Raw genomic sequence first — 71745 nt, forward strand, 5'->3', positions numbered from 1 at the left:
CGAGAGGGCCCAGAGTATATCTATCTCGTCATCGGGATGGACAAATTCCACTCGTTGATCCATATGCCTCAACTCATACTTTCCGGATACTTAATCCCACCTTTATAATCACCCATTTACGCAGTGGCGTTTGATGTAATCAAAGTACCTTTCCGGTATAAGTGATTTACATGATCTCATGGTCGAAAGGACTAGGTAACTATGTATCGAAAGCTTATAGCAAATAACTTAATGACGTGATCTTATGCTACGCTTAATTGGCTGTGTCCATTACATCATTCATATAATGACATAACCTTGTTATTAATAACATCCAATGTTCATGATCATGAAACTATGATCATCTATTAATCAACAAACTAGTTATACAAGAAGCTTACTAGGGACTCATTGTTGTTTACATAACACACATGTATCAATGTTTCGGTTAATACAATTATAGCATGGTATATAAACATTTATCATAAGTATAAAGATATATAAAAACCACTTTTATTATTGTCTCTTGGGCATATCTCCAACATTTTTGGTTCAAAAACTAGGTAGTACTCCCTCCGTTCCATAATTCTTGTCGCTGATATACATCCAAAAAGTTTGCGTTCTACATGCCCTCATGCGATGGCTGAACGCTAGACGTGAGGAATTTTTGGCAGACCAGTGCATGAGTATTTTGACAGAAAAAAGGACCACCTTCCGATACAAATTGATCCCTAAGGGTTCAAATTGAATGAAATGTTCAAATTTTAAGAAGTGTTTAAATTTGAAAGTTATTGATATTTAAAAATGTTACAACAGGAGTAGCATGGGTCCGTTCGGCTGGGACTTCTCGACGACCAACAGTCTCGTCGGGGTGCGCAAGGAATATGCCTTGCGGGAGTAAGTTGTCGATGAAGATCGGTGTCGGTGTGAGACCAACGCACGCAGGCCAGCATAGCCGATGTGGCCGGCGTCTCGTCGTGGACCAACGCCAATTTGATGGCTGTCGGCATAGCCAAGAACGCCGTCTCACGGGCTCACAAGGGTGTGATGTCGAAAATGTTGTGTTCGTCTCCTCCTATGAGCAACTCTAACAGAGCCCGTAAACCACGCCGGAACCGTATTTTTCCGGCCGATTTACGGGTTCAGGTTGAAAGTGGCGCAGAATAGAGACTGAACTCGCTGTCCGGCCCGAAAAACTTTTTCAGGGGCCGAAAAATTTCACTCTCGACCTCTATTAATACAGACCGAAGAGCGGTTTACAGGCCCAAAACTGAACGGATTTCTCACTGCGCCGCCGCCGTCGTACAACCGTCTCCAGCCGCCGATTTCTAGCTACTTTACTGCAATTATGCATCACCGATCAAACATCCTGTCAGCCCGCTCTAATTCCAACCATGTCGATATCAATTTCCAACGAATTTTGCTAGGTAGGTGCTGTTCTTGAGGAGCTCGACGGAGCGGTTCGCTGGAACGGTGCGTGGCCACGAATTCCCGACGAATTTCGACGAATCAGCTCGCTGAACGAATCTGGCTTTGCTGCTTGCGTGAGGCCGAGCTAGCTCGCTGGACGAATTTGATTTTGCTGCTTGCGCGTGGCTGCTAGATGCTTTGCTGCCTAGGCGCTAGATGATTTGCTGCTTAACGTGCATGTACTAGCTGCTTGCGCGTGCCTGCTTATTACGTGATTTGCTTCTTGGCCGGCGGTGGCACGGGGAGATCTAGCCAGCGCGCAGAGAGTTCTTGTGGGGAGAGTTCTTGTGAAGAAGATGATTACTTTTCGAATCTTCTGTTTTTCAGTTTCAGTTTACAGGATCTGTTCTGCGCCAACTGTTTTGCGACACGTAAACAAGTTTTCGGAAGACTGAACTCGAGTTTTTTGGTTTGCACTTTTACGGGCTCTGCTAGAGATGCTCTAAGCGGTGTGGCCGGCGTTTCGTCTTGACGCCCTGATGCCAAGCGCATGTCCGTGGGCATAGACGCCGACAAGGTCATGGTCACCATCTCACGGGCATGCAGGGACGTGGTGTTGATGGCGCCGCCACACCTCGGCTTGCGAGGTCTGCCTCATGCCAGCTCCGTAAGGCTAGCGGACCGAATGGGCGCTCGCCTTGGACGGCTCTCGGGTTGATGGTGTCTGGTCGAACGTGATTGAGCGACCCTTCATCCGTGAGGACATGTGCATGGCCAAGTTTTGGTAAGTAAAGAGGAAGATACAATATTTAGATAGACCCTGGAGCAATGATGGTATTTATCTTGATCATCAAAAACTTTAGGTGCGGGCGTGCGATTAGGACAAATTAGGTATGTAGAGTTGTCGATTGTACCACATGGAAACTTCAAGTTGGTGAATTTCTATATCCTAATATTCCGCGGGCAGCTTTTTGAGTTGCCATACGGCCAATTGGTTTCATGGTTTCATTTCGATTTATGGGACGTGTAGGTAAAGAAACTATCGGTTTAAATTAATTAGTGCAACTTAGGAGTATATTTACATAGGACAAGTGTATGGCATCATCAATTAATTTGATCCGAGAGATTTTTTTCTTGGGAACTACAATAGAGTAATATTTAATTTTAAATAGCTTTCTTTCTGAACAAAAATTTCAAAAAAATGTTAAACATATAGGTTTCTGGTCCACCCCCCTCCCTAAAACTCTAACATATCAAGAACTCAGGTTGCTCTATACCACTTTATTATTAAGCATAAAAAGGGAAACAAAGGCTACCAACGACACAAATGCCTCACCTTATGCTCCGGTGAACCCACCATAAAGATGAATTCACTTGTCCACTAAGCGTTGCCAAACCTTCACAAGATTGTGGCACAACTCCACAACTTCATAGAGGCTCCCAACAACACCTAGAGATTTGTACACCACCAAGCAAGCCCTCAAGATGCTCTCTTCACAAGGGCCTCGACTATCCACTATGAAGACCTAGGGTTACAAGTTCCACGATAGAATCAAGAGGAATTCAAATCCCTTTGGTCAAAGGGTATATTGGGCCCTCCTCCTTCGATTACCTAAAGATGGGGTGAATTGGCTACATAGGGAGAACCACCAACTTGAAGCTCTAGAGTAATGGAGGAGATAGAAAACCCACGACCTGAAGACCTACCCCTTGGGGGAAGAAAAGGGTGGCTATTTATAGCCATCATCGGATTTCTGGCCGTTGCATAGTCACATGGTTGCATGTGGAGGTGTCTTGGATCCGAACAAGGGGTATAGGTCACCATCACTATTGGAGCGAAGAAGAAGGGTCTTGGTGGCTAGGTCCTTCACGGAAAATTAAAAGGATCATATTTAATTGAGACATAGTTATCATGAGTAAATTGATGAACCGAGATTAAGTTTCTGACTATATGAGAAGAGGGCTAGAACATTTTGTAAGTAGAGAAGAAGAGAGGATATTTGCTCAAAACCTACAGCAATGATGGGTTTAGCTTGGTCATCAACAACGTTAGGTGCATGCGTGGGATTAGGACAAATCACACGCGAGTGTGCCACCGGGGAACTTTAAGTATTGGTGAATTTCTATATCTCTGCTAATGTTCCAGGTGCAGCGTTTTGATTTCCATATGGCCAATTGGTTGCATGGTCTCATTTGGGCTCATAGGCCTAATAGGTAAAAAAAAGTAAAACCCCTTACGCCTAAATTACTTCACACTACTTGGGAGTATATTTATATTGGACAAGTATATGGTTTCCTCTACTAATTTGAGCCAGAGAGAAATTTTTTTCTTGGCAACTATAGTAGAGTAGTATTCATTATTTGAACATTTATATTTATGGTCATTTAAAAAAAAGCGAAATGTGGTTTCGGGTATATCACCCTCCCAAGACATACCAGGAGCTCAGAATGTCCCATGCCACTTTGTAATTAAGCTTGCGAAGGGGTAAAGAGCGATCTCAACCATTGATATGTTTGAGTTTGAAGGGGAAGGAGGAGGTGTACTGAAGTGGGCCTCCAACATATATTTGGTTTACACGTGACCATGAACCCAAAAAAAATCACAAAAGTAGACAAAGTCACGTAAATAAAGAACATATTGACTTCAGATACAAGAAAACCCATAGCCTAGCTTTAAATATATACTCCAAAATAAGTAAGCTGCAATCCTAGAAAAATAATTAGAAGATGTTGAGCTTGCATCGGTACCTCTACGAATATCATGGAACCTATCTAGTCTAGTCTTGAACAACAAACTCTCTCAATGGCTTTTCCAATTGCTTTATCACTGCCTCCCACCCTGCATGTGTCGGGTGCATGTCATCCCAGTAGAAAAACTTATTGGACTTGTCGCACACAGTGTAGAGAAGCTCCGAGGAATCGCCTTGTTGTCCGCAGTAACCGTTTGAATCAAAACTTTCGCAGCACGGCGAAAGCTTGCGCTTGAATTGTTTAGATAGCTCCTGGCCTTTACCTGCGTGTACATAAATAAAAGAAAGTTTAAAGGCAGCGCAAACGCACATTCAAATCCATCTATATATCTGAAATCTTATAAATAATACTTTGGGCACTTGTGCATGCATGCATGTATGTACATACCTGGGGCTGTATCCACAATATTAGTGAAGGCGGTGTAGAGGTCGGCAACGTGGACATTTTTCTTGCCCTCCATCATTTGTTTGAGGTTACTGTTATGGACGGATGCACCCAAATTTCCGAAGATGTCGCAAGCGGTGTAGTTGTTAGTCCGTGTTTGCAATGGTGTGCATCCAACGGGGTGCAAGTTATTGACGACAACCTTTGTCACCCCTAGCTTCTGCAACTGCTCCACGTTGGCTGCGATCTCCTTTGTCACCCTCCCAATATAAGCATTGATCTGCATATATATATGAAAAGTTAGCACATTAGTTAAGATGCACAAACAAAATAGTCATTTGAAATCTATGTATGCATGCTTTGAACTGTTGCTAGCTACTCACATCGTTGGGGGTGCTTAGGCCAATGTTGCTGGAGCTCCCGCGGTAGTCGTTGCCGGAGACGGCCACCAGGGCCACTGAGCGACTGAGCTGCTGCTCAGAGATGATCCCGTCGTTGACCATCTTCCTGAAAGTGTCGACCTGCTTGGCAAGGGTGGGGACCTTGTGCGTCGACGAGCTATCCAATACGCCAGCGCCAGCATAGGCGAAGGTCATACCTGATGGGTCACAGGTTTTCTCCGCGAGCATGCGCCGGAGGTGCTTCCTCGAGCCCCAAGATCTTTGCTGCAGGTACGTACGTAGAAATAAAGCAATACGCAGTGTTAATTATGACGCACGTACTAGTCTACTAGCTAGGTACTGTATATCACATGAGTGAGTATGAGGGAATTATAATGCTTACCGATGAAATCGGATTGGATTTGGTAGTTGGAGAAGCGTCCCGACGGAGTATTTGGTCGCGGGTTTCCGTCGGCGTCAACGTAGGAGGAGCCGTAGGGGTAGGCCCATTGCCGCGACATCTGGGTGACGGGGTCTGTTAGAGGGAGGTTCCCGTTGTCGGCGAAGTCATCCCCGAAGACGAAGAAGCTGTAGCTCGACTGCTTCTTCTGAGGATGGCCGCCGGCAGGGGCAGGCCGGGCCTCCGCGCCATTGGGGTTTAGAACAAGGACGAGGAGAAGGAGGAGGCCGAGGACGGCCGGACGAAGCTTCATGCCTCCGGTGCTTCGAAGGCGGATCGCCGAACTGGTTTCTGTGGTAGCTAGGTAGCCGCGCGCTGGCCCGAGGCGAGGGTCCTCGAATTTGCTGGTCGGGAACGGAAAAGGTCGAAATCAGGAACTCGAGCTTGCTTGTCCTCTTCGATGCGCTCCTCTCTTCTATTTATGGAACCCAGCAACGCAAAGCTCAAACACCAGGAAGGTGAAGTCGTAAACGGACTCGCGTTATCGGTCGGAATCGGAAACCGTAGCTAGACGTGCATACAGTATCGGGCACGGAGTCACAGATACGCGCCAGGGATGTACAGCACAGTCGGAGACGGATTTCACTAGCCAAGCAAACAACCCTCGTTGCATACGGTGGACCCTTTGGGGCTTTCTCCTTTGAACTCGTTCAAACCGATGAGGCGATGAGAAGGCAAAAACGTTTATTTGTTAATCCAGAAGAGAAATATTTCCAGCTAATTAGCAAACACCAGAAGAAAATCGATACAACTAGTGCCACGCCCGCTCGAACACCGCTACACAGCATAATGGTGGATCTGCAAACTTATGGAAGTCTGGCCAAACGTAGATTTTTTTCGGACAAATTACATTCAATTAAGCCCAAATTTTATTTGATTTAATATCAATACTTGTCCAGATTAAGTACAGAAGTAGGGAAATCTCAAGTTCGTGAACATTTTGGTCCTGTTTGACACGAACTGAAGTATCAGAGTGAATAGCATAAAACCACCACTTTGATGGTGAAATTTACCATATACCACCAGTTTACGTTTGTGGAACAAAAAACCACCACATTTGGCCCAGTTTTTTGCGGAATGCGCTAAGCGCAAATTAAACGCGAATTGACAAGGAATCTGACAAGTAGGGCCCGGCTGAGGTGGCAGAATTTGGTGAGATGGACCGGGTCCCACATGTCAGGATAATAAAAAATATTAGAAAGTGGTGGACACCACCGGACGCACAGGTCTTTATTCCCCGCCGACCACCACCACGTCTCCGGTACCGGCGAAGTCGGCCGCCGCCGGCGCTCGCTCGGCCGCCGCGCCCGGGGACTGCCTCCGCCTGGCCGCGCTCGGGGACCTCCACCGCCTGGCCGCCGCGCCCGGGGACCGGCACCGCCTGGCCGTCGCTGCTGCGCCCGCTCCATGGCCGTGCCCGCCGCAGCGCCTGGCCGCCCCGGCTCCCAGCCCCTTCCCGCCGCCGGCCGTGGCCCTCCTCCGCCGCCACGCCCGAGCCCGAGGGCGCTAGATCCCGAGGCGCGACGGAGGATCTCGGCCGCGACAGGGGATGTCATCCGTACTCGTCGGCAGCGGCGCGCGACGGAGCAGCGGCTTCGTCGGCGACCCGTGCCTCTCGTGGGTAGCGACAGCGTCAAGGTGGTACGCAGCGGGGTACGTACACGGCGGCGGCAACGCATGGCCGTGGAGTGAGGGGACGGCGGCGCGTGCGCTACAGGGGCGGCGGCGCTGGTCGGGCATGGCGGCACGGGTGCTGCAGGGCGACGGCGGCGCGTGTGCTGCAGGGGGACGGCGGCGCTGGCCCGGCATGGCGGTGCTACAGGGGCGGCGGCGCTGGTCGGGCATGGCGGCGCGGGTGCTGCGGGGCGACGGTGGCGCGTGTGCGGCAGGGGTACGGCGGCGCGGGCGCTACAGGGGACCGCGCGGCGGCGGCGCTGCTCCGGCGCGGCGGCGGCACTCCTCCGGCGGGGCAGCGGCAGCGGGTGTTCCCAATTTTATGCCATTGTGGTATTTTTTATTTTTAATGTGGACTGACACGTGGGCCCTCTGTCCAAATCAGCAAGCCACTGCATGTTGTTGCCACCTCAGCCCTGACTAGTGGGCCCAACCTAGCAAATTTCCCTGTCAATTCACGTTCAATTCACGATTAGTGACTTTTGCTAAAAACCAAGCAAAATGTGGTGGTTTTTTGTCCCGCGAACCTAAAGTGGTGGTGTTCGGTAAATTTCACCATCAAAGTGGTGGTTTTATGCTATTAACTCGAAGTATCAGCGTGGCTGCTCGCAGTGTGATGTCACAAGTTTTTTTTTCTTCTAGGAATATGGCGAGTAGGCTGTTCCAATAAACTATATTACATCAGTAAGGAGTATAGAAATAGCATAAAGATGATTTAAAGTTTTTCTTAACTGGAAAACACTGCTTATATTACTTTCGAAAACACAGAAACATCGTTTGCGATTACATCAATGATAAATTCAGGTGGATCTTCCTTCTACAATTGGGGATCATCCACCGCCTCCCTAGCTAGAACGTGAGCTGCAAAACTAGACTCCCTAGGGCAGTGTTCAAAGATTACATAATTGAACTCTCTACAAAGAAAAAAGCAATCTTCATAAATAGCAGCTGCGAATTTTTGTCAAAAAGGACCACCAGCCCCAGTGAAATGGCAAAAAGACCACCTCTTAGTGAAAATGGCAAAACTGCCGTGGTGGCACGCTCGCCAGCCGACACGTCGAGGGTGCCGCCGCCGGCTGTGGCGGCACGCCCTGCCGCCGTGAGCTATGGCGGCACGTTCGCGCGCCGCGGTCGCCGTTCGCCGTCTGTTAGCGCCATCGACCCCTGGTGGGCCATGCCGCCACAGAGGGAGGCGCCACGCCGACGTGGAGCCTGCCTCCACCGGCAGTGGTGGAAGGCCACCCTGTGGCCGACCAGCACGGCAGGCCTCGCACTAATGGCCACGCTTATCAACACTCATTCCCACGCTTCGCTTTTCCGATGATTGCTCCACTTTTTTGCTGTGTTTGACACGAGAAAAACGTCCGTGAAAGACAGACGCGCTACGTTGAGGGGAAGGATAGTAGCGTGTTTCTCTCATGCGTCGGGGTAAAGAAAATAGATACGGGCGTGCCAGTGTACCGTAGTAGACGAGAAAAAGATAGAGAAGCGTTCATTTCATTAATCTCTTTTGCAGAAACAAAGTACAAGTTCCCGAATACAGAGCGCTCCGTGGCCTGCTTGCGCGGCCAGACTGACTATAGCGATTGCGATCTCCTGGTTCCCGGGGCCTCGGAAGGCACCCGGTTAATTACTCCCGCCGGTTATGCCGCAAGACACCTCAGATTAAGCCGTGTGGTCGTCTTCGTCGACTTCGCTTTGTGGTCTCCATGCATGATGTGGTGGTGGTGTGTGTGGGCGGGGGCAGTGCCCGTGTCCTCGTCGGTACACGCGCCGCATGTAGCGTGGCCTTTGCTCCAGCCATGTCCGCCCTCGCCGTCGTGCCTCGTCGGTCTTGACGGCGTTGGTGTAGTTGTAGTTGGAGTAGCATGGGTCCGTTCGGCTGGGACTTCTCGACGACCAACAGTCTCGTCGGGGTGCGCAAGGAATATGCCTCGCGGGAGTAAGTTGTCGATGAAGATCGGCGTCGGTGTGAGACCGACGCACGCACGCATGCCAGCATAGCCGATGTGGCCGGCGTCTCGTCGTGGACCAACGCCAATTTGATGGCTGTCGGCATAGCCAAGAACGCCGTCTCACGGGCTCACAAGGGTGTGATGTCAAAAATGTTGTGTTCGGCTCCTCCTAAGAGCAACTCTAACAGAGCCCGTAAACCACGCCGGAACCGTATTTTTCCGGCCGATTTACGGGTTCAGGTTGAAAGTGGCGCAGAATAGAGACTGCACTCGCTATCCAGCCCGAAAAACTTTTACAGGGGTCCGAAAAATTTCACTCTCGACCTCTATTAATACAGACCGAAGAGCGGTTTACAAGCCCAAAACTGAACGGATTTCTCACCGCGCCGCCAGCACCGCTGTCCGTACGACCGTCTCCAGCCGCCGATTTCTAGCTACTTTACTGCAATTATGCGTCACCGATCAAACATCCTGTCAGCCCGCTCTAATTCCAACCATGTCGATATCAATTTCCAACAAATTTTGCTAGGTAGGTGCTGTTCTTGAGGAGCTCGACGGAGCGGTTCGCTGGAACGGTGCGTGGCCACGAATTCCCGACGAATTTCGACGAATCAGTTGGCTGGACACAAGGCCGAGCTAGCTCGCTGAACGAATCTGGCTTTGCTGCTTGCGTGAGGCCGAGCTAGCTCGCTGGACGAATTTGATTTTGCTGCTTGCGCGTGGCTGCTAGATGCTTTGCTGCTTAGGCGCTAGATGATTTGCTGCTTAACGTGCATGTACTAGCTGCTTGCGCGTGCCTGCTTATTACCTGATTTGCTTCTTGGCCGGCGGTGGCACGGGGAGATCTAGCCAGCGCGCAGAGAGTTCTTGTGAAGAAGATGATTATTTTTTGAATATTCTGTTTTTCAGTTTCAATTTACAGGGTCTGTTCTGCGTCCGTTTTGCGACCCGTAAACACGTTTTCGGAAGACTGAGCTCGAGTTTTTCGGTTTGCACTTTTACGGGCTCTGCTAGAGATGCTCTAAGCGGTGTGGCCGGCGTTTCGTCTTGACGCCCTGATGCCAAGCGCATGACCGTGGGCATAGACGCCGACAAGGTCATGGTCACCATCTCACGGGCATGCAGGGACGTGGTGTTGATGGGGTCACCACACCTCGGCTTGCGAGGTCCGCCTCAGGCCAGCTCCGTATGGCAAGCGGACCGAATGTCGCTCGCCTTGGACGGCTCTCGGGTTGATGGTGTCTGGTCGAACGTGATTGCGCGACCCTTCATCCGTGACGACATGTGCATGGCCAAGTTTTGGTAAGTAAAGAGGAAGATACAATATTTAGATAGACCCTGGAGCAATGATGGTATTTATCTTGATCATCAAAAACTTTAGGTGCGGGCGTGCGATTAGGACAAATTAGGTATGTAGAGTTGTCGATTGTACCACATGGAAACTTCAAGTTGGTGAATTTCTATATCCTAATATTCCGCGGGCAGCTTTTTGAGTTGCCATACGGCCAATTGGTTTCATGGTTTCATTTCGACTTATGGGACGTGTAGGTAAAGAAACTATCGGTTTAAATTAATTAGTGCAACTTAGGAGTATATTTACATAGGACAAGTGTATGGCATCATCAATTAATTTGATCCGAGAGATTATTTTCTTGGCAACTACAATAGAGTAATATTTAATTTTAAATAGTTTTCTTTCTGAACAAAAATTTCAAAAAATGTTAAACATATAGGTTTCTGGTCCACCCCCCTCCCTAAAACTCTAACATATCAAGAACTCAGGTCGCTCTATACCACTTTATTATTAAGCATAAAAAGGGAAACAAAGGCTACCAACGACACAAATGCCTCACCTTATTCTCCGGTGAACCCACCATAAAGATGAATTCACTTGTCCACTAAGCGTTGCCAAACCTTCACAAGATTGTGGCACAACTCCACAACTTCATAGAGGCTCCCAACAACACCTAGAGATTTGTACAACACCAAGCAAGCCCTCAAAATGCTCTCTTCACAACGGTCTCGACTATCCACTATGAAGACCTAGGGTTACAAGTTCCGCAATAGAATCAAGAGGAATTCAAATCCCTTTGGTCAAAGGGTATATTGGGCCCTCCTCCTTCGATTACCTAAAGATGGGGTGAATTGGCTACATAGGGAGAACCACCAACTTGAAGCTCTAGAGTAATGGAGGAGATAGAAAACCCACGACCTGAAGACCTACCCCTTGGGGGAAGAAAAGGGTGGCTATTTATAGCCATCCTCGGATTTCTGGCCGTTGCATAGTCACATGGCTGCATGTGGAGGTGTCTTGGATTCGAAGAAGGGGTATAGGTCACCATCACTATTGGAGCGAAGAAGAAGGGTCTTGGTGGCTAGGTCCTTCACGGAAAATTAAAAGGATCATATTTAATTGAGACATAGTTATCATGAGTAAATTGATGAACCGAGATTAAGTTTTTGACTATATGAGAAGAGGGCTAGAACATTTTGTAAGTAGAGAAGAAGAGAGGATATTTGCACAAAACCTACAGCAATGATGGGTTTAGCTTTGTCATCAGCAACGTTAGGTGCATGCGTGGGATTAGGACAAATCACACGCGAGTGTGTCACCGGGGAACTTTAAGTATTGGTGAATTTCTATATCTCTGCTAATGTTCCAGGTGCAGCTTTTTGAGTTTCCATATGGCCAATTGGTTGCATGGTCTCATTTGGGCTCATAGGCCTAATAGGTAAAAAACAGTAAAATCCCATACGCCCAAATTAATTCACACTACTTGGGAGTATATTTATATTGGACAAGTATATGGTTTCCTCTACTAATTTGAGCCAGAGAGAAATTTTTTTCTTGGCAACTATAGTAGAGTAGTATTCATTATGTGAACATTTTTATTTATGGTCATTTAAAAAAAAGCTAAATGTGGTTTCGGGTATATCACCCTCCCAAGACATACCAGGAGCTCAGAATGTCCCATGCCACTTTGTAATTAAGCTTGCGAAGGGGTAAAGAGCGATCTCAACCATTGATATGTTTGAGTTTGAAGGGGAAGCACGTGACCATGAACCCAAAAAAAAATCACAAAAGTAGACAAAGTCACGTAAATAAAGAACATATTGACTTCAGATACAAGAAAACCCATAGCCTAGCTTTAAATATATACTCCAAAATAAGTAAGCTGCAATCCTAGAAAAATAATTAGAAGATGTTGAGCTTGCATCGGTAGCTCTACGAATATCATGGAACCTATCTAGTCTAGTCTTGAACAACAAACTCTCTCAAGGGCTTTTCCAATTGCTTTATCACTGCCTTCCACCCTGCATGTGTCGGGTGCATGTCATCCCAGTAGAAAAACTTATTGGACTTGTCGCACACAGTGTAGAGAAGCTCCGAGGAATCGCCTTGTTGTCCGCAGTAACCGTTTGAATCAAAACTTTCGCAGCACGGCGAAAGCTTGCGCTTGAATTGTTTAGATAGCTCCTGGCCTTTACCTGCGTGTACATAAATAAAAGAAAGTTTAAAGGCAGCGCAAACGCACATTCAAATCCATCTATATATCTGAAATCTTATAAATAATACTTTGGGCACTTGTGCATGCATGCATGTATGTACATACCTGGGGCTGTATCCACAATATTAGTGAAGGCGGTGTAGAGGTCGGCAACGTGGACATTTTTCTTGCCCTCCATCATTTGTTTGAGGTTACTGTTATGGACGGATGCACCCAAATTTCCGAAGATGTCGCAAGCGGTGTAGTTGTTAGTCCGTGTTTGCAATGGTGTGCATCCAACGGGGTGCAAGTTATTGACGACAACCTTTGTCACCCCTAGCTTCTGCAACTGCTCCACATTGGCTGCGATCTCCTTTGTCACCCTCCCAATATAAGCATTGATCTGCATATATATATGAAAAGTTAGCACATTAGTTAAGATGCACAAACAAAATAGTCATTTGAAATCTATGTATGCATGCTTTGAACTGTTGCTAGCTACTCACATCGTTGGGGGTGCTTAGGCCAATGTTGCTGGAGCTCCCGCGGTAGTCGTTGCCGGAGACGGCCACGAGGGCCACTGAGCGACTGAGCTGCTGCTCAGAGATGATCCCGTCGTTGACCATCTTCCTGAAAGTGTCGACCTGCTTGGCAAGGGTGGGGACCTTGTGCGTCGACGAGCTATCCAATACGCCAGCGCCAGCATAGGCGAAGGTCATACCTGATGGGTCACAGGTTTTCTCCGCCGTCAGAGCATGCGCCGGAGGTGCTTCCTCGAGCCCCAAGATCTTTGCTGCAGGTACGTACGTAGAAATAAAGCAATACGCAGTGTTAATTATGATGCACGTACTAGTCTACTAGCTAGGTACTGTATATCACATGAGTGAGTATGAGGGAATTATAATGCTTACCGATGAAATCGGATTGGATTTGGTAGTTGGAGAAGCGTCCCGACGGAGTATTTGGTCGCGGGTTTCCGTCGGCGTCAACGTAGGAGGAGCCGTAGGGGTAGGCCCATTGCCGCGACATCTGGGTGACGGGGTCTGTTAGAGGGAGGTTCCCGTTGTCGGCGAAGTCATCCCCGAAGACGAAGAAGCTGTAGCTCGACTGCTTCTTCTGAGGATGGCCGCCGGCAGGGGCAGGCCGGGCCTCCGCGCCATTGGGGTTTAGAACAAGGACGAGGAGAAGGAGGAGGCCGAGGACGGCCGGACGAAGCTTCATGCCTCCGGTGCTTCGAAGGCGGATCGCCGAACTGGTTTCTGTGGTAGCTAGGTAGCCGCGCGCTGGCCCGAGGCGAGGGTCCTCGAATTTGCTGGTCGGGAACGGAAAAGGTCGAAATCAGGAACTCGAGCTTGCTTGTCCTCTTCGATGCGCTCCTCTCTTCTATTTATGGAACCAGCAACGCAAAGCTCAAACACCAGGAAGGTGAAGTCGTAAACGGACTCGCGTTATCGGTCGGAATCGGAAACCGTAGCTAGACGTGCATACAGTATCGGGCACGGAGTCACAGATACGCGCCAGGGATGTACAGCACAGTCGGAGACGGATTTCACTAGCCAAGCAAACAACCCTCGTTGCATACGGTGGACCCTTTGGGGCTTTCTCCTTTGAACTCGTTCAAACCGATGAGGCGATGAGAAGGCAAAAACGTTTATTTGTTAATCCAGAAGAGAAATATTTCCAGCTAATTAGCAAACACCAGAAGAAAATCGATACAACTAGTGCCACGCCCGCTCGAACACCGCTACACAGCATAATGGTGGATCTGCAAACTTATGGAAGTCTGGCCAAACGTAGATTTTTTTTGGACAAATTACATTCAATTAAGCCCAAATTATATTTGATTCAATATCAATACTTGTCCAGATTTATAAGTACAGAAGTAGGGAAATCTCAAGTTCGTGAACATTTTGGTCTTGTTTGACACGAACCGAAGTATCAGCGTGGCTGCTCGCAGTGTGATGTCACAAGTTTATGTTCTTCTTCTAGGAATATGGCGAGTAGGCTGTTCCAATAAAGTAGTATAATACATCAGTAAGAGCATCTCGAATCGTCCGTTTGCGTCTGCCGTGACCAAAAATGCGTCTGGGTCCTCCTCCAACGGAGCGACACAAAGTGATCGGACCGTCCGCGACGATGCAAACTTGGCCCAGATATGCACCAGGTTTGCGTCTCCGCGGCGCAGACGCTCCGCGGTCGCGCCGAGTGTCCGCTGAAAGTTGCGTCTCCGCGGCGCGGACGCCCCACACTCCACCATAGTCACAATGGAGGCTGCAGCTCCGGCGGAAGCAAAGCGGGCCGCCACCAGCGGCCGGGACGCTAAGCCGAAGGCGGCAAAGAAGGTGTTGTCCAAGGAGGAGAAAGGCGTCGAGGCCGCGAAGCATTGCGGCCGGCGCAAGAGCCTGAAGGAGAGGAATGCAGCGGCCGCCGCCCTGGACGCCAGCCAGCAGGCGTGGCAGATGCAGATGAAAGCCGGCGTCGCGCAAGTAGGCCTCCATCCGAGCTTAGCGGAGGCCTACATGCTCGTCAAGCGAGAGGGGATCGCCGACGTCACTCCTTCGGCCTCGTCGGTGAGCTCGGTAAGTTCCCAGTTGCGTCCTGGAAGTCCCGCTCCCTTGCAGGTCCACCCGGCGTCGCGGTTCGCCTACGGCGTGGCACCGGTGCAGTTCAACGGGGCGCCGGTTCCCGACCTCAACCGGACGCCTAGAAGCGGTGACTCGTGCCCGGGCGTGACACACAAGACGCGCCAGCTGCCGGAGGAGAGCATACCGGTGCCACGCATCCTGTTTGACGAAATGGCACTGACTGCCCCGACGATGGACGACCCGGTACGTGAGCTCTCTCAATGTGTGCGGCTGCCGTGTATCATGCGTCTGACGTCCGGTCATTCGCAGGCCTATTGGAAGGACCGGAATGATAAAGACATCGAGGCCATGATCTTCGGCAGCGGCTTCGTTGGCGACGCCGGGGTCGGGACAGGCCCGCATGATGAGTGGGAACCGCCGCAAGATGCGGAGGACATCGATGGCACACGGCTGTTCTCCACCCATCCCACGCAGCCAACACCCGTGTGCGTCGACGACTTTGAGGACGCGCCAACAGGGCATGTCCTCACCACGGACAATGCTACCAAGAAGAAGGGGGAGAGCCACAGGACACAAGGATTCATCGACGACGAGGACAAGTGTTTGTGCAACGCGTATGTGGCAACAAGCCATGACTGTATTAATGACGCCCAACAAAAATGCAAGGTGTACTAGGCCAAGGTCATGCAGGAGTACAACGAGAAGAAGATGCACCCGTCCTATGATGGCGTGTAAAGCACACGTCCGTTGGGAACCCCAAGAGGAAGGTGTGATGCGTACAGCAGCAAGTTTTCCCTCAGAAAGAAACCAAGGTTTATCGAACCAGGAGGAGCCAAGAAGCACGTTGAAGGTTGATGGCAGCGGGATGTAGTGCGGCGCAACACCAGGGATTCCGGCGCCAACGTGGAACCTGCACAACACAACCAAAGTACTTTGCCCCAACGAAACAGTGAGGTTGTCAATCTCACCGGCTTGCTGTAACAAAGGATTAGATGTATAGTGTGGATGATGATTGTTTGCAGAAAACAGTAGAACAAGTATTGCAGATGTAAAGAATGGACCGGGGTCCACAGTTCACTAGAGGTGTCTCTCCCATAAGATAAATAGCATGTTGGGTGAACAAATTACAGTCGGGCAATTGACAAATAAAGAGAGCATAACAATGCACATACATGATACGATGAGTATTGTGAGATTTAATTGGGCATTACGACAAAGTACATAGACCGCTATCCAGCATGCATCTATGCCTAAAAATTCCACCTTCAGGTTATCATCCGAACCCCTTCCAAGTATTAAGTTGTAAAACAACAGACAATTGCATTAAGTATGGTGCGTAATGTAATCAATAACTACATCCTCGGACATAGCATCAATGTTTTATCCCTAGTGGCAACAACACATCCACAACCTTAGAACTTTCTGTCACTGTCCCAGATTTAATGGAGGCATGAACCCACTATCGAGCATAAATACTCCCTCTTGGAGTTAAGAGCAAAAACTTGGTCAGAGCCTCTACTAATAACGGAGAGCATGCAAGATCATAAACAACACATAGGTAATAGATTGATAATCAACATAACATAGTATTCTCTATCCATCGGATCCCGACAAACACAACATATAGAATTACAGATAGATGATCTTGATCATGTTAGGCAGCTCACAAGATCCGACAATGAAGCACATGAGGAGAAGACAACCATCTAGCTACTCGCTATGGACCCATAATCCAGGGGTGAACTACTCACTCATCACTCCGGAGGCGACCATGGCGGTGAAGAGTCCTCCGGGAGATGATTCCCCTCTCGGCAGGGTGCCGGAGGTGATCTCCGTAATCCCCGAGATGGGATTGGCAGCGGCGGTGTCTCGCAAGGTTTTCCGTATCGTGGCTCTCGGTACTCGGGGTTTCGCGACGAAGGCTATTTGTAGGCGGAAGGGCAGGTAAGGGGCGACGCGAGGGCCCACACGACAGGCCGCGCGGCCGGGGCCCGTGCCGCGCCGCCCGGCGTGTCGCCGCCTCGTCGCCCCACTTCGTTACGTCTTCGGTCTTCCGGAAGCTTCGTGGCAAAATAGGACCCCGGGCGTTGATTTCGTCCAATTCCGAGAATATTTCCTTTGTAGGATTTCTGAAACCAAAAACGAGCAGAAAACAGCAACTGGCTCTTCGGCATCTCGTTAATAGGTTAGTGCCGGAAAATGCATAAATACGACATATAATGTGTATAAAACATGTAGATATCATCAATAATGTGGCATGGAACATAAGAAATTATCGATACGTCGAGACGTATCAGCATCCCCAAGCTTAGTTCTCGCTCGTCCCGAGCAGGTAAACGATAACAAAGATAATTTCTGGAGTGACATGCCATCATAACCTTGATCATACTATTGTAAACATATGTAATGAATGCAGCGATCAAAACAATGGTAATGACATGAGTAAACAAATGAATAAAAAAGCAAAGACTTTTCATGAATAGTACTTAAAGACAAGCATCAATAAGTCTTGCATAAGAGTTAACTCATAAAGCAATAAATCAAAGTAAAGGTATTGAAGCAACACAAAGGAAGATTAAGTTTCAGCGGTTGCTTTCAACTTGTAACATGTGTATCTCATGGATATTTGTCAACATAGAGTAATATAACTAGTGCAATATGCAAGTATGTAGGAATCAATGCACAGTTCACACAAGTGTTTGCTTCTTGAGGTGGAGAGAAATAGGTGAACTGACTCAACATAAAAGTAAAAGAAAGGCCCTTCGCAGAGGGAAGCATCGATTGCTATATTTGTGCTAGAGCTTTTTATTTTAAAAACATGAAACAATTTTGTCAATGGTAGTAATAAAGCATATGTGTTATGTAAATTATATCTTACAAGTTGCAAGCCTCATGCATAGTATACTAATAGTGCCCGCACCTTGTCCTAATTAGGTTGGACTACCGGATCATCGCAATACACATGTTTTAACCAAGTGTCACAAAGGGGTACCTCTATGCCGCCTGTACAAAGGTCTAAGGAGAAAGCTCGCATTTTGGATTTCTCGCTTTTGATTATTCTCAACTTAGACATCCATACCAGGACAACATAGACAACAGATAATGGACTCCTCTTTAATGCATAAGCATGTAGCAACAATTAGTATTCTCATATGAGATTGAGGATATATGTCCAAAACTGAAACTTCCACCATGATTCATGGCTTTAGTTAGCGGCCCAATGTTCTTCTCTAACAATATGCATGCTCTAACCATTAAAGTGGTAGATCTCCCTTATTTCAGACAAGACGGACATGCATAGCAACTCACATGATATTCAACAAAGAGTAGTTGATGGCGTCCCCAGGAAACATGGTTATCGCACAACAAGCAACTTAATAAGAGATAAAGTGCATAAGTACATATTCAATACCACAATAGTTTTTAGGCTATTTGTCCCATGAGCTATATATTGCAAAGGTAAATGATGGAAATTTAAAGGTAGCACTCAAGCAATTTACTTTGGAATGGCGGAGAAATACCATGTAGTAGGTAGATATGGTGGACACAAATGGCATAGTGTTTGGCTCAAAGATTTGGATGCACGAGAAGTATTCCCTCTCAATACAAGGCTTAGGCTAGCAAGGTTATTTGAAACAAACACAAGGATGAACCGGTGCAGCAAAACTCACATAAAAGACATATTATAAACATTATAATACTCTACACCGTCTTCCTTGTTGTTCAAACTCAATACTAAAAATTATCTAGACTTTAGAGAGACCAAATATGCAAACCAAATTTTAGCAAGCTCTATGTATTTATTCATTAATAGGTGCAAAGTATATGATGCAAGAGCTTAAACATGAGCACAACAATTGCCAAGTATCAAATTATTCAAGACATTTTAGAATTACTACATGTAGCATTTCCCGATTCCAACCATATAACAATTTAACGAAGAAGATTCAACCTTCGCCATGAATACTATGAGTAAAGCCTAAGGACATATTTGTCCATATGCAACAGCGGAGCGTGTCTCTCTCCCACACAATGATTGCTAGGATCCATTTTATTCAAACAAAAACAAAAACAAAAACAAACCGACGCTCCAAGCAAAGCACATAAGATGTGATGGAATAAAAATATAGTTTCAGTGGGAGGAATCTGATAATGTTGTCGATGAAGAAGGGGATGCCTTGGGCATCCCCAAGCTTAGACGCTTGAGTCTTCTTAAAATATGCAGGGGTGAACCACCGGGGCATCCCTAAGCTTAAAGCTTTCACTCTCCTTGATCATATTGTATCATCCTCCTCTCTTGATCCTTGAAAACTTCCTCCACACCAAACTCGAAACAACTCATTAGAGGGTTAGTGTACAATAAAAATTAACATGTTCAGAGGTGATATAATCATTCTTAACACTTCTGGACATTGCACAAAGCTACTTAAAGTCAATGGAATAGAAAAATCCATCAAGCATATCAAAATAGGCAATGCGAAATAAAAGGCAGAATCTGTCAAAACAGAACAGTTCATAAAGACGAATTTTATTGAGGCACCAGACTTGCTCAGATGAAAATGCTCAAATTGAATGAAAGTTGCGTACATATCTGAGGATCACTCACGTAAATTTGCATAATCTTCTGAGTTACCTACAGAGAATTAGGCCCATATTCGTGACAGCAAAGAAATCTGTTTCTGCGCAGTAATCCAAATCTAGTATGAACCTTACTATCAAAGACTTTACTTGGCACAACAATGCACAAAACTAAGATAAGGAGAGGTTGCTACAGTAGTAAACAACTTCCAAGGCTCAAATATAAAACAAAAATACTGTAGTAAAAACATGGGTTGTCTCCCATAAGCGCTTTTCTTTAACGCCTTTCAGCTAGGCGCAGAAAGTGTATATCAAGTGTTATCAAGAGATGAAACATTGACATCATTACCAGGGGTGTTGGGAGTTTTCTCAACCATGCATAGTATGTTGGATACATAAGTTTCAGCGGCTCCCTTTTCATTAGTCTTGGGCTTGCTACTCTCATCAAACAAATTTTCAGGAACAAGCCAAGCATAATTATCATCTAGAGCTTCATGCATCGCTAGGAGCTTACATGGTATTGGTGCTTTAATCTCCCCACCATCATTAGCATTATTAGTGTATTTTATTCTATACATATTCATTTTTTCAAGTGTTCTTTTAAAGTCGGTATAAAAGCCAAGCCTCTTATGCTTAATAAAAACTTTTCTAGCTTCTATAGCTATATCTTCAAATTCTCGCACTAAGACTTTTAGAACAAAATCTCTCTTCTCTCCCCGCTCCATATCAGAAAGTGTAAGAAACATGTGTTGTATCATGGGGTTGAGACTAATAAATCTAGCTTCCATCATGCGTACCAAACAAACAGAGGCATCTTCATAAGTAGGGACAGCTTTTGCAAGTGGTATATCTTTAAGATCTTCATGCATACTAACATGGGTAAAAAAAAATTTCTATATTATCTCTTCCAATTATAGACCCTTGTCCCACAGGTATATCTTTTACAGTAAAATTAAGAGGAAATATGTTGAAATAAGTAAAGCAGATGCAAGTAACTAATTTTTTGTGTTTTTAATATAGAGTGCAAGACAGTAAATAAAGTAAAGCTAGCAACTAATTTTTTTGTGTTTTGATATAATGCAGCAAACAAAGTAGTAAATAAAATAAAGCAAGACAAAAACAAAGTAAAGAGATTGGATTGTGGAGACTCCCTTGCAAGCATGTCTTGATCTCCCCGGCAACGGCGCCAGAAAAAATATTGCTGGCGCGTAGTTGACGTGGGAGTTAGAAATCTTTGTGGTGTAGCTTTTCTTCAGTTCCCCGGCAACGGCGCCAGAAAAAATGCTTGATGGCGTGTAAAGCACACGTCCGTTGGGAACCCCAAGAGGAAGGTGTGATGCGCATGCAGCAAGTTTTCCCTCAGAAAGAAACCAAGGTTTATCGAACCAGGAGGAGCCAAGAAGCACGTTGAAGGTTGATGGCAGCGGGATGTAGTGCGGCGCAACACCAGGGATTCCGGCGCCAACGTAGAACCTGCACAACACAACCAAAGTACTTTGCCCCAACGAAACAGTGAGGTTGTCAATCTCACCGGCTTGCTGTAACAAAGGATTAGATGTATAGTGTGGATGATGATTGTTTGCAGAAAACAGTAGAACAAGTATTGCAGATTTGTATTTCAGATGTAAAGAATGGACCGGGGTCCACAGTTCACTAGAGGTGTCTCTCCCATAAGATAAATAGCATGTTGGGTGAACAAATTACAGTCGGGCAATTGACAAATAAAGAGAGCATAACAATGCACATACATGATACGATGAGTATTGTGAGATTTAATTGGGCATTACGACAAAGTACATAGACCGCTATCCAGCATGCATCTATGCCTAAAAAGTCCACCTTCAGGTTATCATCCGAACCCCTTCCAGTATTAAGTTCTAAAACAACAGACAATTTCATTAAGTATGGTGCGTAATGTAATCAATAACTACATCCTCGGACATATCATCAATGTTTTATCCCTAGTGGCAACAGCACATCCACAACCTTAGAACTTTCTGTCACTATCCCAGATTTAATGGAGGCATGAACCCACTATCGAGCATAAATACTCCCTCTTGGAGTTAAGAGCAAAAACTTGGCCAGAGCCTCTACTAATAACGGAGAGCATGCAAGATCATAAAAAACACATGGGTAATAGATTGATAATCAACATAACATAGTATTCTCTATCCATCGGATCCCGACAAACACAACATATAGAATTACAGATAGATGATCTTGATCATGTTAGGCAGCTCACAAGATCCGACAATGAAGCACATGAGGAGAAGACAACCATCTAGCTACTGCTATGGACCCATAGTCCAGGGTGAACTACTCACTCATCACTCCGGAGGCGACCATGGCGGTGAAGAGTCCTCCGGGAGATGATTCCCCTCTCCGGCGAGTGCCGGAGGTGATCTCCAGAATCCCCCGAGATGGGATTGGCGGCGGCGGCGTCTCAGTAAGATTTTCCGTATCGTGGCTCCCGGTACTGGGGGTTTCGCGACGAAGGCTATTTGTAGGCGGAAGGGCAGGTAAAGGGGCGATGCGAGGGGCCCACACGATAGGGCCGCGCGGCCAGGGCCCAGGCTGCGCGCCCTGGCGTGTCGCCGCCTCGTCGCCCCACTTCGTTACGTCTTCGGTCTTCTGGAAGCTTCGTGGCAAAATAGGACCCTGGGCGTTGATTTCGTCCAATTCCGAGAATATTTCCTTTGTAGGATTTCTGAAACCAAAAACAGCAGAAAACGAACAATCGGCTCTTCGGCATCTCGTTAATAGGTTAGTGCCGGAAAATGCATAAATACGACATATAATGTGTATAAAACATGTAGATATCATCAATAATGTGGCATGGAACATAAGAAATTATCGATACGTCAGAGACGTATCATCCTACCACATCCCAAGCCCTCGCACGAAAGAGTCCATCAGAAAAACATGGAACTACATCAAACAAGAGACAAACAAGTTCTGCTCGGCCGTCGAACATACAAAGAGCCACCCCGTTAGCGGCGCTGGCGTGATTTCAGTGGTAAACAAGAGATAACCATCATCATTCTATTCTATTTACATCATTGTATGTACATCATTAGCGGCGTTGGCGTGATTGCAGGTATCCCGGGCCTTGGAGAGGTTGAAGGCAGTGCATAAGAAGGGCTACCATATGGTCCATTGCTGGAAGAAGCTCAAGGACGCGCAAAAGTGGCAGACAAGCTTTGCGGCCTACGATGAAGCTGTGAAGAATGGGATAGCGGTTAACCTCGACGACAAAGACAACGATCATGGCCGTCAAGCCCTTCCACCTCGTCCCCGAGGCCATAAGGCTACCAACGCCGATCTATCCCGGGAGGCACAAACCATTGAGTTCACCCAGAGCCTGGAGAAGATGATGGCCGGGAATCATGCCGCCATGGCTGCTAGCGACGAGAAGAAGCGTCTGAAAAAAGAGGCTGCAACTTCCATCTACCTCAACCTCACGAAAGAGGTCACTGAGGTTCAAAGGATGGACGTCGAGGCCAAAAAGGCAGACGCCAAGGCCAAATTGCGTGACGCCGAGGTCAGGAGGATGGACGCCGAGGCCAAGACCCGTGCAGAGGACACAAGGATCATGCTAGCCGGCTTGAGCACCGTTGACGACGACACCAGGGCATGGTTCATGAAGAGGCGCGCCGAAATCCGCGCGCGAGAAGCTGATCACCGGCGCCATGCGCCCAACACCATGGCCTCCTTTTGGAGTTTTTATGCTGTTCAGGCCTTGTTGTGCCCCTTTTGGATTCCACTTTGCGTCGTACCATGTGTAAAGTGTGATGAACTTATTTCAGACCTCAATTTGAGTAATTTGAGGCTATAATTTCGTGCAAATTTGAGGCTACAACCTCTTTTCTGAATTTCCTGAAACTAAACTGGCCCGCGCCGAAAATGCGTCGGCCCGCTGGAGCCACCCCGATGTAAACTGACGCACGATCATTTACGCGTCCGCCAGGCGACGCAAACGGACACCCGTGGATAATTTGGACGTCCGAAATGCGTCGCCCCGATTGGAGATGCCCTAAGGAGTATAGAAATAGCATAAAGATGATTTAAAGTTGACTAACTGCTTAGCACTCACTTATTTGAGTTGTGAACTTTTATTCTCGCTCTAGACATAAACTTGGTATCATATTTGAAAACTGGGCTTCTCATCTGGAAAAATTGCACACAACCTCGAAATTTAAGAACTAGGCCCCGGCCCCCGGCACAAGATTGTCTGGAACCAATTCCACACCAGAGAGGTTGAAGCTCTCAGGACGCGGCAGGACACATCGACGACGTGCCAGCGAGGTTCTCCAGCGCAAAGAGGGTATTGCAGAAGTCTATGAGAACGAAGCTGGCCGTGGCGAAGTCCGACAGAATGATGCCGGAGAGGAAGCCACAGAGCCAGAGGCAAGTGTCTATCAGGATTTTTAATAGCAAACACTCAATATGGGATGATGAGATATTGAGATCTTGTTAAAAGCAACATGCTTAAGCCTAAAGCTACAAAAAAAAACCCTACTAGTACTTGATTTGTACCTGCAATTCATGTCCATTTTGCAGCAGAAAGTATGTAACATGGAACCCATAAATTCAAGGACAAAACGGGTGGCTAGCAATCCCTTAACCATAATTGATCTACAATGGTGTTTTAGGTCTCACCAAAAACCCAGGTTATTCAACAAAAAATCGTGTGCCCTCACTCACTCATTCCGACTAGCAACATTACTATTGACCAGCTTGCACGCCGCCACTGTGCTTGGCCATGCGAACGCACGCCTCAAACCTCCTGACGGCCTCGGCGCACTTGAGCGGGTCTTGGGAAGCATTGCTCACGTAGCACTCGCGACAGTCTGCCTTCTCGTCGGCACACACTACGGGAGAGATGTTGTATGCCGACGGCCGCCAGCCGTCGGCACAGCCTAGAAGGCCGTCGGCACAGGCTGTGCCGACGGTGACCGTCGGCATAGCATCGTCGGCATAGTTCTGGTCGGGGACTGCCCGATCACCGTCGGCACAGACTGGCCGTCGGCATAGTATTTCAAAAATTTCAAATTTATTTTCAAAAAAATATTCAAAAAAAATTTGAAAAAAAAATTTAATTTTTTTTTCACTTTTCTTCTTCTACTTTTTTACTTGTTAATCTTTCATAATCACACTTAGTACACTTAATCTTAGGTCAAATTGCACTTATGATCAAACTTCCCAGTTGGTTACCCATCCTCACACTACACCCGCCCCAGCACGCTTAACTTCTTGATTCTCTTCGGATGAGCTTCCCTGAAAGAAATGACACCTTGATGTTAATATTACCATATCTATCATATTAACCCTTTTGAGCGTGATGTCACACCTCTATATTTTTAAATTCTACACAATTATTTAAGTAAACAACAATGAATATATATAAATAATAATAATATAGAATTTGAAATACAATTAAATGATTTTATTTTTTATTTTTATTTAATAAGGAATAATTAATATCAGTAAATGCGAATTTGGCAAATAATATGTCTAAATTGATCAGAAAAATGAGAGTAATACAAATATGACATCCATATCATCTTTTGAACCTACAAAGTTAACTTACCCAAAAATCATGAGCATTAGATCAAGTACCTCCAGTTTAAATTTGACTGACTTTATCGAAAATGAGGTGGGAAACGGCCTCGGGATGGCATAGTTTGCCGAAACAAGGTCATATTTGGCACATGTGTGGGCCCTAGGATGGTAAGTAAGACCCCGGATGCGCATTTCAAATCCGATCCATGGTCGGCCATCTTTTCATTTTTAGCGTGCCCAAACGGTTTTTATTTGTGAAGCAGTTACATGGGGCGCATTTTAGTATGAAGTGAAACCTCCGTGCGATGATAGTAGATCACCTACGCACCACCTATCACATGTCATGTGCACGCGTTAGCATTCTGGGAACCCATGCGGCTTCCGGCGGTGTCCCGCCGTATCCGCTGGAAACTGACCGGATTTGAACTAGGGGTCAATTATCCGTCGCGCCAGAAATTCCGGAAATTTTTTTTTAGTTCAACGACGCATCATTATATGTGCTATTTTTTGTCCGTTTAGTTTGTTCGCGAATGGGTGCACCCGCACGCCCGGTACGGCGATACCCATGTCTCGGGGGTCCTGTTTTGGCCAGATGGCAATTTGAACGAAGTCAAAAAAATCCAACAAAGTCGCGTGACGTCATTTTATATGTCATAGTAACTATTCCGTTTGTTAAAACTGGGATACGACAATTATTTTGAAAAACCCTTCACGAAAAGGGCTATCACGTCCGGGGTTCTATGGATTTCAAGGGAAATGAGGTGGGAAACGGCCTCGGCATGGCATAGTTTGCCGAAACGAGATCATATTTGGCACGTGTGTGGGCCCTAGGATGGGAAGTAACACCCCGGACGCGCATTTCTAATCCGATCCACGGTCGGCCATCTTTTCATTTTTAGCGTGCCCAAACGGTTTTTATTTGTGAAGCAGCTACATGGGGCGCATTTTAGTATGAAGTGAAACCTATGTGCGATGATAGTAGACCACCTACGCACCACCTATCAGATGACATGTGCACGCGTTAGCTTTTTGGGAACCCATGCGGCTTCCGGCGGTGTCCCGCCGTATCCGCTGGAAACTGACCGGATTTGAACTAGGGGTCAACTATCCGTCGCTCCAGAAATTCCGGAAAAAATGTTTTTAATTCAACGACGCATCATTATATGTGCTAATTTTTGTCCGTTTAGTTTGTTCGCGAAAGGGTGCACCCGCACACCCGGTACGGCGATACCGCATGTCCCGGGCCCCGTTTTGGCCGTGATGGCTTTTTGAACGAAGTCAAAAAAATCCCACGAAGCCGGGTGGCATCATTTTATATGTCATAGTAACTATTCCGTTTGTCAAAACTAGGATACGGAAATTATTTTTAAAAACCCTTCATGAAAATGGCTATCACGTCCGGAGTTCTATGGATTTCAGGTCAAATGAGGTGGGAAACGGCCTCGGTATGGCATAGTTTGCCGAAACAAGATCATATTTGGCACGTGTGTGGGCCCTAGGATGGGAAGCAAGACCCCGGACGCGGATTTCTAATCCGACCTATGGACGACCATCTTTTCATTTTTAGCGTGCCCAAACGGTTTTTATTTGTGAAACAGCTACATGGGGCGCATTTTAGTATGAAGTGAAACCTCCGTGCGATGATAGTAGATCACCTACGCACCACCTATCACATGTCATGTGCACGCGTTAGCATTTTGGGAACCCATGCGGCTTCCGGCGGTGTCCCGCCGTATCCGCTGGAAACTGACCGGATTTGAACTAGGGGTCAATTATCCGTCGCTCCAGAAATTCTGGAATTTTTTTTTAGTTCAACGACACATCATTATATGTGCTAATTTTTGTCCGTTTAGTTTGTTCGCGAATGGGTGCACCCGCACGCCCGGTATGGCGATACCGCATGTCTCGGGGGTCCTGTTTTGGCCAGATGGCAATTTGAACGAAGTCAAAAAAATCCCACAAAGTCGCGTGACGTCATTTTATATGTCATAGTAACTACTCCGTTTGTTAAAACTGGGATACGGCAATTATTTTGAAAAACCCTTCACGAAAAGGGCTATCACGTCCGGAGTTCTATGGATTTCAAGGGAAATGAGGTGGGAAACGGCCTCGATATGGCATAGTTTTCCGAAACAAGATCATATTTGGCACGTGTGTGGGCCCTAGGATGGGAAGCAAGACCCCGGACGCGGATTTATAATCCGACCTACGGACGGCCATCTTTTCATTTTTAGCGTGCCCAAACGGTTTTTATTTGTGAAGCAGCTACATGGGGCGTATTTTAGTATGACATGAAACCTCCGTGCAATGATAGTAGACCACCTACACACCACCTATCACAAGACATGTGGACTCGTTAGCATTTTGGGAACCCATGCGGCCTCCGGCGGTGTCCCGTCGAATCCGCTGGAAACTGACCAGATTTGAACTAGGGGTGAACTATCCGTCGCTCCGGAAAAATTGTTTTAAGTTCTACGACGCATCATTATACGTGCTAATTTTTGTCCGTTTAGTTTGCTCGTGAATGGGTGCACCCGCACGCCCGGTACGGCGATACCGCATGTCCCGTGGACCCTGTTTTTGCCAGATGGCAATTTGAACGAAATCAAAAAATCCCACGGAGCCGCGTGACGTCATTTTATATGTCATAGTAACTATTTCGTTTGTTAAAACTGGGATACGACAATTATTTTGAAAAACCCTTCACGAAAAGGGCTATCATGTCCGGAGTTCTATGGATTTTAGGGGAAATGAGGTGGGAAACGGCCTCGGCATGGCATAGTTTGCCAAAATGAGATCATATTTGGCACGTGTGTGGACCCTAGGATGAGAAGCAAGTCCCCGGACACAGATTTCTAATCCGACCCACGAGCGATAATTTTTTCATTTTTGGCGTGTGTGAAAGCCATGAAACCTCGAACATTATAGCTCATTTCTAAAAATATTTGTTTAGGTATTTGAAATATTCCATTTTTATATTTTTCTATGATAGATCTTGTTTTTCCGCAAAATTTGATATATTATACTTATTTTTCTCAATTAGAATGATTTAGTTATGATTTTTTGAAGACTGTCGTGCAGAAATAGGAAAAAGCTATGCCGACGGTATAACCGTCGCAGCACAGGTCCGTAGTAAAAAAAAAGAAAAAAAATATTCTGCCGACGGCCGGATCGGTCCTGTGCCGACGGCCGAACCGTGCCGACGGTGACCGTCGGCACAACCGGCTTGTCCGACGGCCATTTTAACGCCGACAGCCATCTTTGTCGCCGCGGTCCGGATGCTTCTGTGCCGACGGCCCCGATATTTGGCCGTCGGCACACACGGCGGCCGTCGGCACATCTGTGCTCTCCCGTAGTGACACGGCGCTGGGTTCTGGTAGGGCAGCTTGAACTCCCTGTCGTGCAGCTCCTTTGCTCTCCTGGTGAGCTCCTGCTGCATCCCGCCCCCTGCTTGTCCAGCTTCTCGCACCTTTTCGCTCTCCTGGGATTTGGACTTATGGGACGTAGAGGCAAAGAAACTATCGGTTTAAATTAATTGGTGCAACTTAGGAGTATTTTGACAAGTATTTGGCATCATCAATTAATTTGATCCGAGAGATTTTTTCTTGGCAACTACAATAGAGTAATATTTAATTTGTAAATAGTTTTCTTTATTAACAAAAAATTCAAAAAAAAACGCTAGTTTCTGGTCCACCCCCTCCCTAGAACTCAAACATATCAAGGACTGAGGTCGCCCTATACCAATTTATTATTAAGCTTGCAAAGGGAAACAGAGGCTACCAACAACACAAATGTCTCGCCTTATGTTCCGGTGAACCCACCACAAAGATGAATTCACTTGTCCACTAAGCGTTGCCGGTCGAGGTGTGGCTACCAAACCTTCACAAAATTGTGGCACAACTCCACAACTTAATTAGAGGATCCCAACACCTATAGATTTGTACAACACCAAGCAAGCCCTCAAGATGCTCTCTTCACAAGGGTCTCGACTCTCCACTATGAAAACCTAGGGTTAGAAGTTCCACAATAGAATCAAGAGAAAATTCAAATCCATTTGGTGAAAAGGTAGATTGGGCCCCTGATTACGTCTCAACCACCAACTTGAAGCTCTGGAGTAAATGGAGGAGACAAAAAACCCACAACCTGAAGACCTACCCCCTGGGGGAAGAAAGGGTTGCACAATCACATGGCTGCATGTGGAGGTGTCTTGGATCTGAAGAAGGGGTATAAGTCACCGTCACTATTGGAGCGAAGAAGAAGGGTCTTGGTGGCTAGGTCATTCACGGAAAGCTGAAAGGATCATATTAAATTGAGACATAGTTATCATGAGTAAATTGATCAACCGAGATTAAGTTTTTTACTATATGAGAAGAGGCTAGAACATTTTGTAAATAGAGAAGCAAAGAGGATATTTGGAAAAAACCTACAACAATAATAGGTTTTACTTGGTCATCAAGAACCTTAGGTGCGTGGGATTTGGACAAATCGCACATCGAGTGTACCACCGGGGAACTTTAAGTTTTGGTGAATTTCTATCTCTTTGCTAATCTTCCACGTGCAGCTTTTTGAGTTGCCATATGGCCAATTGGTTCCATGGTCTCATTCGAGTTTATAGGCATAATAGGTAAAAAAAAAGTAAAACCCCTTAGCCCAAATTAATTCACACTACTTAGGAGTATACTTATATGGGATTTGCTAGTTCTCAGCTGAGAACTAGCTTCGTGCTCAGTCAAGTCTTATGTCATTTGAATTGCATTGTGATTCGGTTTAGTCATGAGATGCAACATGACTTGCAACTGAGGTTTGATGACATCATCTTACTGAGAATGAAGTTAGCTCTCAGTCGAATACTTATATTGGACAAGTATATGGCTTCCTCTACTAATTTGAGCCGGAGAGTCTTTTTTTCTTGGCAACTATAGTAGAGTAGTGTTCATTATGTGAACAGTTTTCTTTATGGTTTTGTTTTAAAAAGCTAAAACATATAGGTTTAGGTATACCACCCTCCCAAAACATATCAGAAATGTTCCGTACCACTTTGTAATTAAGCTTACGAAGGGGTATAGAGCAATCTCAACCATTGACGTGTTTGAGTTTGAAGAGGGAAGGGGAGGTGTACGGAAGCAGGCCTCCAACATATATTTTGTTGTACACGTGACCATGAACCCAAAAAAAATCACAGAAGGAAGAAGACGAAGTCATGTAAATAATAAATATATAGTCCAAACTAAGTAAGCTGCAATCCTAGAAAAAATAATTAGAGATGTTGAGCTTGCATCGGTAGCTCTATAAATATCATGGAATCTATCTAGTCTTGATCTACAAACTCTTTCAAGGGCTTTTCCAATTGCTTCATCACTGCCTCCCACCCTGCATGCGTCGGGTGCATGTCATCCCAGTAGAAAAATTTATTGGACTTGTCGCATACACTGTACAAAAGCTCCGAGGAATCGCCTTGTTGCCCGCAGTAACCATTTGAATCAAAACTTTTGCAGCACGGTGAAAGTTTGCGCTTGAATTGTTTAGATAGCTCTTGGCCTTTACCTGAATGCATATAGATAAAAGAAATTTAAACAAAGCTCAAGCACACAATCAAATCCATCTATATATCCGAAATCTTGTAAATAATACTTTGGGCATACTTGTGGATGCATGCATGTATGTACATACCTGGGGCGGTATCCACAATATTACTGAAGGCGGTGTAGAGGTCGGCAACGTGGACATTTTTCTTGCCCTCCATCGTTTGTTTGAGGTTACTGTTATGGACGGATGCACCCAAATTTCCAAAGACGTCGCACGTGGTGTAGTTGTTGGTCCGTGTTTGCAATGGCGTGCATCCGACGGGGTGCAGGTTGTTGACGACAACCTTTGTCACCCCTAGCTTCTGCAATTGCTCCACGTTGGCTGCAATCTCCTTCGTCACCTTCCCAATATAAGCATTGATCTGCATATATATACATGAAAAGTTAGCTCAGTAATTAAGATGCACAGACAAAATTGTTATTTAAAATCTATGCATGTATGCTTGTGATCTGTTGCTAGCTACTCACATCGTTGGGGTTGCTTAGGCCAATGGTGCTGGAGCTCCCGTGGTAGTCGTTGCCGGATATAGCGACGAGGGCAACGGAGCGACTAAGTTGCTGCTGTGTAATGGTCCCATCCTTGACCATCTTCCTGAAAGTGTCGACCTGCTTGGCAAGGGTGGGGACATTGTGCGTCGACGAGCTATCCAAGACGCCAGCGCCAGCATAAGCGAAGGTCATGCCGGACGGGTCGCAGGTTTTCTCCGCCGTCAGAGCATGCGCCGGAGGTGCTTCCTCGAGCCCCAAGATCGTTGCTGCAGGTACGACGTAGAAATAAAGCAACACGCGGTGTTATTTATGATGCACGTAACATCACATGAGTGAGTCTAAGTGAGATTACAGTACTTACCGATGAAATCTGATTGGATTTGGTAGTTGGAGAAGCGTCCCGACGGAGTATTTGGTCGTGGGTTTCCGTCGGCGTCAACGTAGGAGGAGCCGTAGGGGTAGGCCCATTGCCGCGACATCTGGGTGACGGGGTCTGTTAGAGGGAGGTTCCCGTTGTCGGCGAAGTCATCCCCAAAGACGAAGAAGCTGTAGCTCGACAGCTTCTTCTGACGATGGCCGCCGGCAGGGGCAGGCCGGGCCTCCGCGCCATTGGGGTTTAGAACAAGGACGAGGAGAAGGAGGAGGCCGAGGACGGCCGGACGAAGCTTCATGCCTCCGGTGCTTCGAAGGCGGATCGCCGAACTGCTTTCTGTGGTAGCTAGGTAGCCGCGCGCTGGCCCGAGGCGAGGGTCCTCGAATTTGCTGGTCGGGAACGGAAAAGGTCGAAATCAGGAACTCGAGCTAGCTTGTCCTCTTCGATGCGCTCCTCTCTTCTATTTATGGAACCAGCAACGCAAAGCTCAAACACCAGGAAGGAAGTCGTAAACGGACTCGCGTTATCGGTCGGAATCGGAAACCATAGCTAGACGTGCGTACAGTATCGGGCACGGAGTCACAGATACGCGCCAGGGATGTACAGCACAGTCGGAGACGGATTCCACTAGCCAAGCAAACAACCCTCGTTGCATACGGTGGACCCTTGGGGCTTTCTCCTTTGAACTCGTTCAAACCGATGAGGCGATGAGAAGACAAAAAACGTTTATTTGTTAATCAAGAAGAGAAATGTTTCCAGTTAATTAGCAAAAACCAGAAGAAAATCGATACAACTAGTGCCACGCCCGCTCGAACACCGCTACACAGCATAATGGTGGATCTGCAAACCCACTTATGGAAGTCTGTCCAAACGTAGATTTTTTTCGGACAAATTACATTCAATTAAGCCCAAATTATATTTGATTCAATATCAATACTTGTCCAGATTAAGTACAGAAGTAGGGAAATCTCAAGTTCGTGAACATTTTGATCCTGTTTGACACGAACTGAAGTATCAGAGTGAATAGCATAAAACCACCATTTTGATGGTGAAATTTACCATATACCACCAGTTTACGTTTGTGGAACAAAAAACCACCACATTTTGCCCAGTTTTTTGCGGAATCGCTAAGCGCAAATTAAACGCGAATTGACAAGGAATCTGACAGGTAGGGCCTGGCTGAGGTGGCAGAATTTGGTGAGATGGACCGGGTCTCACATGTCAGGATAATAAAAAATATTAGAAAGTGGTGGACACCACCGGACGCACAGGTCTTTATTCCCCGCCGACCACCACCACGTCTCCGGTACCGGCGAGTCGGCCGCCGCCGGCGCACTGCCTGGCCGCCGCGCCCGGGGACTGCCACCGCCTGGCCGCGCTCGGGGACCTCCACCGCCTGGCCGCCGCGCCCGGGGACCGCCACCGCCTGGCCGTCGCTGCTGCGCCCGCTCCATGGCCGTGCCCGCCGCAGCGCCTGGCCGCCCCGGCTCCCAGCCCCTTCCCGCCGCCGGCCGTGGCCCTCCTCCGCCGCCATGCCCGAGCCCGAGGGCGCTAGATCCCGAGGCGCGACGGAGGATCTCGGCCGCGACAGGGGATCTCATCCGTACTCGTCGGCAGCGGCGCGCGACGGAGCAGCGGCTTCGTCGGCGACCCGTGCCTCTCGTGGGTGGTGACGGCGTCAAGGTGGTACGCAGCGGGGTACGTACACGGCGGCGGCAACGCATGGCCGTGGAGTGAGGGGACGGCGGCGCGGGCGCTACAGGGGCGGCGGCGCTGGTCGGGCATGGCGGCGCGGGTGCTGCAGGGCGACGGCGGCGCGTGTGCTGCAGGGGGACGGCGGCGCTGGCCCGGCATGGCGGCGCTACAGGGGTGGCGGCGCTGGTCGGGCATGGCGGCGCGGGTGCTGCGGGGCGACGGTGGCGCGTGTGCGGAAGGGGTACGACGGCGCGGGCGCTACAGGGGACTGCGCGGCGGCGGCGCTGCTCCGGCGCGGCGGCGGCACTCCTCCGACGGGGCAGCGGCAGCGGGTGTTCCCAATTTTATGCCATTGTGGTATTTTTTATTTTTAATGTGGACTGACACGTGGGCCCTCTGTCCAAATCAGCAAGCCACTGCATGTTGTTGCCACCTCAGCCCTGACTAGTGGGCCCAACCTAGCAAATTTCCCTGTCAATTCGCGTTCAATTCACGATTAGTGACTTTTGCTAAAAACCAAGCAAAATGTGGTGGTTTTTTTTTCCCGCGAACCTAAAATGGTGGTGTTCGGTAAATTTCACCATCAAAGTGGTGGTTTTATGCTATTAACTCGAAGTATCAGCATGGCTGCTCGCAGTGTGATGTCACAAGTTTTTTTTTTCTTCTTCTAGGAATATGGCGAGTAGGCTGTTCCAATAAACTATATTACATCAGTAAGAGTATAGAAATAGCATAAAGATGATTTAAAGTTTTTTTTAACTGGAAAACACTGCTTATATTACTTTCGAAAACACAGAAACATCGTTTGCGATTACATCAATGATAAATTCAGGTGGATCTTCCTTCCACAATTGGGGATCATCCACCGCCTCCCTAGCTAGAACGTGAGCTGCAAAATTAGACTCCCTAGGGCAGTGTTCAAAGATTACATAATTGAACTCTCTACAAAGAAAAAAGCAATCTTCATAAATAGCAGCTGCCAATTTTTGTCAAAAAGGACCACCTGCCCAGTGAAATGGCAAAAAGACCACCTCTTAGTGAAAATGGCAAAACTGCCGTGGTGGCACGCTCGCCAGCCGACACGTGGAGGGTGCCGCCGCCGGCTGTGGCGGCACGCCCTGCCGCCGTGAGCTATGGCGGCACGTTCGCGCGCCGCGGTCGCCGTTCACCGTCTGTTAGCGCCATCGACCCCTGGTGGGCCATGCCGCCACAGAGGCAGGCGCCACGCCGACGTGGAGCCTGCCTCCACCGGCAGTGGTGGAAGGCCACCCTGTGGCCGACCAGCACGGAAGGCCTCGCACTAATGGCCACGCTTAGCAACACTCATTCCCACGCTTCGCTTTTCCGATGATTGCTCCACTTTTTTGCTGTGTTTGACACGAGAAAAACGTCTGTGAAAGACAGACGCGCTACGTTGAGGGGAAGGATGGTAGCGTATTTCTCTCATGCGCCGGGGTAAAGAAAATAGATGCGGGCGTGCCAGTGTACCGTAGTACACGAGAAAAAGATAGGGAAGCGTGCATTTCATTAATCTCTTTTGGAGAAACAAAGTACAAGTTCTCGAATACAGAGCGCTCCGTGGCCTGCTTGCGCGGCCAGCCTGACTATAGCGATTGCGATCTCCTGGTTCCCGGGGCCTCGGAAGGCACCCGGTTAATTACTCCCGCGGGTTATGCCGCGAGACACCTCAGATTAAGCCGTGTGGTCGTCTTCGTCGACTTCGCTTTGTGTTCTCCATGCATGATGTGGTGGTGGTGTGTGTGGGCGGGGGAAGTGCCCGTGTCCTCGTCGGTACACGCGCCGCATGTAGCGTGGCCTTTGCTCCAGCCATGTCCGCCCTCGCCGTCGTGCCTCGTCGGTCTTGACGGCGTTGGTGTAGTTGTAGTTGGAGTAGCATGGGTCCGTTCGGCTGGGACTTCTCGACGACCAACAGTCTCGTCGGGGTGCGCAAGGAATATGCCTCGCGGGAGTAAGTTGTCGATGAAGATCGGCGTCGGTGTGAGACCGACGCACGTACGCAGGCCAGCATAGCCGATGTGGCCGGCGTCTCGTCGTGGACCAACGCCAATTTGATGGCTGTCGGCATAGCCAAGAACGCCGTCTCACGGGCTCACAAGGGTGTGATGTCAAAAATGTTGTGTTCGCCTCCTCCTAAGAGCAACTCTAACAGAGCCCGTAAACCACGCCGGAACCGTATTTTTCCGGCCCATTTATGGGTTCAGGTTGAAAGTGGCGCAGAATAGAGACTGCACTCGCTGTCCGGCCCGAAAAACTTTTTCAGGGGCCCGAAAAATTTCACTCTCGACCTCTATTAATACAGATCGAAGAGCGGTTTACAGGCTCAAAACTGAACGGATTTCTCACCGTACTTTACTGCAATTATGCATCACCGATCAAACATCCTGTCAGCCCGCTCTAATTCCAACCATATCTATATTAATTTCCAACGAATTTTGCTAGGTAGGTGCTGTTCTTGAGGAGCTCGACGGAGCGGTTCGCTGGAACGGTGCGTGGCCACGAATTGCCGACGAATTTCGACGAATCAGTTCGCTGGATGCGCGTGGCTGCTAGATGCTTTGCTGCTTAGGCGCTAGATGATTTGCTGCTTAACGTGCATGTACTAGCTGCTTGCGCGTGCCTGCTTATTACCTGATTTGCTTCTTGGCCGGCGGTGGCACGGGGAGATCTAGCCAGCGTGCAGAGAGTTCTTGTGAAGAAGATGATTATTTTTCGAATATTCTATTTTTCAGTTTCAGTTTACAGGGTCTGTTCTGCGTCCGTTTTGCGATCCGTAAACACGTTTTCGGAAGACTGAGCTCGAGTTTTTCGGTTTGCACTTTTACGGGCTCTGCTAGAGATGCTCTAAGCGGTGTGGCCGGCGTTTCGTCTTGACGCCCTGATGCCAAGCGCATGACCGTGGGCATAGACGCCGACAAGGTCATGGTCACCATCTCACGGGCATGCAGGGACGTGGTGTTGATGGGGCCACCACACCTCGGCTTGCGAGGTCCGCCTCAGGCCAGCTCCGTATGGCAAGCGGACCGAATGGCGCTCGCCTTGGACGGCTCTCGGGTTGATGGTGTCTGGTCGAACCTGATTGCGCGACCCTTCATCCGTGAGGACATGTGCATGGCCAAGTTTTGGTAAGTAAAGAGGAAGATACAATATTTAGATAGACCGTGGAGCAATGATGGTATTTATCTTGATCATCAAAAACTTTAGGTGCGGGCGTGCGATTAGGACAAATTAGGTATGTAGAGTAGTCGATTGTACCACATGGAAACTTCAAGTTGGTGAATTTCTAAATCCTAATATTCCGCGGGCAGCTTTTTGAGTTGCCATACGGCCAATTGGTTTCATGGTTTCATTTCGACTTATGGGACGTGTAGGTAAAGAAACTATCGGTTTAAATTAATTAGTGCAACTTAGGAGTATATTTACATAGGACAAGTGTATGGCATCATCAATTAATTTGATCCGAGAGATTTTTTTCTTGGCAACTACAATAGAGTAATATTTAATTTTAAATAGTTTTCTTTCTGAACAAAAATTTCAAAAAAATGTTAAACATATAGGTTTCTGGTCCACCCCCCTCCCTAAAACTCTAACATATCAAGAACTCAGGTCGCTCTATACCACTTTATTATTAAGCATAAAAAGGGAAACAAAGGCTACCAACGACACAAATGCCTCACCTTATTCTCCGGTGAACCCACCATAAAGATGAATTCACTTGTCCACTAAGCGTTGCCAAACCTTCACAAGATTGTGGCACAACTCCACAACTTCATAGAGGCTCCCAACAACACCTAGAGATTTGTACAACACCAAGCAAGCCCTCAAAATGCTCTCTTCACAAGGGTCTCGACTATTCACTATGAAGACCTAGGGTTACAAGTTCCACAATAGAATCAAGAGGAATTCAAATCCCTTTGGTCAAAGGGTATATTGGGCCTCCTCCTTCGATTACCTAATGATGGGGTGAATTGGCTACGTAGGGAGAACCACCAATTTGAAGCTCTAGAGTAATGGAGGAGATAGAAAACCCACGACCTGAAGACCTACCCCTTGGGGGAAGAAAAGGGTGGCTATTTATAGCCATCCTCGGATTTCTGGCCGTTGCATAGTCACATGGCTGCATGTGGAGGTGTCTTGGATCCGAAGAAGGGGTATAGGTCACCATCACTATTGGAGCGAAGAAGAAGGGTCTTGGTGGCTAGGTCCTTCACGGAAAATTAAAAGGATCATATTTAATTGAGACATAGATATCATGAGTAAATTGATGAACCGAGATTAAGTTTTTGACTATATGAGAAGAGGGCTAGAACATTTTGTAAGTAGAGAAGAAGAGAGGATATTTGCACAAAACCTACAGCAATGATGGGTTTAGCTTGTCATCAGCAATGTTAGGTGCATGCGTGGGATTAGGACAAATCACACGCGAGTGTGTCACCGGGGAACTTTAAGTATTGGTGAATTTCTATATCTCTGCTAATGTTCCAGGTGCAGCTTTTTGAGTTTCCATATGGCCAATTGGTTGCATGGTCTCATTTGGGCTCATAGGCCTAATAGGTAAAAAACAGTAAAACCCCTTACGCCCAAATTAATTCACACTACTTAGGAGTATATTTATATTGGACAAGTATATGGTTTCCTCTACTAATTTGAGCCATAGAGATTTTTTTTTCTTGGCAACTATAGTAGAGTAGTATTCATTATGTGAACATTTTTATTTATGGTCATTTAAAAAAAAACTAAAAGTGGTTTCGGGTATATCACCCTCCCAAGACATACCAGGAGCTCAGAATGTCCCACGCCACTTTGTAATTAAGCTTGCGAAGGGGTAAAGAGCGATCTCAACCATTGATATGTTTGAGTTTGAAGGGGAAGGAGGAGGTGTACTGAAGTGGGCCTCCAACATATATTTGGTTTACACGTGACCATGAACCCAAAAAAAAATCACAAAAGTAGACAAAGTCACGTAAATAAAGAACATATTGACTTCAGATACAAGAAAACCCATAGCCTAGCTTTAAATATATACTCCAAAATAAGTAAGCTGCAATCCTAGAAAAATAATTAGAAGATGTTGAGCTTGCATCGGTAGCTCTACGAATATCATGGAACCTATCTAGTCTAGTCTTGAACAACAAACTCTCTCAAGGGCTTTTCCAATTGCTTTATCACTGCCTCCCACCCTGCATGTGTCGGGTGCATGTCATCCTAGTAGAAAAACTTATTGGACTTGTCGCACAAAGTGTAGAGAAGCTCCGAGGAATCGCCTTGTTGTCCACAGTAACCGTTTGAATCAAAACTTTCGCAGCACGGCGAAAGCTTGCGCTTGAATTGTTTAGATAGCTCCTGGCCTTTACCTGCGTGTACATAAATAAAAGAAAGTTTAAAGGCAGCGCAAACGCACATTCAAATCCATCTATATATCTGAAATCTTATAAATAATACTTTGGGCACTTGTGCATGCATGCATGTATGTACATACCTGGGGCTGTATCCACAATATTAGTGAAGGCGGTGTAGAGGTCGGCAACGTGGACATTTTTCTTGCCCTCCATCGTTTGTTTGAGGTTACTGTTATGGACGGATGCACCCAAATTTCCGAAGATGTCGCAGGCGGTGTAGTTGTTAGTCAGTGTTTGCAATGGTGTGCATCCAACGGGGTGCAAGTTATTGACGATAACCTTTGTCACCCCTAGCTATACCTGGGCATGGGAAGCCCGGCCCGAACGGCCCGACCCGACCCGGCCCGAAAATCCCGGGCCGGGCCGGGCTTTTTCTCTCTATCGGGCCGGGCTCGGGCCAACATTCTTCAGCCCGTAACTAAATCGGGCCGGGCTCGGGCCACTGAAAAAGCAAATTACCACTAGATCGGGCCGGGCCGTCGGGCCAGCCCGAATAAAATCGGGCTTTTTCGGGCCGCGGGCCGGGCTCGGGCCGAAATTTGCTGAAAGTTGGTCGGGCCGGGCCGGGCTCGGGCCAAGGATTTCCCGTCGGGCTTTTTTCGGGCCAGCCCGAAGCCCGGCCCGGCCCGAGAAATGCCCAGGAAGACCCCTAGCTTCTGCAACTGCTCCACGTTGGCTGCGATCTCCTTTGTCACCCTCCCAATATAAGCATTGATCTGCATATATATATGAAAAGTTAGCACATTAGTTAAGATGCACAAACAAAATAGTCATTTCAAATCTATGTATGCATGCTTTGAACTGTTGCTAGCTACTCACATCGTTGGGGGTGCTTAGGCCAATGTTGCTGGAGCTCCCACGGTAGTCGTTGCCGGAGACGGCTACGAGGGCCACTGAGCGACTGAGCTGCTGCTCAGAGATGATCCCGTCGTTGACCATCTTCCTGAAAGTGTCGACCTGCTTGGCAAGGGTGGGGACCTTGTGCGTCGACGAGCTATCCAATACGCCAGCGCCAGCATAGGCGAAGGTCATGCCTGATGGGTCACAGGTTTTCTCCGCCGTCAGAGCATGCGCCGGAGGTGCTTCCTCGAGCCCCAAAATCTTTGCTGCAGGTACGTACGTAGAAATAAAGCAATACGCAGTGTTAATTATGACGCACGTACTAGTCTACTAGCTAGGTACTGTATATCACATGAGTGAGTATCAGGGAATTATAATGCTTACCGATGAAATCGGATTGGATTTGGTAGTTGGAGAAGCGTCCCGACGGAGTATTTGGTCGCGGGTTTCCGTCGGCGTCAACGTAGGAGGAGCCGTAGGGGTAGGCCCATTGCCGCGACATCTGGGTGACGGGGTCTGTTAGAGGGAGGTTCCCGTTGTCGGCGAAGTCATCCCCAAAGACGAAGAAGCTGTAGCTCGACAGCTTCTTCTGACGATGGCCGCCGGCAGGGGCAGGCCGGGCCTCCGCGCCATTGGGGTTTAGAACAAGGACGAGGAGAAGGAGGAGGCCGAGGACGGCCGGACGAAGCTTCATGCCTCCGGTGCTTCGAAGGCGGATCGCCGAACTGCTTTCTGTGGTAGCTAGGTAGCCGCGCGCTGGCCCGAGGCGAGGGTCCTCGAATTTGCTGGTCGGGAACGGAAAAGGTCGAAATCAGGAACTCGAGCTAGCTTGTCCTCTTCGATGCGCTCCTCTCTTCTATTTATGGAACCAGCAACGCAAAGCTCAAACACCAGGAAGGAAGTCGTAAACGGACTCGCGTTATCGGTCGGAATCGGAAACCATAGCTAGACGTGCGTACAGTATCGGGCACGGAGTCACAGATACGCGCCAGGGATGTACAGCACAGTCGGAGACGGATTCCACTAGCCAAGCAAACAACCCTCGTTGCATACGGTGGACCCTTGGGGCTTTCTCCTTTGAACTCGTTCAAACCGATGAGGCGATGAGAAGACAAAAAACGTTTATTTGTTAATCAAGAAGAGAAATGTTTCCAGTTAATTAGCAAAAACCAGAAGAAAATCGATACAACTAGTGCCACGCCCGCTCGAACACCGCTACACAGCATAATGGTGGATCTGCAAACCGACTTATGGAAGTCTGTCCAAACGTAGATTTTTTTCGGACAAATTACATTCAATTAAGCCCAAATTATATTTGATTCAATATCAATACTTGTCCAGATTAAGTACAGAAGTAGGGAAATCTCAAGTTCGTGAACATTTTGGTCCTGTTTGACACGAACTGAAGTATCAGCGTGGCTGCTCGCAGTCTGATGTCACAAGTTTTCAGTAGGCTGTTCCAATAAACTATATTACATCAGTAAGGAGTATAGAAATAGCATAAAGATGATTTAAAGTTTTTTTAACTGGAAAACACTGCTTATATTACTTTCGTAAACACAGAAACATCGTTTGCGATTACATCAATGATAAATTCAGGTGGATCATCCTTCCACAATTGGGGATCATCCACCGCCTCCCTAGCTAGAACGTGAGCTGCAAAATTAGACTCCCTAGGGCAGTGTTCAAACATTACATCATTGAACTCTCTACAAAGAAAAAAGCAATCTCGTAGATAGCAGCTGCAGGTCCCTGTGTGTGGCCTCCGTTCTTCATCACATCAATAACTTCAACACAATCTGAATTTATAACTAGCTTTGAACAGCCCAAAGCTTCAACCATAATCAATCCATCTCTAAGGCAATAAAGAAACCGTGGTCATCCCTAAGAATTATCCCTGATGCACCTGATCCTTTATGTGCGTCAAAACTAGCATCAACATTAAGCTTAACATAGTCCTCTTTGGGTTTAACCCATTCATGCCTACTGATTCCATTATTCTCCGTCTTTCTTGATCTAGTATAATTCGTCACAAGAGCCGAAATTGCTTGCGCTGTTCTTTCTGGCTGTCACACTGATTCGCCATGGGTTGCTTGACGTCTCTCCCACCAGACGTACCAGATTGTAGTCGCAATGAGCTCAACCATAGTAACCTCTGTGTAGAAGGGAATTGGAGAATGCATAGCACCAATTGGGCCGGCTTCTCATGTATATATAGACGGACACATGTACAATTATAGGTACAACCCTGACAAAACACAGGGACCTATACCTAGTACAATATGTTACTCAACACCCCCCCCCCCCGCAGTCGAAGGGTCGGCACCGACACATAGACTGGAGCGAAACTCAGGAAAAGTCGTGGATGGCAATCCCTTCGTCATGATATCGGCAAACTGCTGAGACGTCGGTACGTGAAGAACTCGAATGTGACCGAGGGCAACTTGCTCACGAACAAAGTGGATGTCCAACTCGATGTGCTTGGTGCGCCGATGATGAACGGGGTTGGCGGAGAGGTAGACAGCCGACACGTTGTCGCAGAAGACCACCATAGCCTTGTCAACGGACAAGAGAGCTCGGAGAGAAGCTGGCGAAGCCACGTGCACTCAGCCACAGCGTTAGCCACGGCGCGGTACTCGGCCTCAGCACTGGAGCGAGACACGGTGGACTGCCTCTTGGAGGACCAAGAGACGAGCGACGAGTCGAGGTAGACACACACTACAAGAAAAGTTCTGATACACAACGTCTCAAAATCGTCCGCTAAGGGGTATTTTTCGTCGCCTATGGGCCTAACCCGACGATATGGGTTCTGTTGTGGAAACTGCGTCAGGCAAAGTCCTACGACGATTTTTTCGATCCGTCGCGCTTGGGCGCCCTTCCGCCACGGAAAATCGGACCGTTGCCCAAGTGTTTCCGGGAGCCCGTTGACTGCTGACGTCATGCAAGCCGACACGTGCGACGCCGTTAACCGGCGCGGTTAACGGCGTTAACCGGCCGAAACCCCGTGGTAGATGGTAGGCCCACACGAGGCTCGCCACGTCTTAAGCGGGCCGGCCCATTAAGTTTGCGGGCGGGCCAGCTGGACTTAGTTTGACCGGTCAACTATATAGCCGAGCCGGTCCATTAGTTACGTGGGCCGGGCCTAACCTCTAAGGTTGACTGGTCAAAACTTTAATGGGCCGGCCCACTAAGCATGTGGGCCGGGCCGAATGCACTCGTTTGACCGGTCAACAGGCAAAAGGGCCGGGCCACAAGACATGTGGGACCCACTTTCCTGTTATCGGGCCGGCCATTTACAAAGTGGGGTCCACATTAAAGCAACCGGGCCGGCCCAAGAAGTTAGTGGGCCGGCCCAATTAGCATGTGGGTCCCACTTTCTCGCTATCGGCCGGCCCATTTAGTACGTGGGGTCCACATTAGATCAAATGGGCCGGCCCAACAAGCCAGTGGGCCGGGCCAAAAGCACCGGTGGGTCCCACTTTCCCGTTAAAGGGCCGGCCCATTTAGTATGTGGGGTCCACCATATAGCAAGTGGACCGGCCCAACAAGATGGTGGGCCGGGCCATAAACACAGTGGGTCCCACTTTCTCGCTAAAGGGCCGGCCCATTTAGTATGTGGGGTCCACCACATATAGCAGGGGGCCGGGCCAAAAACACCGGTAGGTCCCACTTTCGTCTTAAAGGGCCGGCCCATTTAGTATGTGGGGTCCACTATATAGCAAGTGGGCCGGCCCAACAAGATAGTGGGCCGGGCCAAAAATACTGGTGGGTCCCACTTTCGTCTTAAAGGGCCGGCCCATTTAGTATGTGGGGTCCACCACAAAAGCAATTGGGTTGGCCCAACTAGGTAGTGGGCCGGCCCGACAGTGGGTGGGGTCCACCTTAAAGCAAGTGGGCCGGCCCAATTAGAGTGTGGGGTCCACAAGAAATCAAATGGGCCGGCCCAATAAGTAAGCGGGCCAGCTCTGTTTAGTTGTCGTTTATATGCCGGCGTAAAAGGCGCTTTAGGATTTTGCGGGCCGGCACGTATGTGATTTCGCTTAATTGGACCGTTTAAGGGATGGGAATTCGTGATTTAGATATCGAGAATATTTACGCAAGCATTGATTTGCGTCGGATAGCCTCACTTACCACAAGCACCAAAGAAAAAATGCGCGAAAGAACTATAAAAACTAACTAAATATTACACGAATTCGCAAGGCTTTGAAAAATATTACGTAACCCGAGAGAAATTGAATGGTAATTAAACCTAGCAATACAATGAAGCGATCCCAGCAATCTTTTAAGTTGTCCATGCAACGACCTATATCCGAAACAAAGACATTACAAGTTAAGGCAGCAACAATGGAAACGCAAAGACACTCTGCAATATTGTTTGCCAAAGAATTTGGAACTCATCATTTCGTCGTTATAACAAGATCATTGTAATGCGCACAATAAGCAAACAAAGAGTGCATGCCGCATACCAACAGACCAATATAACGAGCATGTTAGAATGAAACATCGGACTTACTATCGTCGAGTCCCATGCAAACCAACATGTTCGAGGAGTACAAAATTGGCATGAACAACATAGTAGCAAAGCTATAAATTTTGTAACAACGACCGAGCAAGATGAAGTTATGATGGCTACATCTACAGAGCAGAGAATGTAAACCAAAAATAGAAGTTACGATGGCAAAAGCTAAAGAGGAGGGAATGTGAACCAACATGTGCCAAGTGCAATTACTTAATTTTGGCCGTGAACTAAATAATACTCCTGAACTTATAGTGAAGGGGATGCAAATCAAGATGTTTCGGGATATAAACTTGTAATGAGCAACACATAGAGGATAGTTAATGCTGGAGCTTAGGATGGACCAGATACATAATTATAGTGGGATCACTCGTGAACTTGTATAAGAGGGAATGCAAACCAATATGTTCAGCTTTCCATATGTGAGCGTCATGCCAAGTCAGAGAAACAAGTCAATAATGAAGCTTTTGAAGAACAAGATGGCACGCAAAATTATTATCTAGTAGTATGACAAGTTTATTTGTACTACAGGCTAGATAGCAGAGTGATAGCATGCCAAACTAAGTCCTTACTTTGTTAGCTTACAATGAACTAGATACAAAACAATGGCATCACCTGTAGTACAAGGAATGCAAGCCAACATGTTCATGGAGTAAAAAATTGGCACAAACAACATAGTAGCAGGCCATAATTTTTGTAACAACGACTGAGCAAGATAAAGTTATGATGGCTAGATCTACAGAGCAGGGAATGTAACCAAATATAGAAGTTACGATGCCAAAAGCTATAGAGCAGGGAATGCGAACCAACATGTGCAATTACTTAAAATTGGCCATGAACTAAATAATAGCAGGATGTTACTATAATACCTATAATTTTTGTAACAACGACTGAGCAAGATAGAAGTTATGATGGCTACATCTACAGAGCAGAGAATGCAAACCAAAATGTTCAATCGCTTAAAGTTAGCAATGAAGTAGAAAATAGCAACGTGTTACGGTCATAGCTAGGAATGAACTAAAAGAGCTTCAGACAAACAAGCATCTGAACCCGAGTACATGGCGCTAAAACAAGGGACTTACATTAGGAGAAGCACTCGTGGGGAGTCACAGCATATCTTCCCGGGGTTGATAGATCCGGTGATGAAGTACGCTACATGTGCTACTTGGGGTTGGAGAGACGGCCATTACACTTCATGATTACTCATCTCATCCGCAAAAACGTAACGACGCGTCGTTAGCACAAACGAGGTTCCCCCAAGATTAAACAAGAACTTGCGAGGCAAGCAATAGAAAAGCGACAGTAGAAGAGTTTAGATCATGCACGGCGCCGGTGAAGCGGATCCGGTTCGTGCAAGCGGTGTCGGTGAGCAAGATCCGATGCGGTGGACGACGGATCCGGCGAAGCGGCTCCGGTGGGGTGGACGATACCGCAACTGAAGCGACTACGGTAGACTGCTAGATGAGCATATGGTTTCGAGGTTCGGCGGGGATGATCCGATCCGGTTGATGACGGCGTCGATGAAGCGGCTCCGGCAGGCAGCCGGATGACGAGGATCACGAGGGCTCGGGTAGGCCAGGGAAGTCCGGCGGGGATGTTCCGGTGCGGTGGTCGTGGAGGTGGGAGAGAGGGACTTGGGAAGTTCCGGTGGGTGGTCTGAGGGAAATGAATTTTTTTGGGAGGGTTTCCGGGCTAGGGAGGTGGTGATCCAAAAAATGACGGGCAGACCCCCCACCAACCGACTTTGCTTTCATCTCCACAGGGGTAGAATGGGAATTTGGAAGCGTGTGAAATTTTTGTATTTTGTAGGCGGGAAGTTTTGCCGCTATGAGATTTTGAATTTCGCTAAGGTCCAAGTATAATGATAAAAAATTGTGAGACCGTACTAGTACCTCCGTTCAAGGCCGAGTGCAAAATCAAATCATCGTCACCTTGAATATTGGTCACTACCATGGCCATGATCTATCTCTGAAATTAGCGTATCCGCTATATCTTGCAAAGTATAATGATAAAAAAAATTGTGAGACCGTACTAGTACTTCTATTCTAGGCCGAGTGCAACATCAAATCATCATCACGTTGAAAATTTGTTACCATGATCATGATCTATCTCTCGAAATTGGCGCATCCGCTATATCTTTCAAAGTATAATGATAATAAAAATTGTGAGACCATACTAGTACTTCTGTTCAAGTTCGAGTGCAACATCAAATCATCATCACGTTGAAAATTTGTTACCATGATCATGATCTACCTCTCGAAAATGGGCGCATCCGCTAAAACTTGCAAAGTATAATGATACAAAATTGTGAGACCGTACTAGTACTTATGTTCAAGTTCGAGTGCAACATCAAATCATCATTACATTGAAAAGTGTGTTACCATGATCACGATCTATCTCTGAATTTGGCGCATCCGCTAAATCTCGCAAAGTATAATGATAAAAAAATTGTGAGACTGTACTAGTACTTCGTTCAAGTTCGAGTGCAACATCAAATCATCATCACGTTGAAAATTTGTTACCATGATCATGATCTATCTCTGAATTTGGCGCATCTCGCTAAATCTTGCAAAGTATAATGATAAAGAAGTTGTAAGACAAGTAGTAGTACTTCCGTTCAAGGTCGAGTGCAACATCAAATCATCATCACGTTGAAAATTTGTTACCATGATCCTCCGAAAATGGGCGCATCCGCTAAAACTTGCAAAGTATAATGATACAAAATTGTGAGACCGTACTAGTACTTATGTTCAAGGTCTAGTGCAACATCAAATCATCATTACATTGAAAATTGTGTTACCATGATCATGATCTATCTCTGAATTTGGCGCATCCGCTAAATCTCGCAAAGTATAATGATAAAAAAAAATTGTGAGACCTGTACTAGTACTTATGTTCAAGGCCGAGTGAAGGATCAAATCATCATCATGTTGAAATTTGTTACAACGATCATGACATATCTCTAAAATTGGCGCATCCGCTAAATCTTGCACGTGGCGCATCTCGGTGCGGAGCAACAAGCCGGTGCTATCAAGGTTGAGGCGTCGGTAGCGTCATCGGGCTCTCCTCTTTTGATAGATCTTCTACATGGCGTGGCGCACCGCCCACCGAGAAGCAGTCACATGTGAGATCGAGGTGGAGACGTCGCCGGCATCCTCGAGGCGCGACCGCCCTTCTACGAGCCGTAGTCGAGTCAAGGTATGAATCCATGCGCTGTCGCGTCCCTTCGCATATGAAGTGGGATGCCTTAGATTTATTGTTCTTCTCTTACGATTATTTCTAGCCGGACATGTGTGCTCTTTCTACGAATATATTTCTTGAAAAGCTAACCAAGTTACTTAAATTCACTTCGTTCTTAATCTTGCGTGCTAATTTTGTTATTTTTGCCGACAGGTGGTGCGCGCAAGGAAATTTATTTCTGGGTGTGCTGAGCTCGTTAGGCCTAAGTCGAAATCCTCGACTAAACAAGGCCCCAGCTTAACACATAAAAAGGTGTTCAATCTCGCCCACAATGTCCTCTTCTTTCCTCTTCCTTTATTGTAACTTGTTTTGCAGACAAGGAAAGTGGCACGTGTAATGTGAGTAAAACCCTCTTAGCCAAAATCAGCTACGAGCAAGATTTTATGTATTGTAGATTCCCCAATTGACTCTCATCCCCAATGTAGTCTTTTTTATGTCGAGTATAGACTTCTTTACTCGGATGTATACTATCGTACATGGCATGCATTTGCCTAATGAGGAGCATTGTATTTCCATTCTAGCCAACCTGATCGATCCGTCAAGCTTCATGCACGAGATGCCATGTTTAATTTACTCCTCGCTCCGATCCATATTTCTTCGTGTAAAATGAATGTGAATCGGAGGGAGTACTCTTCTTAGATAGTACTATACCAGTTCAAAAAAAAGTACTCGTACTACTACATCACAAATGCATCAAAAGAGTACTACATCACAAGACCACCACGGTTGTACTAGTAGAGTTTAATGCTTAACTTCCAAAGGGAATAAGATTACACATATGAACTTTAAACATGCGCTGTCCGATGTCTGCTTGTTTGGGAGCACAACATAAATAATACTACCCCCGTCCATACATAAGTGACTAAACTTTGTCTGAAGATGGTTTCATCTATATATGTTTTTAGTGTGTAGATACATCCGTATCTTGAAGGAAAAAGGCGAGCCGCTAACTTTTTGAATAGAGTGAGTAATACAATTCGGATAAGCAATGGTGTAGTAAAACAAATACTCCTGCCCATCATAAAACAAAACACGATCGACTCAAATATATGTACGAGATCACAAAAAAGGTTTCATCGGAACCCGAACATATACATGCGAGAGATGACCGTTTGATCACATAAAACAAAGGTTTCATGGCATATTTATGCCCCCAAAACAAGCGGACGTAGGACAGCGCCAACGTACTAGCAACTAGCACTATGGAGCTGCAAGTACAAACAAATGGTGCAACGACATTTCCACCGTGAACGAAAACTAAAAGACATCGGACCAAACAAAAGCTGGGCTATCACTTCTTGCCCAAACAAGCCTTGCTCCTTCATATGCGACTTCCTTTTCTCTTATGGATGTTGAACTTTGAATTAGATGGGTTCCCGACAGCGCGTTCTTTTTCGTGTCCTTGATGTTGCACTCTGGATCAGGTCGGTTACCGTCAGGAAATGAACAAATTGATCGAGCAAAAGTCATATGTAAATGAATGCAAAGGTTACATATGAATGACTAACCCGGTCTAACCGAGTAGGGATGTAAAGTGCACCAACGTCTAGCAGAATTGTACTTTCTCCACCGCCGGTTGCTCATATCTAATTGGAATACTCCCTCCTTTGCCCATACAACCAGCTCATTTTTGTCCTCAAATACGCGAGTAACCTTACTGCATGTTTCCAATTGTATGGAAATGATGTGTCAAGGCCAAAAAAAGTATCCAATTCAAAATTTATATGACATGTCCATGACTCGTGATCGCCTCGTTGATGATCTTGTACTCGGCCCATGTTTGTAGGGTGAAGTCTCTTATAACAAGCAAGGGCAACATCTCCATTATGTCCCTTGAAGATGTGAATGTTAAGCATGAATATATCATGCGTCTCATGAGGGCACCGAATATATTTCGCAGCCTTCTTTGCATGGTCAAGCTCAATGATATATCTAGACTTCGTTGGCCGATAAAAAATACCCCCTATGAGAGTTGCCGGTCTACGGTCAATCTCTCGACGAGCATCGGAGTTGATCGAGCTAGAAACTCCCATTCTTTTGAATCTGGTGAGCAGATATGAGCCCGTGCATCGTAACGTTTAGTTGTTATCCAAACAACCGAGAACTTGCCACAATGTGTAAACGGTTCGAGTTGTTTCTCGAACCAGAGAATTGAGCCGCTGCTTTCAATTGTGTGATTGCGCCACAATGGTGGTTCTGGTATCGTTGTGAGAACTTGCCTAATTGGATCCCAGACTGATATATACCCACTGGATACATTAGAATGGAGTAGCACCATACCATCGCGGCATCCCAGGACATAGATTTTGGGACCGTTCACTTGAGACGGGATTGCCAGCATCTTCAAGATGGCCGGGTGAAGATCATGCTCTGTGATGAATCGATTGTCCTCGGAGTTGTTGGTGAAAAACCCTAGCAACGGGTTTCCTCCGTTGTGTGACACGGTTAGCTTTCGGAAATAATTGCTTCCCATACATGGCCTCCATGCTTTCTTGGTGCCCGATGCAGCTAGTAAGCAGGTTGGATGGGGAGGAAGCCCGACAAGAATCCGAGAGACTACATCTCCGAGGCGGATCGTTGATTGTTGTGGGTGTCCTTCGACCGAAGCTGGTAGGATTATGCAAATCGCACGATGCATCGTCAAAATTATGTAAACAAGCACACTCGCATCATCTATTTTTTAAAACAAAATGCAACATCTAATTTGACTAAGCAGCAAAATGCATCATCTAATTCATCATCAAATTTTCCTAAACTGCACGGTGCATCAGCAAAATCAAAATAGTGTAAACAGCACAATGCACCAGCAAAATCAAAATAATGTAAACATGACAATGCATCAGCAAAATCAAAATAATGTGAACAGCACAATGCATCAGCAAAATCAAAATATTGTAAACAGGACAATGCAATTGTAATCCTGTTGCATAATCAATGAAGCCCTTAATTTGCAAAAAAAAAACACCACAAAAATAGGACGCACCAACGGAAGGCAATCTCGCATATACGGTAATAATTGCTAACGTGTCAACACGATTGGAGGAAAAAGAGACCTCTACAGGACCCAAAACGCTGTGGTAACATCAGATGGGGTTAGCTTTGATATAGGTAATAAAATGTAAACAACACAATACATCATCTAAGTTGACAGCAAAATTCTTCATCGAAATTTCCCACACTGTTCAAAGAATCAGAAAAATTACCTAAAAGGCTAAAAGAGCAAAATGCATCATCAGAGTAAAATATATGTAAACAGTACAATGCATCATCCAACTTTTGGCTAAACAGCAGAGAGCATTAGCTAGGTTGACAGAAGAAAAAAAACAAAAAAACCATGAAAAATTCCTGAAGAGGTGAGTGCATCAGAAAAATTACTACCTAAAAAGCATAATGAATCACCCAAATTACAAAAGAAGCAGAATGCATCATCAAAAATACAAAAACATCTCAATGCATCATCACGTCTGGTTTGGGCAAAAAACCCAATCCACCAGATCTAACCTCATTGCAGTTGGGGAAGGTAGAACTTACAAAGGGGTTGACGAGTCACGATCATATGCAACAAGCGCCGCCTTAGATGAAGTCACCATCCAAGCTCTCGACACGTTCAAAGCAGCCAGCTTCGAAGCCTCCGACGGTTCTCCCGGCTGCGCCGCCAAAACTCTCGAAGCACGCGCCAAGACTTTCCAACAAAATGCAGCTTCGATACGAGCATTTGCCGGCCGCCACGGCGCCGGGCCCGTCCCTAGCCACCGCCTTCGCCTTTGCCTCCGCATCCGCATCCGCATCCGCTTTACATGTCTCCGCCGATGCATGCGAGCATCCGTCTCCGCTTTCCATGTATCCGCCGACGCATGTGTAGGCATCGAGCGACGCCGTTTTCATTTCCTAGAAAACCCGAGTAAGTTACTCACATTGCAATCCCCAAATTAAGGTTATATCGAACACAATGACCGATGAACCTCCGTACTCGCCGGAGGTTGGAGATGTACATACCTGCGAAGATCGGTCCGGTGGTGCTTGACGGTGGTGCGTCGGGGACGGGGGAGAACTCGGCGGGGAGAATGGTGGCGCGGCCCAAGACGGCGGCGCGGAGAGGGGCGACGGTGCGGTCATCGAACCTCGGCGAGACGGTATTTTGTATATATATATGAGAAGAAGAATAAAGTCTGGTCGAATGAGGCGGCGCGACCGGCAGAGTACAACCGAAGGCTACTAGTGCTACCTTGGAGTATTGTAGTAATATAACATAATAAAAATAATGGCCTTGTTTAAACCACTCTTGTCAGTGTGGCATCGCGTCGAAATTTAATGCATTATGTGGAAATCGGAATAATGTTGTAAAAACTCTCATACTAGTGTGGTATATAGCATGCACCGACACTTTTCAACAAAATGTCGTCTCCATTTCATAGGAGACTGCTTGCACACTGGGATACGATGCTGACATGACGAAGGGCGCAGAAGTATTTTGGAGTATTTCATTCGAGCAGATCGGGGCGACGGTGCGTCTTTGGAGGGAATACCGTGTGGTGTGTCTTTGGAGGGAATACCGTACGTACTTAGGAGTATTTCATTCGAGCAGGTATCGCTTGCACACTGGGATACGATGCTGACATGACGAAGGGCGCAGAAGTTTGCGAAAATGGTTGTACTACCATCCGACCATTAGTATAATCATTGCGCGATAGCTTACACGAGAAGGAAAAGAGCCGAACAGTTGTGGATAATAAAAGCATTTGGCTCTTCGAGGATCCTTCTTCTACTGCCTTCTCAAAGGAGTACTACTATTGTAATCTTTTTTTGTTTTTCTGGGACCTTCGGGTCCCTTCCCCGATGAAAAGTGAAGTGTTTCGAATACATTCATATGCCTATGTTTCTATTTTTACAAGCAAATAAATAACAAAGGATGACTCAATGCACAAGTTGATCTCATTTTGAAATTTTTTTAAACTTCTTCTATTGTATTCAAATTTGATTAGAAGGAGTCGATCGATTGTACATGCCAATCGTATAGCTTGGTGGGTGGATTGGCATTTGAAGTTTGGTCATTGTGTTCTTGTTTGTTACCACCCTCGCAAGGCACGTCCAAGTATTTCTGTCGAATTTATGGCATGTATGTAGTTAAATAACCTATATTATTTCAATTATGAGTTTAATTACTAGGCAAAAGCTTAAAAATCCATACATAGTTGCAGATTAAGATGAACAAATCCTTGAACCTATATCTACAAAATTGATGGCACTAACACATCCTACCAAGCGGAAAGCATGTCTACCCTATTGCTTCCAAAAGGTGGAATTATGACAATAATGTGCAACTGTTAAAATTTGGTAGCCCTCCTTCACAAATAACACACATCTAGCCATTTTTGTACAGATAAAAAAAAAGGAAATCATTCTTTCATGCATGCATATAATTGTTAGAATCTCTTGTTTGTGAAGTTGCTTAAAATACGATCTCTTCCAAACTTGAGGTCATATGATAACTAAAAAGTTTTGTATGGCGGGATTTTGCATCAAAGTACATGCGCACAATACTCACTTGTGGGCGCAGAAAGCCAAACAAACTCATATTACTAGGTTTGTATTAATTTGTTCTAGAAATTTCACCATCACACATGATTTTGTGCTTGCGTTAATTTTACTTAAAAAACTTCTTCTAAATTCAAATTTTCTTCAAACATGCCAACGGTACATGTCTACCAATTAATAATTAAGGGTACACCACACGTACTGCCTCGTAGGGTACATAAAAAATTACTATATTTTATGGCATGTACTAATTTCACATAATCTACAACTCAATGTTGAGTTTAATGATCAACCCAGAACTAGAAAACAAATATACATATAGTTGCAAATTAACCTAGAAAAGCTCTAGTATCCTTTAAAACCCTAGAAAATGGCCATGCATGCATGCATCCTACCCATAATAATTAATTAAGGTCTCGATCTCTATACTGCTCACGAAGTTTGGAATTATGGCAAATATGCAACTTGTTTCATTAATTTACCATGGCGAGATAGATGCATGCACATCGATCTCTTAAAAAATATAAGGGCTCCTTTGATTCATAGGATTGATATAGGAATTATGTAGGAATTGGATCCTATAGGAAAATTTCTATACAAGTCATTTGATTCATAGGAACATATCCTATAGGAATTATTCCTATAGGAATCTTGTAGTACAAATCCTATAGGAAAAAAGCATTAGCTCATACCTCATGGAAAAATTCCTTTGCTACAATCAAAGACACACCATATTTCTATAGGATTCAACTTGACATGACATTCCAATCCTACACCTTTCCTATTCCTACACTCTTCATATTCCTATGAATCAAAGGAGCCCTAAGTTTGTAAAGGATTTGGCATCCATATATGCTCACCGGATATATAGATAAGGCCAAGCAAACACATCGAATATTTGTGAAGAAATGTTTTTGCTAGAACCTTCAAATTTTTAGATTTACATCACACACAAAGAACACACCTTTAATTTCGCCAGGTTTGTGCACTAATAAAGTACTTCTACGAGTACTAGAAATTGGATTGTTCTACTCCGGAGTGATATGCTCACCGGAGTATTTTTGGATCTTAGGCTGGAGCGGCGTTTGGCGGTTGCACGAAGCCGTGCTCGGATGTTAAGCCTGTCGAGGCACGCCCAGTGGAAAGCGTGCGCCACCTTAGCCTCATCGGCGCGCCGCTGCAATGCTGCGTCCCTGGGATTTGCAGCCGCCGCATTCTTAGCCTGCACGAAAGCTTGCAGAGCATCCCGGCATCTATGGAGTGCCGGGAACATCACGTTATGTACGAGCTCCTTGGCGGTGTTGCTCCTGCAAAGGGCGTCGCCGTGATGCGCTTCGAAAGAACGGCCTGGCTCCACGGCCGGCACCGCCCGAGTGCGGTCGGATTAGGGCGGCTGGCCACGGGAGCTCCCGCCTCCGCATCGTTCGCGCCGGCCGGGAAGGGGATCTCACCTGCTGGCAAAGAAAACCATGCGGCATGCGCGGGCGGAAAAGCCGGCCCGGGCCGAGCGGGCGTCGCATGCGGGGTTGCGTGGGAGATCCCTGCCTCCGCATCCATCGGCCCGCACGGGAAGCGGGCTGGCCGAGGGGCTCCACGGCCAGCGCGCCGCCGCCGCGAGCTGAACAACCGGCCAGTGCAGAGCGGGCGGGTTATGCCTTGGTGCGCGATGGATGAAGCGAAGGCGGCGCTGATGCTCCGCTTCCTCGTCGGTGGTAGAACTACGCGCGCGGCGACCAGAGCCAAGTCGGAAGGCCATAGCTATGTCGATTGGTCACTTAAGCTGGAGAGATCTCTTACGTACCATTTCGGAGAAGCGGAGTAAGAGGAAGTTGTTGCTTATACGGGTTCACCGCCACGTTGGGTTAAGACGGGCAAAGTTGGTCAATGCCTAGGAAGTTGGAATCGTTTTGGCCCCAATTTTTTAATTACCTTGCGGTTCATCTCTCGGTCTCTCCCACCTCTTCACTATCCCTCCCCTTGCCTCCTTTCATGCTTCATCGTAGTGCATCTTGTTTTTCTAGCACCTTCACAAAAATCATACACATTTGGCCGATTCTGTCATTGTGTGCACTAATAAAGTAAAAAAATCCATTATATGTGAATAAACGTTTAATACACTAGCTCGCAAAGATGTTTCTCAAGGCGATATGCACAATGCCTGCCAAAAATGGGTCATGATAACTAAATTTCGTGTTAATTTTTGCATGACATGTACTCACTTGTGTATGAAGCCAAGCAAACTCATAATCTATACCAAAAAATGTGAAAGAGTTCTTTTAGTATCCTTCATACATGGGGTTCCTATTTTTACTTTCTATTTTTACTAGTTACAAGTACTCATGCATGAAAACTTTTGAAAATATGTGCATTTTGGGCTATGTGGAGACATGGTACAATAATATATTCAAGTTGATATACAAAGTCTAGACATATTCAAACTAGACAAATAATGTATCTAACCCCCGACCCTAAACTCTGTCTTATGAAGTCAAGCATGCATGAAGAGAATTGGTTTTGGGTTTCAAACATGGAAATTTCAAAATCATCCCAAAAGCTTCATTTTAGAGCGACTAAGAAGGATCCAGGCTTACCTTTCCATTTTCATGTTTTAAACTTGTTTAAATCTTGGTCAAATCTAGGATTTGACCACGATTCAAATGGGCATAAAATAAAAAAATGAAAAAATGAAAAACCAAAGCGCACATAGTCTTCTTATATGTCATATAGTAAGCATTAAAGTTGGTAAACAAGGTCTAGACATATTCAAACTAGACAAATCATGTATCTACCCCCTAACCCCTAAACTCTGTCTTATGACGAAGTCAAGCATGAAGATTAAGTGGTTTTGGGTTTCAAACATGGAAATTTCAAAAACCTCCCAAAAACTTCATTTTAGGGTGACTAAGAAGGATACATGCTTCCCTTTTCATTTTCATGTTCTATACTTGTTTAAATCTTGGTCAAACCTAGGATTTGACCAAGATTCAAATGTGCATCAAAATTCCAAAAAAATCAGAAAAATGAAAAACCAAAGCACATAGTTTTCTTATGTCATATAGTAAGCATTAAAGTTGATAAACAAGGGTCTAGACATATTCAAACAAGAAAAATCATGTATCTACCCACTAACCCTAAACTTTGTCTTATGTAGTCAAGCATGAAGAGAAGTGGTTTTGGGTTTCAAATATGGAAATTTCAAAAACCTATCAAAAGCTTCAGTTTAGAGTGACTAAGAAGGATCCATGCTTACCTTTTCATTTTCATATTTGAAACTTGTTTAAATCATTGTCAAACCTAGGATTTGACCAAGATTTAAATGGGCATAAAATTAAAAAAAATTGGAAAAATGAAAAACAAAAGCACATAGTCTTCTTATGTCACATATATATAGTAAGCATTCAAAAGTTGATAAACAAGGTCTAGCTAGACATATTCAAATAAGACAAATCATGTATCTACCCCTCTAACCCTAAACTCTGTCTTATGAAGTCAAGCATGAAGAGAAGTGGTTTTAGGTTTCAAACATGGAAATTTCAAAAACCTCCCAAAAACTTCATTTTAGAGTGACTAAGAAGGATACATGTTTCCCTTTTCATTTTCATGTTTTAAACTTGTTTAAATCTTGGTCAAACCTAGGATTTGACCAAGATACAAATGGGCACAAAAAATGAAAAACAAAAAGCACATAGTGTTCTTATGTCATATCGTAAGCATTCAAGTTGATAAACAAGGTCTAGATATATCCAAACCGAGACAAATCATGTATGTACCCCGTGTCGATCTTATGAAGTCTAGCATGAAGAAAAGTCGTTTTGGTCGGGTTTCAAACATGGAAATTTCAAGAACATCCCAAAAGCTTCATTTTAGAGCGACTAAGAAGGATCCAGGGCTTACCTTTCCATTTTCATGATTCAAACTTGTTTAAATCTTGGTCAAATCTTGCTCAAGCATGAAGATAAGTGGTTTTGGGTTTCAAACATGGAAATTTCAAAAACCTCCCAAAAACTTCATTTTAGGGTGACTAAGAAGGATACAGGCTTCCCTTTTCATTTTCATGTTCTATATATACTTGTTTAAATCTTGGTCAAACCTAGGATTTGACCAAGATTCAAATGTGCATCAAAATTCTAAAAAAATCAGAAAAATGAAAAACCAAATCACATAGTCTTCTTATGTCATATAGTAAGCATTAAAGTTGATAAACATGGTCTAGACATATTCAAACCATACAAATCATGTATCTACCCCCTATCGACCCTAAACTTCGTCTTATGAAGTCAAGCATGAAGAGAAGTGGTTTTGGGTTTCAAACATGGAAATTTCAAAAACCTCCCAAAATTAAAGCTTCATTTTAGAGTGACTAGTTAAGAAGGATCCAGGCTTACCTTTTCATTTTCATGTTTTAAACTTGTTTAAATCTTGGTCAAACCTAGGATTTGACCAATATTCAAATGGGCATAAAATAAAAAATAAATAAAATAAAAAACCAAAGCACATAGTCTTCTTATGTCATATAGTAAGCATTCAAGTTCATAAACAAGGTCTATACATATTCAAACCAGACAAATCATGTACCCCCTAACCCTAAACTTTGTCTTAATTATATATGAAGTCAAGCATGAAGCAGAGAGAAGTGTGGTTTTGGGTTTCAAACATGGAAATTTCAAAAACCTCCCAAAAAGCTTCATTTTAATTAGACTGGCTGGTTAATTAAGAAGGATCCATGATTAATTACCTTTTCATTGTCATGTTTTAAACTTGTTTAAATCTTGGTCGAACCTAGGATTTGACCAAGATTCAAATGGGCATAAATTTCAGAAAAAAATCGAAAGAATGAAAAACCAAAGCACATAGCCTTCTTATGTCATATAGTAAGCATTCAAATTGATAAACATGGTCTAGACATATTCAAACCAGAAAAATCATGTATCTACCCCTAACCCTAAACTCTGTCTTATGAAGTCAAGCATGAACGAAGTACGGTGGTTTTGGGTTTCAAACATGGTAAATTCAAGAACCTCCCAAAAGCTTCATTTTAGAGTTACTAAGAGAAAGATCCGGACTTAATTACCTTATCATTTTCACATGTTAAACTTGTTTAAATCTTGCTCAACAAACCTAGGATTTTACCAAGATTCTCAAATGGGCATAAAAATCAAAAAATGAAATACCAATGCACATAGTCCTCTTATGTCATATAGTAAGCATTCAAGTTGATAAACAATGTCTAGACATATTCAAACAAGACAAATCATGTATCTACCCCCTATCGACCCTAAACTTCGTCTTATGAAGTCAAGCATGAAGAGAAGTGGTTTTGGGTTTCAAACATGGAAATTTCAAAAACCTCCCAAAATTCAGCTTCATTTTAGAGCGACTAAGAAGGATCGATGCTTACCTTTTCATTTCCATGTTTTAAACTTATTTAAATCTTGGTCAAACCTAGGATTTGACCAAGATTCAAATGGGCATAAAAATTCAGACAAAAAATCTAAAGAATGAAAAACCAAAGCACATAGCCTTCTTAATTATGTCATATAGTAAACACTCAAGTTGATAAACAAGGTCTAGACATATTCAAACCAGAAAAAATCATGTGTATATCTACCCCGTAGTTGGATTTTTTGAACCTTGATCTGTAGTACTGGGCAAAACCCTAGTTTAACCTATTTAATTATAGATTCGTAGGTCGATTTTTCTACCTTTTTATTATTACTATGCAGCACATGTGTGTTTGCCCGTCGAGTGAAACTCGGAGGAAAGAGGGATCACTCGGAAGGAGAGAAGAAGGGAGAGAATTATGGTGTCTCCCCTTTTTCGGGTGATGATGTTGACTTTTGTGCAGGGTTTGTCAGTGAGCAGGAGGTGCGAGCGAGCGAGCGAGCGAGTCGAGCGAGGCCGAGAATGAGAGAGATTTGTTTTTTTTTGTGAGAGGGACAACCGAAGGATCCGGAAGGACCCACGAGACTTCCAATACGCAATCCCGACTCTCTGACAAAGAAAATGGCTTCGGAGTCTTGACAAGGCCGCTGCCCGCCGGTGGGTTTTGGCAGTCAACACCAACAAAATTAGTATGAGAACCAAGCATATTAAATTTAACAAAGACCTTTCTAGCCTCTCTTGCTAGACCACCAAATTCTCTAAGAAGGGTTTCTAAAACAAAATCTTTCTTTTCCCCCTCTTCCAAATCACCAAGTGTAAGAAACATGTGTTGGATTATAGGATTGAGATTAACAAATTTAGTTTCCAACATGCGAACTAAAGCGGCAGCAGCAATTTCATAAGTAGGAGCAAGTTCTACCAAGTGTCTATCTTCAAAATCTTCAACGGTACTAACATGGGTGAAAAATTCTTCTATATTGTTCCTCCCAATTATAGACCCTTGTCCTACCGGTATGTTTTTTGTGGTAAAATTAAAAGGAAACATGATGAATCAAGTAAAGTAAATGCAAGTAAACTAATTTTTTTGTGTTTTTGATATAGAGTGCAAGACAGTAAATAAAGTAAAGCTAGCAACTAATTTTTTTGTGTTTTGATATAATGCAGCAAACAAAGTAGTAAATAAAATAAAGCAAGACAAAAACAAAGTAAAGAGATTGAGAAGTGGAGACTCCCTTTGCAGCGTGTCTTGATCTCCCGGCAACGGCGCCGAGAAAAAGAGCTTGATGGCATGTATTTCACACGTTCGTTGGGGAACCCCAAGAGGAAGGTATGATGCGCACAGCGGCAAGTTTTCCCTCAGAAAGAAATCAAGGTTTATCGAACCGAGGAGGAGCCAAGAAGCACGTTGAAGGTTGATGGCGGCGGGATGTAGTGCGGCGCAACACCGGGGATTCCGGCGCCAACGTGGAACCTGCACAACACAACCAAAGTACTTTGCCCCAACGAAACGAGTGAGGTTGTCAATCTCACCGGCTTGCTGTAACAAAGGATTAACCGTATTGTGTGGAAGATGATTGTTTGCGAGAGAAAACAGTAAAAACAAGTATTGCAGCAGATTTGTATTTCAGTATTAAAGAATGGACCGGGGTCCACAGTTCACTAGAGGTGTCTCTCCCATAAGATAAAAGCATGTTGGGTGAACAAATTACGGTCGGGCAATTGACAAATAGAGAGAGCATAACAATGCACATACATGTCATGATAAGTATAGTGAGATTTAATTGGGCATTACGACAAAGTACATAGACCGCCATCCAACTGCATCTATGCCTAAAAAGTCCACCTTCGAGTTATCGTCCGAACCCCTCCGGTATTAAGTTGCTAAGCAACAGAACAATTGCATTAAGTATGGTGCGTAATGTAATCAACAACTACATCCTCGGACATAGCGCCAATGTTTTATCCCTAGTGGCAACAGCACAACACAACCTTAGAACTTTACATCACTCGTCCCGAGTGTCAATGCGGGCATGAACCCACTATCGAGCATAAATACTCCCTCTTGGAGTTAAGAGCAAAAACTTGGCCAGAGCCTCTACTAATAACGGAGAGCATGCAAGATCATAAACAACACATATGCAATAACTTGATAATTAACATAACATGGTATTCTCTATCCATCGGATCCCGACAAACACAACATAGAGTATTACGGATAGATGATCTTGATCATGTTAGGCAGCTCACAAGATCCAACAATGAAGCACAATGAGGAGAAGACAACCATCTAGCTACTGCTATGGACCCATAGTCCAGGGGTGAACTACTCACTCATCACTCCGGAGGCGACCATGGTGGTGTAGAGTCCTCCGGGAGATGAATACCCTCTCCGGCGGGAGTGCCGGAGGAGATCATCAGAATCCCCCGAGATGGGATTGGCGGCGGCGGCGTCTCTGGAAGGTTTTCCGTATCGTGGTTTTTCGCATCAGGGGTTTCGCGACGGAGGCTTTAAGTAGGCGGAAGGGCAACGTGGGGGGCCACACGGGGGACCCACACCACAGGTCGGCGCGGCCAAGGGCTGGGCCGCGCCGCCCTATGGTGGCAGCCCCTCGTGGCCCCACTTCGTATCCCTTTCGGTCTTCTGGAAGGTTCGTGGCAAAATAGGACCCAGGGTCTTGATTTCGTCCAATTCCGAGAATATTTCGTTACTAGGATTTCTGAAACCAAAAACAGCAGAAAACAACGAGTCGGCACTTCGGCATCTTGTTAATAGGTTAGTTCCAGAAAATGCACGAATATGACATAAAGTGTGCATAAAACATGTAGGTATCATCAATAATATGGCATGGATCATAAGAAATTATCGATACGTCGGAGACGTATCAATCACCACTTGATGTCATCCTCTCATGGGCTATATGAGATCTCACTTTTGATGCATGCCCATGGAAAGATACCTAACCCACATAGACAACACAATGACACATATATGATGGGTTAGTTCATGAAGCATAATTGAAAAGGCTTACCATACCACATGACTTCACGTGGCACATTCTTCATGCTTCATGTGTTGACCAAACTTGAATCTATTCTTCACTCTTTGTATTGGTCAACCTTGTATCTTCTCATGCTCTATCATACTATCTTGAGGTGTATATATAATTTTTCATTTGTTTACATGCTCTAAATCTTAGTCAACCATAGCTCAACTTATGAGGCTATCATGACACCGACTTAGAGCCATAACTTAAATACTTCACCTGGAATCAAGCACTCAAGATCTTGATCATTCATTGCTTATCACATAAGCTAGAGCATGGCTAATATTGAGTTCCACATAAGAACTCCATCTTCATTTATTCTTCTTGATCATATCACATATATATCTTCAAATCGATGATCTTGATGCTAATACACAAGGTATATATTTATCTTCATGGCATCCATACTTGAATCCAACACATGGAATACAAGTAGTACCTATAGAATATTACTTCATATAAACTCAATGAAAACATTAGTCCATAGGGGTTGTCATTAATTACCAAAACAACACATAGGGGCAATATACCCTTACAAGCTTGATGAGGTCCAGTCGGACGACTGATCACTGGCGTCTTCATCGTCGTCGTCGGTGAACGGACGATGATGCTCCGCCTGCGCCCGCATCCTCGCCTGGGCCCTTGCCTCCTTCCTTGCCGCCGCCTCCTCGTCTGCCGCCTCCAGCGCATCCAGCCGTGCGAACTTGGCGTCGGAGTCCTCCTCCTCCTGGCCGTTGCTGCCAAAGGCTTCTCCGTCCTCCTCGACCTCCCTCGGCGGGGAGCCAAGGTCGCTGGGCGTCGCTGGCGTTTCCCACCAATTCCGCCATCCCGACGGCTTGCCCTCGCTCTCCGACTCCGCCGGCAAGGACAAGTTCCTCATGGTGGCTGGCTAGCCGGTGTTGGAGAAGAAGAAGAAGATTGGCAGGCGGTTTGACGTGAATTACAGCAGACGCAGGGGTTATATTCAGCGGGGATTATGGCGGCGCGTATAACAAAGACGCCCACGGTTGCTTTTCCACGGCGGTTTGGCGCTCCATTCCGGCGGTTCGCGGGTTGATCGGCGCTCCGGCGGTTGACATCGGCGTGCTTGCTATGCTTTAATTCGTGGCCGATCGAGCCAGTCGCTGCCATGCGGGTCCGTGGGGAAGCGAGTGGATGCTAGGCGCGACCGTGCAACGTCCGTGGAGACGCAAACCTAGCGCATATTTGCGCCGTGTTTACGTCGCTGCGGAAGCCCCGGACATGATGCGTCGTTCCGCTGGAGCAGGGCGCAGGCGCATTTCCAGTCACCCTAAAGCGCAATCTCTGGAAGAATAATTTTCTCTTCATAAAAGTGGGAAATTATTTTGTTCGTCGAAATGTTCGCTGATCGTGGCCGATCATGGAATACAGTACTTCCTCCGTTCAAAATTATAGGGGCAGAGAGGCAATGTGGTAAGACGAAGAAAATCCATAACTCTTCCTATTTAATTATTGCATACACCAATAGTTTTACATGTATCAGAGAATGAAGAAAAAAGTATGCATTGAGGAGAGCGGCGGACAATACATAAGATAGCCCTATAATTATTAATGATTTTAAAAATCTTTTTTTTTGTAATCCTAATCGGAAGAGGGAGTATAGTTGTTCCAAGAATCTAAGGCTATGTTTGATTCATAGGAATGTGGGGGGAAATTATAGGAATATAATTTTTTCTTTAATAACATTATTCATCCATTTTCTTTAAAGGAATGAAGCATAAAAATGTAGGAGTATTTTATTTGGTTTAGATTTCAGAGGAAAATTAAAGAAATGCTACAATCCACTCAAACCTATTTTTACATTACTATGCATAAAGAACAAGGCAAAGGTCATATATTACATGGTAATAATCTAATATTACCTTTATATTTATTTTAATCCTGATTTAATTATGGTTTAAAGATTTCTGTTTTTTATTCCTGTGAATCAAACAGTTAATATAGCAAATTCATATGCTTTTACAATTCTAAGAGATGTTACATACATTCTATCTTATTCACGTGTGTTTTCTGTTTCTACGTTTAATAAAATCATGCAAATCAAATAGGTCCTAAGGGCATCTCCAACGGTCCGATGCGACCGCTTGCTACAGCACGGTCCAAAAATGCGCCTGCACCCAGACCCAACAACCCGACGCATAGTGATTCGGTAGTCTGCCGAGACGCAAATACGATCCAAATATACGCCTCAGGTACGTCTAGACGGAGCTGCGCGCCGCGTGACCACTTGCTTCTCCCACTGTCTCGCCTCGCAGTGACCTAGCTCGCCGCACCTTCTAAGCGGTGCGCCAGTATCGGCGAGGAGGTATCGCTTCAGCAGCCTGCCAAGCCGCCGCTGCCCACCTCCGGCAATGAAAAAAACTGGCGTTGCCAAGCGTGATGTGCCCCTCGACTACCTTTGACTTATATAAAGAGAGGCTTGCGCTCGGCTGACTCATCCCGTCGCAGACTGCTGTAGACATTACCACACTGACAAGTCCGACGAGGACACCGATAACCAGTAATGTTAGAATGTTCTTTTTTGCAGCGAAGATGGCCACCGGTCAACTGAAGCCACTAGTATAGGTTTCTGGTCTTCGCCGGGCAGATCAGCCGCTATATTTTCTAGTTTTGGTGATTGGTTGTCCGAGAGTGTTCTTCATTTGCAACGAAAAAGGCGAGAGCCACGAAACAACACTACTTAGGTTTTCTCATTTTGCAATGTTTGAACCGAAGTGGTGTTTTGGCACATGTGATCATATGAACCCTTTATTTTGAAATGCATTTTAGATACATTTTGAAACATCAAAACTATTGAAACAAAAAAAATCACACGTACACCGTGCTACACGTCCACAAAGTTGTTTCATGAAAATTTTACTTCAGGCGTGTGTAAAAAGACAAAATTCGGTGCTAAAAATAAGACTTACCACAACATAAATTTTCTCTTCTTCATATAGACCACAAAAAATACCGGTTTTTCTCGAAACTTGTAGAACACACATATATTATGAAGATGTACATGTAGAATTTTTTGTCAAAAAATTTCGACACTTCAAAATATATTTTCTTGGTAGAGAGAGTATACGCACCCGGGAGTCAAATTGATTTTCCATGTTTGAACCATGTTTTAAATTATGTAGTAGTTTGTGTAATATTATTTTTATGTTTAAATGAAAAGGAGAAATAAATAGGTAAAGATATTATGCGTCGGGCCGTTGCGGCACCCGGGAGAAAAATGAACGCGCGATTAAAATTACCATTTTTGTGTTCATGGGCCGACACAAACAGATGCATTCGGTTGCTTTGGGAATTCGATTTGCACCGGCCGGTTGGAGATGCCCTAAAGCTATTTTCGTGGACCAATTGGCTACCGCAAATTTTATTCAGCTCTGGATTGCATATGCTCTCTCTACTAAAAAATTATTCTAAAATGACGAAAATTTTTGACAAAAAATCTAGATGTGCATCTCCGCAATATATGTACGATTCATCGAATTTCGCTCGAAACCAATATTTTGTGTGGTCTATGTAAAAGAAAAAGAAAATTTATCTTCTGAAAAGCCTTATTTTTTAGTATTGAATTTTATCTTTTCTACACACGCCACCCAACAAGTCGATTTTTTATTAAAGAACTTTGTCAGCGTGTAGCACGTGAAGATGTATATGCGTATTTTTCTTTTTAAACTTTTTAAAATTTCAAAATATATTTAACATAAAAGCATATGCTCCCTATGCCAAAACACAATTCTCGTTGGCCACCATTTATTTGTCGATAAACAATAGTCCCGCAGACACGCGGTCGTACAAAAGAATCTCCACTTCATCGCTCCGCCCAAGGACACGGCATTTATTCCATCCAAACAAACCATATACTCCCTCCGTCCTAGTTCGCAGGACTTACGCGTATCGCTAGGTCGTACATTTAACGATGATAATGCAATATATGTATTACAAAATATATATCATTATAAAGCTTAGATGTTTCACTTTTCAATGATATAATTTTTATATTATACAAATGATATTATGTTGGCAAAATTAACAATCTAAGGACAAGCCCTATGAAGTGAGACGGAGGGAGTACAACTACGAGCAACGAGTCCTGTAGTATAATCTTTCAGTTGAATAATCAAGCCAGCTGAATGGCGAGTCGTTTCCGAAAGCCCCAAAAAGGGGAATGGTTGAACTCACATGCTCAGGGCTACAAAAATGACTTAATCTTCTCAGGTTTACTTTCCTCGCCAAATGACATTTCAGTACTTAACACGGAAATTAATCTCTCCAAATCAATGGGTAACTAAGTAGTATGAGCATTGATAGTGGTTTGCACGCATTGTTGGCTTGAAGAGGCCCAACTAAGAGCAGGTCTAACAGACCCCGTAAAAAGGGTAAACCTGTATAATAACCGCCGATTTGAGGGTTTCGGCTTTACCCGGCCGTCTAGCACGCCCCGTAAAAATGGCCCCCGCATCGTTTTTTGCTGTTTTCGAGTACGGGGCGGGTCGTCGCCCCCTACTTGTGCGGGGTGGGAGCGGGGATAGTGGGCGAAACCAGTATCCCAAATGCGAAAGCGCGCGCGGACATTTCAGTCCCCCCACCCATTTTCCCCCGCGCGCCGCCGCCACCCGCGCGCCGCCGACGGAATCCGTCAGATCCGCGCCCCTCCGCCGTCCGCCGAGCCGCATCGTGCTGCGTCGACGCCCGCCGCACCTCCGCCGCACCCCCGCCGAAGTTCCGCGTCCCTCCGCGCGCGCCGCCCGCCCTCCCGCCGTGGTCTTCTCCGCCGTTTGTCGCCGGTGAGTATTCCGCCGCGTTCTTCTTCGTTGCCGCCGGTAAAATTGGTCGGATTTGGGGCTGATGTATGGTACACCGTGGTAGATGGCTTCGGAGGATGTGCACATGGCGGATTTGGACGCGACGTCGACCGATTGGTCGTCGTCGGATTCCGGCGGTCGGATATCGACGAGTTGCTCAACGACGACGAGGCGGAGATGATGCTGCTCCTGTTCGGCTTGAAGCAAACGGAGGACCGCATGAACCTGCTGGATCAGCGGAAAGGATCCGTGATGGGGCGTATGTGCATTCCGCGGAACCGCGCGCTCGGCCACGAACGGCTGATGCAAGATTATTTCGCCGAGTACCGACCTATCCTCCCCGCCTCTTCGTAGACGGTACCGAATGCGTAGGTCTTTGTTCGAGAGAATCGTCAAAGATTGCGAGGCCAATTGCGATTATTTCAAGCAAAGAAGAAATGTTGCCCAAGTCATGGGATTTAGCCCATATCAAAAAATTTCTGCCGCCATGAGGGTTATTGCATACGGTATACCAGCAGATTATACCGATGAGTACCTTCGCATTGGTGTGCAAACAACCATGGATTGCGTGCGTATGTTTGCCAAGATGGTGATCAAGTTGTATGGAGAGACGTATCTCCAGAGCTCCAAATGAGGATGATACAAAAAGGCTCATGGAGATCAATGAAAAGAGGGGTGGCAGGGGGATGCTTGGTAGTTTGGATTGCATGCATTGGACATGGAAAAATTATCCAAAAGCATGGCATGGAATGTATTGTGGCAAAAGCCGTGATGCTACAATTGTTCTTGAAGTTGTGGCCTCTCAAGACTTATGGATTTGGCATGCTTTTTGTGGATTGCCGGGGACACTCAACGACATCAACATCTTGAATAGATCCCCTTTGTTTGCAAGACTAGTTAAGGATGAAGCTCCACCTTGTAACTACAAAGTTATGAAAAATGAGTACACCATGGGGTACTATCTCACAGATGGTATTTACCCTAACTATGCAACCCTTGTCAAGTCCATAAAAGAGAAAAAGGATAGGGCTTTGACAAGAAAGGAAGCTTTTGGTGTCTTGCAAGCAAGGTTTGCAATTGTCCGGGGTCCTGCTAGGTTTTGGGACAAGGAAACTCTTGTTGATGTCATGACATGTTGTGTGATTCTTCACAACATGATCATTGAAGATGAAAGAGGTTTAAACTTGCCATGTTTCTATGATAATGTTGGCACCCGAGTGCAGCCAGAGGAACCCGATCGGATTGAAGCTTTTCTTGCAGCTCATCGAGACATTGAAAATGCCGAGACTCATCACCAGCTCACCCAAGATTTGATTGATCACCATTGGCAGTTGCATGGCCAATGATTTATTACATTCATTTCCCATTGTTGTATGTGTGAAACATTCATTTCCTACTTGTTGTATGTGTGAAACATTTGTTATTTGTTTAATTCTTTCATTAGAACATTTGTTGACATTTCCGAAAAACATTATTGTAATAATTAAGACGATTATTGTGTGATGTAAAATATTTATTTTATGTGAATGGTGTGTTGGTTCTAATATGCAATTTGTCAAAAAAACCCTGTTTTAAGGGGTTGAAAACTCGGACGAGCTAGCAGACCCCGTATCCCCACCCCGTAAAACAGAATATTCTGTTTTACGGGGTGGGGATACGAGGTCTGCTGCTGGCTCGTCAGTTCGGCCGGCGAAAAGTAAATACAGGACCCTCTACTCGTGTTTTAAGGGGCGAAAAAATACGGGACCTGTTAGACATGCTCTAACCGTACTGTCCAACCAGGAACAAGCGAGGCAGCGAGCAACATGGCCTCCACTAACTGCTGTCTGGTGCTCGACGAACCTCCAAAGAGAGCACTTAAAAAACCAGAAAACAATATGCGGAGAAACAGCACAAAAAAAACATAGATTATCTTGCTTCTCCCATGGCAAGATCTACGAATTTAATGAACACGGTGTAGCACTTCATGTTCAGATGGGAAGAAGGGTCACGGTTCAGTGCTCTAGATCCACCTGAATGCTAGTACAAGAGAAACCAGATTTTGTTTACTTATTTTTTGCTTCCAAGTTCCAACAATAGCTAACAATCATCTCCATTTCACAATATCAAAGTAGAATAAACAACAAACAAAGCATCATGGTGCTTCATGAACTTGCGTGGAAGATCTAATCTGGAAAGAATAACAAATATCTCTTGTTCATCATATTAAGGTAGTAGTACAACAAATCTCTCTTTTACTTTACAACAGCAACGAGAAGAAAGATCCCAACAGGGCAGGCCAATACAAGAGCGGCGGCGGCAACAGCAACCAAAGCAACTAACAAATACAGTGATAGATAGCAGGTGTGCCGCCTGAACCGAAGAAGAAGAAGAGCAAGACGAGAACCACCAGCTTATTATTTCTTTTTAAGAACTCGGACGGACGTACGGATCGACGGCAGACAAACTGGCCACCGGAAATTCAATTCGGTTCCGAGTGCACATACTCCCCCTACCATCTATTTCAAAATGACAAAAGAATTTGACCAAAAAAATGTACATGTGCATCTCCATGATATATGTGGGATCATCAAGTTTCTTTCGGAATCAATATTTTGTGTGGTCTATGTAGAAGAGAGAAAATTTATTTTTTGAAGTTTTATGTTTAGCATTGAATTTTGTCATTTTTACACACCACATACGACAAGTCAATTTTTCATGAAACAACTTTATGAGTGTGTAGCGCGTGAAGATATATGTACGTATTTTTCTTTCCAAAATTTTAAATTTTTTAAAATATATGTAACATACATTTTAAAATAGAGAAATCATATGCTCTCACTTACACCCAGGCAAAACTCAGGCCAGGCCGGGTTTCGGGCAAAGCCCAAAAAAGCCCGAGGCTAAAATGTCAAGGCCGAACCCGGCCCAGCCCTACCGTCGGGCTATAAATCGAGCACGAATCCGATCCAAACTGGCAAAAGCCTGGCCCGGCCCAACAAGCCCGATCCAAACCTTGCCTAAATCACAATAACTGCAAGCCTGAGCCCAGCCCAGCCCAACTGTTGAGCTCTAAAATCAAGCCCAAGCCCGGCTGGGATTTTCGGACCGGGCTGCCCATGCCGGGAGCTGCTTTACACCGATCTGATCGGTACCGATCGATGAGCCGCACACCCTCTGGTCTTTGTTGGGCCCGGCCCACGATTCTCCTCGGCAACGAGCTGAGACTGGTTCGCTGTTCCGTAACGAAGTTCGAATCTCCTCTGTAGCAAATTTAAATCTCGTCAGTAACAAGCTGGGACTGCTTCTTAACGAGGCGAGTTCGAACCTACTCACTAGCAAAAAAAATTTGATTTTCCATAATCCGAGTATTTTGGGAAAAACTATATTTTTTCACAAACATGTTCTTAAAAATATATTTTAAGAAAATTAGAACAGTTTTCAAATTTGAACGATTTTTAAGTTTTAACGGTTCTCAAATTTGAACGACTTTTAAGTTTGAACGATTTTCATGTTTGAACGATTTTTAAGGTTTGGACGATTTTCATGTTTGAACGATTTTTAAGTTTGAACGATTTTCATGTTTGAATGATTTTTAAGTTTAAACGATTTTTATGTTTGATCGATTTTTAAGTTTGAATGATTTTTATGTTTGAACGATTTTTAAATTTGAACAATTTTTAAGTTAGTACGATTTTCAAACTTGAACATTTTAAAAATTGAAGATTTTTGAAGTTAAATATTTCCAAATCTGAACATTTTTTAAAAAATTAAACATTTTTTCATTTTTGAACATTTTTATTTTTGAACTTTTTTAATTTTTTAAGAAAAAAAAGAAACAGAAAGAAGAAACCAGAAAACAGAAACAGAAAAAAAATCGCGTAATGGGCCGACCAGGCCGGCCCATACCGCACGCGGGGGTGTGCGGCGCGCGGTAAGTGCCGACCTGGTCGGTGTATAGGTTTTCCCGCCCATGCCCAGCTGTACTCTCATTGCCAAGACACCACCACCACTCTCGCTGGCCACCATTTATACAACAGTCCGGTAGACACGCGGCCAGACAAAAGAATCTCCACTTCATCGCTCCACCCAAGGACACGGCATTTATTCCTCTCAACCAGCCCATATCTAACTATATACGAGCACCGGTTGCTGTATAATCTTTCATCACTAGAATAATGAAGAAAACCGAGGGAATGGTTGTACTCACATGCTCATGACCCGCTACAAAAACCACTTGATAATTGTCAAGTTTACCTTCCTCGCCAATTGACTGACACTTCACTACAACCATCTCAACACGTAAATTCGAGAACTAATCTCTCCAAATCAAGGGGTAACTAAATTAAGCAGTACGAGCAGTGATAGTGGTTTGCACGTACTGTTGGCTTCAAGAGGCCCAACGAAGCCAACCGTACAGTCCAAGCAGGAACAAGCGAGGGAGCGAGCAACATGGCCTCCACTAACTGCTGTCTGTTGCTCAACCAACCTCCAGATTAAAAAACCAGAAAACAATATGCGGAGAAACAGCAAAAAAAAAAGATAAATTATATTGCTTCTCCCATGGCAAGATCTACGAATCTAATGAATGTAGAATAGCAGTTGATGTTCAGATGGGAAGAAGGGTCATGGTTCTGAGCTCTAGATCCACCTGAATGCTAGTACACAAGAGAAACCAGATTTTGTTTGCTAATTTATTTTAATTCCAGCACCGAGACTCACAATCATCTCCATTTCTCAATACCAAAGCAGAACAAACAAGAAACAAAGCATCATGCTGCTTGATGAACTTGCCATGCAAATGCAAGATGTAAATTCAAAGAATAACAAATATCTCTTGTTCATCATGATATTAAGGTACAACAAATCTCTCTCTTTACTTTACAACAACAAAGATCCCAACAAGGCAGGCCGATACAAGAGCGGCGGCAGCAGCAGCAGCAACCAAAGCAACTAACAAATATACTGATATAGCAGTCGTACCGCCTTTACTGAAGAACACAAGACGAGGAGAACCAGCAGCTTATTATTCCTTTACTTAACTCTGACGGACGGATCGGCGGCGGTCGCGCGCTTAGCCGCGGCAGCGCGTGATGCGGGAGCAGCCGCGGCGGTAGGGGTTGGCCTGGCCGCCGGGGCGGCAGTTGTAGTAGCTGGCTCCGCGGCGGCTGCAGGGCACCTGGTTCCGCCTGAGCGCGCCGTAGCTGATGTAGCCCCGGCCCTGCAGGAAGCGGCGGTGCGACTCGGCGGACGCGGAGCCGAGCTCGCCCTCCGCGTCGTCGTCGCCGTCCGTGTCGGCGTCGGCGCCGCACTCGCCGACGGTGCCCCTGCACTCCCCGCGGGTGGAGCTGGAGAGGAGGCCGTGGAGCTGCATGTGGTGGTCCCCGCCGGCGAGGGAGGTGGCGGAGAGCGCGGAGCAGGTGAGCGCCAGGAGGAGGAGCAGGGCGAGGGCCTTAGCGCCGGCCATGGCGCGGCGGCGGCGGGGAGGGGCGGAGGGAATGAACGCGCGTGGGGGAGCGTACAGCGAGGCGCTAGCTGTCCTGGTGTGAGAGCTGTGGGGGAATGGAGAGAGAGATAAGTGATGGTGGGAAGCAGAGGTGTTGAAGAGGCCGCTGGAGGTGGGGCTA

General features: G+C 45.7%; 4 protein-coding genes and 1 pseudogene across 4 annotated transcripts in view; all 5 read right to left on the reverse strand.

Moving 5' to 3' along the window:
* Nucleotides 1-4166: 4166 nt before the first annotated feature.
* On the reverse strand, nt 4167-5617 carry LOC124681539 (annotated as a pseudogene).
* Nucleotides 5618-12246: 6629 nt separating this feature from the next.
* LOC124681541 (GDSL esterase/lipase At5g03600-like) lies at nt 12247-13702 on the reverse strand. The gene is made up of 4 exons (XM_047216442.1): nt 13393-13702; nt 12988-13274; nt 12608-12884; nt 12247-12482 (listed from the first exon to the last, which is right to left on the reverse strand). The coding sequence occupies exons 1-4, from the start codon at nt 13700-13702 to the stop codon at nt 12247-12249; spliced, it is 1110 nt and encodes a 369-aa protein (XP_047072398.1).
* Nucleotides 13703-30514: 16812 nt separating this feature from the next.
* On the reverse strand, nt 30515-31951 carry LOC124681540 (GDSL esterase/lipase At5g03600-like). The gene is made up of 4 exons (XM_047216441.1): nt 31642-31951; nt 31260-31546; nt 30877-31153; nt 30515-30750 (listed from the first exon to the last, which is right to left on the reverse strand). The coding sequence occupies exons 1-4, from the start codon at nt 31949-31951 to the stop codon at nt 30515-30517; spliced, it is 1110 nt and encodes a 369-aa protein (XP_047072397.1).
* A 6620-nt stretch (nt 31952-38571) lies between these two features.
* Nucleotides 38572-40299, reverse strand: LOC124681538 (GDSL esterase/lipase At3g09930-like). Its single transcript, XM_047216440.1, has 5 exons — nt 39990-40299; nt 39585-39871; nt 39413-39481; nt 38846-39059; nt 38572-38720 (listed from the first exon to the last, which is right to left on the reverse strand). Exons 1-5 carry the CDS (start codon nt 40297-40299, stop codon nt 38572-38574), a joined length of 1029 nt encoding a protein of 342 aa, XP_047072396.1.
* A 30637-nt stretch (nt 40300-70936) lies between these two features.
* LOC124681543 (rapid alkalinization factor-like) overlaps nt 70937-71745 on the reverse strand; it is an 871-nt gene continuing 62 nt past the window's right edge. Inside the window, exon 1 of the mRNA XM_047216444.1 lies at nt 70937-71745. This exon is cut by the window's right edge and continues 62 nt beyond it. Coding sequence (XP_047072400.1) covers nt 71193-71585 — 393 coding nt within the window. The 5' untranslated portion in view covers nt 71586-71745 and the 3' untranslated portion in view covers nt 70937-71192.

This window comes from Lolium rigidum, unplaced genomic scaffold (assembly GCF_022539505.1).
Source record: "Lolium rigidum isolate FL_2022 unplaced genomic scaffold, APGP_CSIRO_Lrig_0.1 contig_46222_1, whole genome shotgun sequence".
Taxonomy (NCBI): domain Eukaryota; kingdom Viridiplantae; phylum Streptophyta; class Magnoliopsida; order Poales; family Poaceae; genus Lolium; species Lolium rigidum.

Excerpts from the sequence above, each read along its gene's own strand:
- LOC124681541 (XM_047216442.1), bottom strand. The coding sequence starts at position 13,702 with ATGAAGCTTCGTCCGGCCGTCCTCGGCCTCCTCCTTCTCCTCGTCCTT. Across the intron at positions 13,275-13,392 it reads AATCCAATCCGATTTCATCG|CAAAGATCTTGGGGCTCGAG; the intron begins GTAAGCATTATA and ends ACGTACCTGCAG. Across the intron at positions 12,885-12,987 it reads GCCTAAGCACCCCCAACGAT|ATCAATGCTTATATTGGGAG; the intron begins GTGAGTAGCTAG and ends ATATATATGCAG.
- LOC124681540 (XM_047216441.1), bottom strand. The coding sequence starts at position 31,951 with ATGAAGCTTCGTCCGGCCGTCCTCGGCCTCCTCCTTCTCCTCGTCCTT. Across the intron at positions 31,547-31,641 it reads AATCCAATCAGATTTCATCG|CAACGATCTTGGGGCTCGAG; the intron begins GTAAGTACTGTA and ends TCGTACCTGCAG. Across the intron at positions 30,751-30,876 it reads TATTGTGGATACCGCCCCAG|GTAAAGGCCAAGAGCTATCT; the intron begins GTATGTACATAC and ends ATATGCATTCAG.
- LOC124681538 (XM_047216440.1), bottom strand. The coding sequence starts at position 40,299 with ATGAAGCTTCGTCCGGCCGTCCTCGGCCTCCTCCTTCTCCTCGTCCTT. Across the intron at positions 39,872-39,989 it reads AATCCAATCCGATTTCATCG|CAAAGATTTTGGGGCTCGAG; the intron begins GTAAGCATTATA and ends ACGTACCTGCAG. Across the intron at positions 39,482-39,584 it reads GCCTAAGCACCCCCAACGAT|ATCAATGCTTATATTGGGAG; the intron begins GTGAGTAGCTAG and ends ATATATATGCAG.